The sequence below is a fragment of the Osmerus eperlanus genome, chromosome 9, assembly GCF_963692335.1.
Source record: "Osmerus eperlanus chromosome 9, fOsmEpe2.1, whole genome shotgun sequence".
NCBI lineage: Eukaryota > Metazoa > Chordata > Actinopteri > Osmeriformes > Osmeridae > Osmerus > Osmerus eperlanus.
Genome location: NC_085026.1, coordinates 11,509,787 through 11,581,875, shown reverse-complemented (window position 1 = coordinate 11,581,875; position 72,089 = coordinate 11,509,787). Strand labels below are relative to the sequence as shown.

The window sequence follows — 72,089 nt, the reverse complement described above, 5'->3', positions numbered from 1 at the left end:
GGGGTAATACTGGCCACGTACTACTACTACACCAGTACATAGTACATATAATAACGGCTATCTAATATCAGATATCTAACATGTAACACATGACCCCATGTAGCAAGACAAATTGTTCCCAGAATAGTGTGTGCTTGTCACATTGAAAGAGAGAGAAAGATAGAAAGATAGTTATGGAGAGAGAGTGACAAAGAGATTGAGTGAGAGGGAAAGAGAGAGACTGAGATAGAGAAAGAGAGAAAAGGTAGGCCAGAGAGAATACTGTATCCAGGCTTCACTGAGTGCACAATAGCAGGGACCTCCCCTACTGGTTAAGATTGCAAATTCAACTCAGGGAAGTATGCTGAAGGAATTGACAGGCTATATTGGATATGACCTCCTGGCTATAAGAATATGATAAGCACTTATCTGTTTGCACTAACAGAGCAGATGCATTCAGTGGCTTCCTCCTGCTAGAACATTGTACTTTGCTCCATCCACGAAACAGATACACACACACAAAGACACCAACCCACGTACACACACACACAGACACACACAGAGACATACACACAACAATAATGTTCCGTCCCAGAAGTAAAATCTTCATACAATGGAAAGAATGAGAGGCAAATAAGTATAGTGCCCATCCTGCTCGTCAACCCAGCGCATCCTCCCCATAATTATCTCTCTTGTGCTGTTGTGTGCCGCACAACAGCCCCCACAAAACAAGTGCTTCACGGCCACTAGGTATTTATCATCATTTCCATTAATACTGTGTACAAAAAGGGGTAGGAGATGCATTCTCCTCAGTTCACGGACAAACTCTTGTAATAATAGGCGAGGAATTTAGAATTTTTGTGTCCCACAGAGACAGAACAGCGTATCACAGAAACAACCAGACAGGCATATAGGAGCTCATGACAAGAGATCATCGGTGATTTAAAGAAGTACAGAGTTCCGGCAAGAACAGCATTCAGGGGGTCAGAAAGTGTACTTGACAGGAAATCTGCATACTGAGTGGGTCCTACTCTCGCTTTCATTTGCATTGTGATTTTTTTTGCTCCCCTTTAATATGACATTATGTGTGGGTCTCTGGCAGGTGTTAAGTGTTGCTGGAGCAGTTGAGCCATGTCTATAGAGAGTGCAAGGGACCAAGTCCTTCCTGGGAAGTTATGGATAATAAAGTATTTTCTTTTATACATTTACTGCAACCACAGTTTAGTTTCTGTGTGGATGACATTTTGAATTTATTACAATGAAATACATGATAGACGTCCAATTTGTAAGCATTTAGCAGCTCTTTCAATTGCTGACTCAAAGCATCCTCAAATTCATGTTGATATTGTTTTTTAGGAACATTTCACTTTTCTGAGTGAACAGTAAAACGGTTCATATTGATATTAACACCAGATAAGGCATTTACAAATTATGGTGTCTCACTTAAATACTTCCTGCTTTCCACAGTCTTGTTTTCTTGATGTTATTCTGATAGTGTTTCAGCACAAAAAGAAAATGTGACATGAAACAGAAATGTCAGCTGCTACATACAGAACCCTAATCCACCATGGGTCCCTAGGGAGCCTGATTAACGCCATCATGGTAATATACTCAATCTTACCAATGTTTTCCTTTGAGGATGAAAAAATGGCAAATATGTACCCCCCTAATAATCCGATAGTTATCAGTAGGCCTGCACATAAAACTGTTAAACCATAACAAACCAAAACACACCAAATCATATTATTGTCATAGTCACGCTTCCGCTGGCCCAAGGTAGGAGATTATTAAACTGTCAGAGAAAGTGTGACGATAAGCTTCTGTTTGGTCTACAAATGAGACATAATTAAGATGACACATTGCCAAATAAAGCCTGAGATATCTTAATTTGGCCTACACAAGACACATACTGCAATAGCTACCCAGGCTTTTACCATGCATGGTTTACTAATCAAATCCGTCTGACAAGAAAGAAAACTCAGGTGTTTGGGGCTCAGATAGTATTGCCTATGAGCTTTAGTTTTTCTTTCTAGTCTGCACCTCAGTGGCTTAAAGTCTTCCTTGCAGACTTGTACATACAAGAGGAGGGATGGGCGTCGATGACAGGCGTCTTTTTAAAGGGCTTATTTCTCATCCGTTGTTTACATCGAGATCGACCAACAGACATGCACAAACATTAATGAGATTAAGAAGAAGCGCTGTGCAATATTTATTAGGCTTGACAAACACTTCTGGGCTTAGTGTGCTGAGAACAGGGCTCTCTCAGGGGGGCAATGCTGGCACAGGCTGGCCTGACAGAGGGACAGCTGTCTGCCATGCACAGACGGGAGCATCCGCCTTCTCTCTATAGAAATTTCAAAACACACTGGTTTATGAATATCTGTGAATGTGCGTATGTGCGTTTCTGTTGATAGTTAAGTGTGTGTGCATTTGTGTAGTATGTGTACACCTTATGACGCATGAGCAGCGTCTTTGTCTCTCACCCTCACCCACTCTCCTCCACCATCTTCAAAACTATCCGCCTCCCCAATTTTTCTCGTTTTAACAGCTTATAACTTAAAAATGCAAATGTGTGGATTGTTGTGATCATTGATGAGGACCTCTTTGTATTGTGTGTTAACCTCTATTACGCAGGATTACAGGGACAGAGGCACGCTGGCATTTGGTAAGTGTCACGGTGACAGCACTTGGTGCTGGAATGCCCGCCTGTCAGAGGCAGCTTTATCACAGGGTTTTTCTCCTCCGAGTGTGGACTAATAAGCCTAGAAATTACAATTGCCTCCCTGCTGCATCCCTGATAGGCGGAAATAATGATATCAGTGCCCTACTAATCTTCTTGGCTCGCCGCTTGGCATCGGCCTATTGAGGCACCTGTCATACTCACGTCTGATGAGGTGAATTTAATCTCTCTGTCCGTAATGACAATGGGGTCCATTTTAATGTTAGGAATGATATTTTTCAAGGTTCTACCCTGTGTCTTTTCCCCTCCCTCTGCCTTTCTTAGCACGTAGCCTAGTTGAAACATTCCTGTCAGGCTATCAGGATTCCTGGATGCTGGCTGAATCAGACCCTGATATAGCAATGTGTCACTTCTCACTTTTCTCATTTAGAAAAAAAGCTAAACAAGACATGAACAGAATTTTTGATAATTATTTTCATTTGAATTGAGATATAGCCTGCTTTACAGCTAAATGTGTGTATAATGTCCTTAAACAACAGCTATTTCACTATTAATCCAGGAATCTAAGACTCATACGGAACGGATTTCACAAGAAACTAACTGGGCAACACAGGCTTTACTTTGTCAAATAATTTTTTTCTGCTTTTGTGGGTTATAATTTATCCATCACCACATGGGAGTTACTAAAAAATATGCTTTCAGCAGCTAACATTAGCTAGCTAGCTACTCACATGACTAACTGGTTGTACAGTAGCCTATACAAACTGGTAGTATCTAACTGACAAGGTTATTTAGCTAAAATAATTGTTATTTGACTAATAATAGGGAAATGTACAAGATAAAGCAAATTCTGTCTGTTTACAACTAGAACTAGCAATCAGTCACATGCACAGACTGCACTAGTTTCTTAAAACACACAACCACCAAACAAATCATGCAGGGTTTTTTTTACAGCAACCCATCAATCTGTCATCCAGTATTCTACATTGTACTTCCCACAAAAATCCTTATTATAAGGATAGAAAATAATCCAACAAAACATACAACATATTTACATTGTTAACAGTATTTAGCATCCCATCCATAGCTAGTGCATGCAGTTATCAGGGAAGAACACATTACAGAAACAGGCAGACATTCTTTCTCTAGCTGCCATTAATTTTCCTTGGGGACAAGTGATAAGACTTAGGTGGAGACTCATATGGGGGAGAGGAATTAATATCAAATGTGACTTTTTAATGGCATAGTCTTCCAAGGCCATTTTAGAAGGGAAGCTTCAGTGTCCTCTCTCCTTTCCCACTGAGCCATTGTTCCGTGGTACTGAGAGCACACAGCAATAATAAAATTGACCTTCGTGTTGCAGCAAGAAGCAAAGAGAGAGAGAGAGAGTTGCAGCGTTTAACTTCATGTTTTTGAGGGTCCCACAAGTACGGTGACTTTTCTATTTAAAGTACTGAAATATTACTGTTACGTAAACAAATTCCACAACCCATTGCTGTGACTTTCCCATTATCCGACCCCACCCATCTGTATAAAACAATCAATTTTGTGTTCTGGCATTGAGGAGTTCATTTTAGAAGAGGAACTAAAATCAATTAATTTGAATTTGATGAATGAGAAGGAAAACATTCTTGTAGAAGACCACCTGAATGGATAGCTGATCCCATTAGTTCCAAAGGAACCAAACCACAATTGAACATATTTAGAGCCTTAAATCATGGAAGGCTTTGAAAAGGTTGATTTTGAACCTGAGTAAATATCCTCAATATCAATCAATGCAAAGCTTGACAGTTGATAGTCCGGGATGTCTGACAATGCCTGACTGAATGTTTCTTGTGTTCAGTGAATGCCTCGAACAGAAATAGAGTAAATGTTTGGCCTTTTCAGTAGCATCTGTTTTCTTCTCTGCTTGCTCGAGGCATCGATTGTTGTCATAGAAACTCTGTCATTAGATAAATGACTGCTTCCCAAACCTTCAGATTAACTTGGACAGAACAATCAACCCTATGTTATTTATGTCTGTGTGACAAATAATCGTTTAGGCTTTGCTGGAACACAACAATTCGACAGTGTCGCTACTTGTCATGTTAAGGATTCCAGTCCAGAATAGGCATAGGCCATATATTATGGAGAAAGACTACTTTTCTCTGTATTTCCATTGTATTAGCATATCCAGCATGTTGTCTCATATTCTGTATCAAACCATATATCTGGCATAAAGATCAAGGCATATGAAAAACATTGGGTTTGAAGCACAGCTGTTACAGCAAGTTACACACGTGAATGTATGCAAAAAACTGAATTTGAGTTGAGGATGATGTGTTATTTTTTTATCTGGATGATCTATATATGGATAAAAACAAAGAAACAACACTATGTTAATTGGTTAAGCTGCTTAACAAACCAAACCAAAAGCTCAAGCTAAGTTTTGAATGCAGCCTGCACTTGTCCTTGTCCATGAGAAAAAACCCATATCACCATACTCACGTCTTTGTCTCCATCTTCAACATCCTCCCCAAACTGATTGCCTGTCTGCATTATGCTCTAATTTGAAATCTGTTTGGCTTTGCTGGGAGAAAGTATTGTTTTCTCCGGCGCAACGCAGTTTGGTTAATGAGTGTGGTTAAGAACATCATTATATTTTAAGTATCATTCGGCTGTTCACAGCGGGGTGTGTAGGAAATCTCTGCAATAATCTGTTTTCCTGTTTCATATTCAAAATGACAGCAGCAACTGCTCCTTTATTACAGGGGAACATCATTAGTGCAGAGGGTCTTTGGTGTTTGGCAGAAGAAAATTGTAATGAAGACGTATTAACTACAGATAATTTGGTTGTTCTTCAGCTCGAGTTTGCCTCCCCACTCCGCTAGTTGGTTTTATTTGCATTGATGTGTCCTCAGAAGTAGTTTGCTTCTTGAACAAAGGGGCTGGCGTATGTTAAGTGCTTTTGAAATCACAAGCATTCCAGCGACGAGGGCCGGCCCTGATGAAAGAGTGTGAAATACAATGTGGAAATCGATTTCACAATCTTCCAATTTGGCCTCGCTGCAGTAGCGCTCAATGTCAGTGTCCACACGCTGGTGGTGTGCATGTCTGTACATTTAACATACTCACAATGAAGGACTGGGACTCAGGCTTGCTTTGTTAAGCCCTAACAAATTCATGCAAATTCCAGCTATGCTAAGAGGAGAATACATGAAAGACAGTGATGCTCTGGCTTACATTTCAAGGTAAAGGAATAAATGGGAAGAAGTGTCGATTGGATTAGTCATTACGATCTACCCAGGTGGAGGCTAGCAGTAGTGACCAAGGTCAGATATAAGTTGTTTGACAGAATATTCACTTGGAAAAATATATTAAAAGAAAATTATATATATATATATATATACAACACAAAGTGTGATCTAGAGTTCTGGAAGAAACAGAGGGAAAATATGTTCAAGACAGTAAAGTCATATGTGCTTCATGGCCCTTATTATGATTGTGACAATCACTCAATGTTCAGCTCCTAACAATCAACTTGTTCAGATCGACTGACGGTAGTTTTTCCACATTGCATCATTGTAGTGAGGAGCTGGCCCATCCATCTATGCTGATGGATGTATGTGTCTGTTGACCGTAAAGGAGAGCTCAATGTCTGTATCATCACAAAAGAGGTCTCAGAAAGCCTCGGCGATGGAGCATGCGGAGAGTGTGAAGCCTCGTCCATGGAACACTGTCAGTACCATCTGTGAGGATGGGTAAACAGGAAACACAACAGAATTATAAGGCCTTTTTCCTCTGCACTCTTTGATTAATGGCGTTGATATCCGTCTTGCCGTTTCAGCATATGTAACACAACTATACAACAGCAGGCAGCTGTTGCATTTTCTATACTAAAGAGAGGGAGTGTGAGAAAGAGGGGGAAACAAAGCCCCCTCTGTAAGGTGCCATCAAAATGCAGAATAACTCTTCCTTTAGCAGCTTACAACTCGACACGGAAGCATAAAGAAAGAGCATGTAGCCATAACAAGGCCCTGAGAAGTTACGACAGACACTACAAGTTTGCCAGAAGCTTTATTCAAAGTTTTTGCAATTAACTGAGTTTACTCAGCTTCAGATAATGGTGTGTAGGCTCCTTACTGGGTGTGTTAGATCAGGACATCAACTCTGGGACAGAGGATGAGCTAGGGGAGTCAATTAAAGACAGCCCTTTTTTCTTAATAGGGCTGTGATACAGAGCCATAACAGTGTTATCTTGGCTTTCGCTCTAGGTGGGGGATATCTCTTTTGTAACACAAGCCAAGTAAATAAATAGCCAAATGAAGGTGCACAAAAGTGCCCTGGCATCTTTCACAACATCCCTGGGCACCTAGTATGCAAGGGCAGGGGGGAAATTATGCCAACAACAAATTGCTAATGATGACCCAATGATGTCTTGTTAAGCAACATTGTTTTCTCTCAGATCCCTTTGTGTCTGCGCAGGCGTTCTCCGTTTAACGAGAGAGAAGAAAGCAGCAGAGCGGCTCACAGGTCTCTCTCTCTCTGCCTCCCTCCCTCGTGTCCTTCTTTTCCTTTCTCTTCTCTCTTTTGCAGTTAACTCATGTTTGTGCCTCTGTTTTCCATCCCCTCACGTCGGCAGCCACTCCGAGGGTCTGATTTGGCGCATGAGAACATGCTAGAGTGGGCCAGCTCAGCAGGGAAGGGCCTTTTGATGCAGACCCCCTGGGAGCTAGGCACTGAACCAGCAGTACGTATCACAGATGTGACAGCTTTCATGTGACAGTTAACTTTTCCTAATTAAAGTCCCAAGTCTAATTACACGCCGGCCTATCTGATTTTTCTGAGCGGACAGGGAGAGTCAGGCCTGTGACTGATCAAAGATCCAAACCTCTGTGATTGGGAGGGTGGGTGTTATTTTGAGAATGTGGGAGGGGGGGGGGTAGGATAAGGGTGGGGGGGTAGAGTGGGTGGGGGGGTGGGGGCAGAGATAGGGGGGCTCTGTGCTCTGTCTGGGGTATGGGTTCACCTGAGTTGTGGGGGTCCATGAATGCCAAATGGCGAGGCCCATCTCATTTGCAATGACGCTTCTCCTGAATGCAGAAATGTAATTATGAAATCGGGAAAAAATGGTTAAAAGAAAAAAAAACATCCCATAATTAGCGAGGCATCTCCCAGCACAAGAAATGGAAATTAGTCACAGTGTAATAAATTAGCCTGTGCATATATTACATGAAATGAACACCCTTGGGGCCTCGTATTAGCAGTTTTGGCCATGCACCCTCGTGTATCTAAATAAACCATTCACTCCTTGGTTATTACGAGCCCACAAAGAGAAATTTCTCCCCAACCGCAGTGCTTTACAAATTGGCCACACAATGTCATCTGGGTGTGGTCTCTTTGTCTCTGCACAAGGACATCAAATCCTAAACCTCCAAAACCTGTTAACATTGCCAGGGTTCAGTATGGATGTGAAATCACTGCACACTTGTGTTCTGTTTTTATGCTGATTTGAGCTATTTGATTTCTCCCCCACTCTTTTTTGTAACCTTCACAAACAAACATGAAATTAGAACAATTTGCTTCAAAATAATGCAGTACGCAATGGCACACCGAAATACGATTGCTGTGACAAATGCCCGCTAATAACAAATTATAAGGCATGATTTAAATTGTATTTGGTCATTAAATCTCAGCAGCCATTTTGAGGAAAAGGGATGTTGATGGAAGCAGTGGTGCTGGAGAGAAACCCACACACCAAGCGACTGTGCCACTGTTGGTTTTGATGAGTCTTATCCAGAGAGATTATTCATACTTGTCCTTCTGCTTGAATTAAAGCAAGAGTGCTGGAGCCTGTTAAAGCCAAATACTTGAATGGCTAGTGAACTCTCACCTTCTCGCGCATCCATTTAGCTTGCAAATGAAAGCCAAGTACAGTCAGTGGGAGCCATAATGGGCCTTTCTTCTTGCGGAGTGTGGTCATTACATACTAATTTCTTCTGGAGGCTCTTCAGGAATTTAAACACTTGGCTGGAGCGGCCGTCTCGTGCTGAGGCAGACAGACACATGCCTACCATGCCAACACACAAGGTGTTGTTGCTGGCCATACTCATGTCAGCTGACCAAAATTGGGCTAAATTGAAGGGGTTGGTTACAGCTCAGTGATGTTAGGATGAGTATGTTGTGGAAAACAATAGAATGTCTCGCTACCAATGTTAATATAAATCCTGTGTTTCCAAGGGTTTTCATACTAACTTACTTATGGCTTATCAGTTCTTATATAATCTTTCTCATATAATATAATCAGTTAATTGATACTCACAGCTTGGTATCAATCCCTTGCAGTATACACTGTGGTTTGTTCACATTTCAAAATGTGGAAGATCTTTCCATGGTGCAATAATTTTAGTTTCTGTGTTGGAGGGTTTTTGATGAAAAAAACTGATAGAACAGACCTTGTATAAACTGAAGTGTTTTTCACAGGGTATATGTTCATCACTACAGACTGCATTCTTTATATTTTTAGCTGCACCACAACTTCAAATTGATTATCTGCAATGTTACAAGTAGCAATAGCATTCACCCAATTGCATTTGCAATCTGAACCAAAGAAGAACAGTCTCAAATTGATTAAGATGAAGTGCACTTGCTGGTCAGGCTTATACCACTTCTATAATTCTGAAGAATTATGTATTATTCTTCAAAATTACACTTTACATGGTCACACATTAGAATAGAGAGTCAAAGATGAGGCTTAAACAACAGTAGCTGTCTCTTAGTAATAGCCTAGGCTCTATACAATACACAAATTTGACAAATGCAATATTTTTATATAATTCTACCACCTATTTATTTCAGTGGTATAAAGTCGCCTACTATTATTTGTAGGTTTTATCTTGTTACTGTATATTTCACTGTATAAATCCAATTATAGTTTGTTAAAGTGTACTGTGTAGACGTCCTTGGAAAGGAAAGCTTTTGGCCTTAGCCAACCCATTAGCAACATCAACCATTCCACATTATTAGAGAGTAGTGTTTTTGCACCAGATTGCCAACCAAACATCAGTAGCACCCAGGAGGCAGTGATTTAATTACGCAATTAGACCAGTGGATGATTAAATGGTTTAATTAATAGAGACAGATTGGGAATTTGGACATTGTTAGTGACATGTTTAGCTAGCTCGCTAGTTAGTTATTCCAATAACCAGCCTTCTCTTTGTTCAGTATATGGGTATGATAGTACTGTAGATTAATTCAAGTACAAAACTGCATTGTTCTGGATAGTTGTGTTAATTGTGCAGGTAGCCTACTTATATACGCTTTCACATAACTTTCCCTAAAGCTAATTACTACAGTTTGGCATTTCTAGTCAAACTAATTTACTGGTTAAAAAATGATTCTACATGTTTTGTCAGCACACACAAGCTGTGGTGTTCTTACTCTAGCAGGCTCAGCTGTTCCAGAGCTAGCGTAGTATTTACTTCTTCATGGTTGCTTTACAGTCATTATGCTAGTGTGTTCCAAGCCTCCTGGTGTGCTATGAGACCAGATTTTTAATCTGGTTAAAGTCTGAATGTAAATTCCATCTTTATTTGTTGGATTAGTTCAGCCTCAAGTTTTCTCATAGAATTACAGTTTTTCGCTTTGATAGTGAAACACTTCCTAAGAACCATAGGCGGACCTTATTTACTGCTCATATAGTTTGTCCTCGAACTGAGGTGTTCTGAGATGTCAACTTGTAAGAAGTGATGTCAACTGAATGGTCAATAACATGGCTTTTATAAATAAATAAAAATAGTTGTACTGGCACAGTCACTGGAGCATGTCGCCTTAGGAGTCGAGCAGTGCTTCTAGTGAGTGCATATTGTTTGCAGCACTTGACACAGCAGCGTTCGGCTGAGTGAAGCTGCTTGCCGGCCCTCAGCGCAATGACATTGTCTTGGTTGCACAAGTAGAGAGGGGCTTGACAAAGATGCTGCTCAAAATAATTGCTGCGAGTGTATCGTTATTCATGGTATCCCTTGTATCTGTACTGTTTGTCTGCAACAAACTAATGTAACACATTCACTGCATAGCACTGTAGCATCTTTGAATACTAAGAACATAATAATTGTGCTAGTATTCATCAGTTCCTGTATGTTGAAATCAAAACTTGACCCATTGCTTGCTTAAAAAATTCATTCATGTATTGATGAGTATGTGTCTGAAGCCTGAAATGCTTCTTCAAACTCCCCTGTGAACCCCATCCACTATTTCCTATGCAGCTGTCACTGTCAGACCAGTCAACCTGCCTGCATGACTGTCTGTCAGCCTGCCACACTGTGATTGAGACGTCAACCTAATCCATGTTTACACTGTCCTGGGTGTGTCACGTCTAGCCTTTAACCACACAGAATTAGGCTGTGTTTGACACCACCTGCAACCTGCCACTTGAACCCATCATTGACTCACACCACACAGAGCACACATCCGGTAAACAGTTATATATACCCACCAATGGCAAGGGATAGAAATCCCAAAATAACATAGAAAAAGGAGAAAGTGGCTAGAAATAGTAGAGGGAAAAGGGCTGGATGGGCATTGTAAGTGCCACTCCTTGAATTTCCTCTCTGTCTACTATCCTCACTCTCCCTCTTTCTCCTCATCTCTCTACTTACTCCTCCTCTCCTCTTGCCTACCCTCTTTCTCTCTATCTCTCTCTGCCTTCCTTTCTCTGTTGCTTGCTCAGAGAAGCTGCCCGTGTTTACCTCTCCTTATCCAGGTTGCTAATCCCCCACCAGTGAAAGACTCCACTAAATAGGTGCTGTAGAAAAAAAGGGAGAGGGACAGGCAGAGCCATTAGAGGAGAGTTTATCAGAGTCTCTCAATCTGTTATCACTCCTGTCCCTCTGTCCCTCCCGCCAGCCACCTCCCCCCCCCCCTCCTGTCACAGAGCTACTGATTATAGCCGGGGCCAGCACACACAGCCACCGCCACACTGACACACACACAGACCACACCGTGTGCAAGCACATACACACTCACAAGCATGCTTGCATGAACATGTGCACACACACACACAGATGGCACAGTATGTGTGCACGTGCTTCTTTATTTGAGTGTGTGTCTTCAATTTCTTTGTCAGTGTGTCTATTTCCTGACTGTGAACATGTGTGTTTTACTTCAAATGTTATTTTCTATTTCTATGTGAAAGCTAAAAGAATACGCTTAGCCTTTATTTCTATTTTTAAATGATTCTAAAAAGAGGAAGATCTTTCAGAACCACAATTTGACTAACAATTGTACTGTTTTGAAAAGCAGCCAGTGCAGTTTTGTTGGCACTGGGGCCATGGGGACAGGCGGGAGGCCTTACGCTTACCTAAAGGATAAGTGTCAGAGGATCAGGAAAATTAGATTTCCGCTGTATTAAGACATCAACTGCTGCAGTATGTATGTGTGTGTGTTGGGTGTGCAGACTCCTACTCTCAGCCAGACTGCAGACTTGGCTAAAATGGAGCTCAAAATTGAAGTGCTCCAACAAGCTGCTTCCCAGAGTTTATTCTAGTGCAGAACAAACCTGTAAAGAGCAATCAAGATAAAAATGTGTCTTAATTGTTTGTATTTCTGATATATATTTAATAACCATTTAAAATGTATACAATATTACAAGATTTGCTTTTATGATTAGTCTTGGGGAAAAAACATTACAGATAAAATGATGTAACCTATATCAGAAACTAGTAGATACACTATATCTACATTTCTCTAGATATAGAGAAATGATAGACTACTCCTTGATCACTGTTTCTCTTTGAACCCCAGAACTCATCTGCCCATCAAGGTTACAGCAGGGTGGTCATGAAATAAGCAGTCCTCTGGATCTTGTGCTTGAGAGAGCAAGTGGGGTGGGTCTTCCAAGTTCCACCCCAGGCCCGAGCTGTGGGCTGAAGTTTACCTTTACCCTCTGCAAACAGACTGAGACTTGAGCCCAGAAGCTCTCGTACTTATCTCCCCTAAATCTGTGAGGGGTATTTATGTGCACCACATCTTAACAGTCTGGTTATTAACAGTAGAAGTATAAATACATTTTGTATTGAGATAAATGGATGGATGGATGGATGGATAAATGGATAGTGAAATAAATCAAGCCACATTCACTCTTAAAGTTTTCGATTTGACAGTTAACGGTTCTTAATGTTTCTGCATTATTCTGCATGTGTTCTTTGTCCGTTAATGCCAGATTGCAGCGTGTGTGGTGTAGGAGCAACAGAGAAATGGTGGTCGGAGTGACATTTCTGCTGCACCGTCCATGTGCCGTCATTTAGAACTAATGGCTGTGAACACGGAGGCCGTGTTTACATAGCAGTGAGCTCCTAGCTCCCGGCCTGTGACAAATTATGAAAGGCGGGCCTCTGTAGCCAGGCTGCATTTCATTAAACTTTAACTTCCCTTATCTGTGTCGACAGAGGACAGCACAATAAAGGCTGACAGGTATCTAAAGATGTATGTTTGGACTAGGGAAAAGGACCCGCGTGAGAGCCATGGCCAGTTTTGTCGCCAAAGAAGGGACATATGTTGTCAGCTATAAAAACTGAAAGCAGATGTTGCTGTTTTACTGAGAGAGTGAGAGAAAAAGATGGAGATTGTACAACACTTTTGGGCACTTTGCATATATGCATGATGCAACTTGCTGTCTGTTTAGCTAACAGCAGTTCCTGTCTTGAATGAGACAAACTCATTTTGACAGGTGTATCTTTCATCTCCTCACAAATTCAAGGGAAACACCTTAAAAAAAACTGTGCAATATGCAGTATTTCTTTTACATATCCTTTGTTTGAAGAATTCATTTGATTAGTTTAAATATTGTTAATATATATATATTAATATATGCCTTGTTGGCATTGCAGCATACATTTCCCACATAGTATGGCAAATTATATCTGCATTGTTGTAAAGCCTGGTTAACTATGTAATGAAAATACAACAAAATTAAGTATGAATTGATAATATATTCTAAATGTATTAAAGAACCAGATGAAATAACCTTCTGCTATTGTACTGCACATCTCAAGTGTATTCATAATTTTGTATTCATTTGATAATTAAAAAACTTAGAGATATAAATGTGTGCAAGATGCCTCTGTTTGCTATGTCTCTGGGTCTCTTTTGCTGTATTTCCCATCCCAGGGAGGCATCTCTCACTTCCAGCATTACACAAGAGATGGCATTGAAAAGAAACTTGGATCTCAGATGCCTGTCGCATGAGGTTTATGTCTCAGAAGGACAACCAAACAAGGCCAACATTAAAGCACGATCAAATCTTCTGAGGGAAGCGGACGATTGATTCCATAGAACCTTGTCCCATCAAGGCCACCAGGTTCGAACCACAGATATTTGGAATGTGGAGAAGAAAGAGGTAGGTACAGCAACAAAACGCTGCCGAGGAAACCAATTGTGCGAGGCTGAAAGGACTTATCTACTGTGGGCTATGCTCTCCCGGCAAGCAGCAGACATAGCTCACAACTTTGCCAGCTTGAATGAAAATTGTCACAAGAACATTACAGATGCACACACAAATAAAGTGGCCTATTCAAATCACCGCACAGCAGGCAATTTACCTTTTTTTGTTGATTCATCGCTGCAAATCGGTTTTAATTTGTACAACTGAAACAAATGTATTTCCCTTTATCTGAGCTGTGTGAATGCTTAGGTCAGACTATTGAGTGAGGTCAAGATCACTCACTTATTGCAGCATAATCCAAACACAAGTACACATCTTGTTTGACTCATAACTTCTAGATTGCGTAAAATATATGAAAACTAATAAGGTTTACTTCTTAGACTTTTTCTAAGAGCCCGGTTTGTGTAGCTCAATCAATAGCTATTGATTGACGGAAGCACACACGATCAGATAAAGGCGGACATGGCCTTCCCTGGGGGGCTTGGGCCAGCCTGGGGAGTGGACTCTGCATCTGCTGATAGCTGGGTCGGCTCCTGGAGGGATATGGAGAGAGCTGCTGCTGCTGCTGGTGCTGGTGCTGGTTTTCTTGCCTACTAGAAGCGTCCTGCTGGAGTGAGCCCCTTCACGGAGGCTTTGTCTGAGAGGAGAGTAGCCGAGAGGGCCCTCTGACAGACTGGACAAGGTCCTTCATAGACGAGCACCACCAAAAGCCTGGAGCCCCCAGCCCATACTGTTTGAGGGATGCCTGGCCTAGCTACACACACACGACACAGAAACACACACACACTTAGGCCCACGTGTGCCACCACTTGAAAGCCAATGTTGTTTTATCCACTGTTTTGGTGTGGATTTGGGAGTTTGAACAGGGCTCTAAGCTCAAACACAAACAGTGTAGTCAGGAAGGAGAGGACAGCCATCTGTCCTGCCCGTGACCTGTTTCTCCTGCACTGTCCACTGTCTCCAGAAGTCCCAACACTGATTCCACTGATAAAAACTGTAATAATCTGGAAAGAACGATATATCTAAAAAGCAATACAAAAAAGGTAATGCAACATGCAGTGCTTTTTTAAGTTTGAAATTCTGTTGGGTTTCTTTATCTGAGGTAGGACATTTTTTCTTTTGCGGCAGGGCTCTAGGAGAATGGGAAAAATATATAGATGTAATCAATAATAAACAACCTTGAAAATGGCTGTAAACAGATGGACCATTGAAAGATGGATGCCTTTGCTACAGTACTTGTCTACCTTCCCCCAACCCCCTCTCCCCCCCCCCATCCCCCACACACACATTCTGTACACACACAAACACACATTCACACTTACTAACATACAATATTTGTGCTTTTTAATTTAGAGGCAGGCAAAGAATGTCTCCCATCTCGGACTGGCAAGTAATGGCAGGCATTCAGTCGATACCAACGCTGTTGTTTTTCACTTTGTGGTTCTGTGTCTCTCAATAGAAAACGTCATTTCTCCGGCAGATAACTCACACTATGAGGCCCCTGTCATGAAGTATGAGACGGGTGGACACTCAGAATAGAGATAGAACAACGAGGAGGAGTAGAAGACGATGGAGAGGTGGGGAGGAGGGGAGGGAGGAGAGAGGAAAAGACCAGAACAGGATGTAAACTTTTTTTTTTTGTCTGAGGAAAAGGTTGACCGTAATGCAGTTTTGACGGTTTTTGAAATTGGCCTCTGCGAGTCCACAAAGGAGGGGACAGCGGCTCGACAAGCGCTTGCAAATCCATACTCTACAGACACCTGCTCGGCTCTGGAGAATCGTCAGATATTGACCTTCAATTCAGCCGGCATTCAGAGCTGATGAAAAGAGATAAGCACTCTAATCTGTCCGTCTTCTACCGCACTCTCTTTATTGACAAGCTGACACACACTTATTTTAGCCGGGGTTTCTCTACACTGCCACGCGGGATATGATACATAAACCTAATAGATGTATATTTAAAAGAGCCTAATATGAAAATTGCCACTAAAGACATATGAATAAATTTTTAAAAGCAAACGTAATTCGATATTCCGGTACACGTATTAAATGAGAATTGGTGCAGGTCTTCTTGGATGACAGGGGAATCTGCTCGTCTCCCCCTCTCTCCCATGCTTCCTAGTGAGACATGTTATTATGCCCCGTTTCTCTCTGTCAGTTGTAGTGATTTAACAGATTGTGTGTGCCTGTCTGTGTTTAGCGTGTGGGTTCGCGTATCTTACAACACGTGTGTCTGTAGTGTGTGGTGTGGATATTTTACCCAATTGGATTGTGTCCCTTACCGTCCTCTCTCATCATGGTCCTGTGCAGTGTTTTCACGCCATACTCGGTTTGGAGGTTAGAGGTACTTGACAGTGAGTAGTGGAGTAGGAGGAAGCACCTATTGAGAGGCCTTAGCTTAGACAGGGAGCACTGATGCCCACACACAAACTGTCTGTGTCACAGACCTGCCATGGGGGCAACTAAAAGAGTACACAGAAACACACACACACGTACACACATTTTTTTATGTTATATTCACTTTGACGTTTACCCACACATGCACACACACAACGTCATGCACCCTATATCAGAGTGGTGTCCGGTCATTTTCATATTCATATTTACATGTATATGAGCGACCCACATCTGAGAGAAAAAGAGATATATTCAAATTCAGGAGAAATCTGTAAATACTTGCCTACAGACCGAGAGCTGGTATATTTATTTGAGTGACATTGTCTAAATTGAAGTTTGACACTCTTCACCACTCTAACCTTTATGCAAATGCAAAAACATCTAAATGTGATGGACAGAATTCAATTAACTGAGATGACAGAAAATAATCTAGTGAACTGAATACATCATGCAGTTGAAAGGTAACATAATCATCCTCGTAGGGAAGGGTTGGGAAGGGGGGTTGGAGGGAGTAGTGAGGACTAGAGAGAGAGAGAGAGAGAGAGAGAGAGAGAGAGAGAGAGAGAGAGAGAGAGCTAGAGAGGAGGGCACTATGTGGAAGTATAGATATAGTCAATTTCTCCCCCGTCTTATCGAATGCCACAAGCTCTATTTCTCCAATGCCTGAGTCTCCAGTCCAGTAAACTCTTGATCTCAAATGAGAGGCCTGAAACACTGTTGCTAAGCAATTAGGGGGCCTCATTGAGCGGCTGATTCCTGCCGTTCAGTGGCCATCATTACAATTTTGCCTCACATAATAGACTTCCATACTGATGAACAGCAGCCAGCAGTCAAACACAAGGAAATGGGCTCTGGATAGACTGCAAATTATACAGCCACACACCAACACCCTTTTTTCAACCCCAACACTGCAGTAGGACCAAAACAACTGTTGCTGTATAGTATAAGTGTGTGTGTGTGTGTGAGTGTGTGGGTGCATGTGTGTGTCTAAATCATGCTGGGACATTGTCAACATAGACAGCTCAATCTATATACATATATGCACACACTATAATCATTTACATGAACATACTTGCACACCATGTAGGCCAGGACCTATACCACTGGCTGATAGTTAGTGCCCTTCTTTCAATAATCATATTTCCATTTTGACTCTGGCTGTCAAATTAAAGCAGACCTACTTATTATAAGATGAACACCGTAATAATAGACAGTACATATATTTTACATATAAAGTAATACCGCAGATAAAAAAATGCGTAATCTTTTTTTATACATGTTATATAATAGCACTTGAACAATTACTCTACCATTAACATTTTTATTATTTTAAATAAATATGTAGGTAAATATGTTGTAGATGAGACAATGCAGGTATTAGCCATACACAAAAAAATCTAACATTCTCAGTAGCTTTTTGTCTCTACATTCATGGCAGTATACTACTGGCCAGGTGGGGGCACCCTTAACCAAGTTTTGAAACACAGGGTTTCTATTCTTGAGGAAAGAACATTGAGGAAAAAGAGAATGCAGAAGCCTGTCTTCACCATTGTTGACCATAAGACAAAATAACAAAAATTTGCTGTTGTTTGACCTTTTTTTCCATAGCTGCAAGCCTGATCAAGGATTGTACCTGGCATCTTCAACATTGTGTCCAGACCTCTACTGATTCAAATACATGATAAACCAAATAATATGTGATACCTATGTCATCAATTCATTTCAGTTTAAACGTTTTCTTACTCTGTCCACATTCTTCACTTGACCGGCATTTCTAATCCAAAAATATGACAATGGGACCGTCTGAGAGGATTTAAAAGCTTGTTTCCAGTCTTTACAGTGTGCCCTCTCAGTGTTGAGCTTTGTGTGGAGAGTGAAGAGGCTGACAGTCTGTTGTGAGCTAAAGCATAGACACTAGGTGGCTCTATGTCCTATGGGGGTACAGGGGAGGTGAGCATACGCTCACTGTTACACTCAATTTTTCATAATTTCAACAAAGTAGTTGGGAAAAGCAATGTAATGTATTTCACTATCTGAAAGAAAATAACAATATATCACTGATCAAACACTGAACCATTTCAGGGCAAATCTTTTGAGTGCAAATACATGCTTGTTGTCTTGTCCCATTTATCCGTCAGCAATTCTATTACAGTCATGATTTAATCACCATCATTTCAACATGGCAACTAAGAAAATAGTCCTGCACTGAAACCAAAGCTGTAATGGATGGTTAAGTGACTCCTCACCAGATCTCTTACATATAATGTAAGTTCCATTAGCCTCCAAAATGGCTACTGTATGGCATTTAATTAAATATAGCCTTTCAAAGAAACACACGGCAAGCAATTTAGAGTGTGGTTACATTTGAAGCTTGCGTGAGGTTACTAGTGCTTTTAACCACTGCTCTCACGACATAGACCATTAATTAACATATTTAAAATGAAGTACATTTGCCATGCCCTAATCATTCTCTAATTCAGTAAGAACTGCAGCCTTTTAAACACTGGACAGTAATCACAGTGGCAGGCCAAAATATTACATAATCACTAATTATGTTTAGCTAAGGAGGAAATATATAAATATATGTATAAATTAGCAATGTGATTGGATAATGGCTGCCTCTGTATGTTGGTAGAATGACACTATGTTTGCAGGCAAAATATATGTAGCTTGTATGACAGAAAATAAGATACACACACAGGCACACACACGCACGCGCCCACACACCTCACCAGTCTGTCAAATGAAAAGAAAGACCTTAGGGAGGGCAATTTCACTTCACTAAAATGATTGAGTTTATTTGCCGGGTTTAGAAATTGGGCTGTCAATCCAACTAACTTTGAATCAATAAAAAAAAAAAAACAAGGACACTTATTTATTATTGACTTGCTTGGGAAGTAGACTCTAGCATTGCCATTTTTCAAAACCTATCATTTTAGCCCAGTCTAGTCCCGCTGGCCCTACGGTGGCAGTAGTGGGACATTTCCCCAGGCCCAGATGCACCATGGGTAATGGTTTGTCTCCTCAGGTATAATGAGGAGTTCCAGTTTTGACTGCTGAGAGGGAGAGTGGCAGGCAGCACTCCAGCCCTGACCCCTCCTAATCCTGAGAATCCATTCTGGGCCGACTCCAGGCTTATTCCCAGCTTTAGAGGGGAAGCACAGGGGCCAGCTCTGGCTCCACTGGCTGTGGTGTAGGATCCTGTATCAGTGACCCGGAGAGAGAGAACAGTGCCTGGACCATTCAGCAGGTTAAGCACTGCTCTCTGAGAGAGGGGTGACTCTCTCTCTCTTTTTTCTCTCTTATGTGTTCACTCTCTCTCACTCTCTCTCCCTCTCCCACACACACACATACAAATTGACTCCTTGCCTGCCTCCCTGCCCAGCCCCCCCCCCCCCCCCCCCATCTCCCTGCTGCCTCTCTCTCTGTGTCTCTCCTCCTCTCAGTCTTCCTCTTTGCTCTCGGTCTCTCTCGTTCACACTCCAAACCTACCTGCAGAGTAAATGACACACGAGTCAATGACTCATGGGAGCACATGGCAAATACAAGTCAGTGTTGAAAAGGAAAAACACACAGACATTCTCTCATCCTCATCCTCTCTCTGTTGTTGTACTGCATGACGCTTTGTTTCTTTGTTTCGATTTCATGTCGAGGTAAACAAGGTAATTATTTTGTTTGTACAGTTCTATAGATGACAGGGAAAGGCAAACAGTGTGCTGTGACAGTTTCATGTTCCTCTACGTGATAAATTTAGTGCGACACTGTTCGTGAGAACTCGCGGCAGGCCCCCTGACCGAGGCCATGTCAGGTGACCCTGGGAGGCGTAAACAACACTGAACACAGCAGGGAGCTCCTCTGATTGCTGACCACGCACACAACAACGCAGCCTCTGAACCCACCTCTCTCAAGGTCCCTCGGCTTTGATGCTCACTCTAATTGGCCAAGATGAACTGTTGCTGTGGCAGTGGGATGTGGTTTGTCGGGCCCCCACGTCCAAGCTGTGGGCTTTTAATTAGGTCTGCTCTATTTGACTCTGTCCATATGTGTGTGTATGTGTGTTTGTCATAAATAAATAAAAGAAAGAGAATAAATCAGCCACAACTATGCCGATTCTTTTTCACCCATGCTTTGCCCTCCATTCACTTCCCCTTCTCTATCAAGGTGTAACAGGTTGGTTGGCAAGGACAGAGGAAGACGCAAGGAACCAGGCCTACAGTACAGTGTGTGTGTGGGTTCATGGCTTACACAGAACAGAGACAGATGAGTTTGGGTGGGATGGTGATAACATGTGTTTTCAGCACTTCACATTGAAAGTGAGAGGCACCATGAAGTCTGCTGTGACGGAGGTAGGGTGGGGTGCTAGTCGGAGTGGAGGTAGTGGAGGTGTCGTAGCGTTTTTTGTTTTCGCAGCCCTTCACTTTGTAGAGTTTGACGGCAGGGTCCGGGGCCTGATGGCTCTGCCGAGGTGCCGTGTGTGAGTGGAGCTTTGTTTGACTTCCTCTCAGTGGCGAGACACCAGCAGGGCCCAGTAATGAGTCTGCAAACAGGAGCCACGAGGAAGAACAGACATCACGTCTCTTGTGATTAATTGAAGTGAGGGAAAGCAGAGACATAGACGCAACGTTTGATGTAGTGAAACGACTAGAGCTTAAATTGAAGTCCCTTTCCCAACTAGGATGATGATGCTGATGATGATGATGTTGATGATGCTGATGATGATGATGCTGATGATGTTGATGATGCTGATGATGATTGTAATCATGGTGCTGGGTCTTCCTTGGACAGTCACAGTAAAAAGGTTGGATATACAGTAGAGTTGACATGAACATTTTTTTAAAAGTCAGTCATATTAGTCCTTGTGTCCAAATCACTGATATCAACAAAAAATGAATTAAATTCCGAGTGCACCATAATGGCTGCTACATATACAGAAACGCAAACACAGAAAAGTAGAGTCGAGCCCAGTCTCAGAGCAAAGTAGCAGCAAGCTACTTTGTTTATTTGCATACAATTGGAGTGAACCCTGTGAAAATACCATGTCTCCCAGCTTGCGTGGGCCTCACAAAAAGCACAATGATTGATTACGATAAATAACCACCACTGGAGGATCTGCCGGAGATCCTCTACCTGCTGCACACTGTACAAGCCCTGAAGCTGGGGGAGAGAAATTGTTCTGCCCAAGCACCATAAAAAAAGATTGAAACATCGGCGTTGTGAATTAGCCACACAGGAAGCCCCCTAAACCCCTTGTTTTATTCATGAGCGCACTGACTAGCCGAGCCTCAAACCCCCCACGGTCTCACCCCGCCACATCAAGGTTGCACGCCGCGTCCATACACCGTCAAGCAAGGTTGTGTAGTTTGCATTTTATTTGACGTGCCACAATAACAGCACATTAAGCAAGCAAGGGGGATTAGTGGCTCGAGTCATTTGGATACTATAAACAAGTTGTGTACGGTCACACACAGAGAGAGGGAGCAAGATACCCGTAAATGGAGGGAGACAGAGAAGGAGAGGGAGAGAGAGACTAGGCCTGCCGCCATGTTGCGAGGCTATAATGAGAGGACTGTCATTCAGCACATGAAACGCTTCTTAAAATGTCGGCCAAGTTAAATTTTTGGGGGAGCTTGAGGGGGAGAGGAGAGATGGAAGGGGAGGGGGGTGAAGAGAGAAAGTTTGCACATCTGCTGAGGAAAACGCATTGTTGTTGATAATCCTTTGGAAATTGAAAGAGGGAGAGGCAGCGTCTCCTAAGGGGGGGGGGGGGGGGGGGGGCTGTAGTGGACACACACATAGGCCTACACACACACACAGCTTACTGGCTGAAATGCCTGACAGACAGAGAAGTTTGGTGATAGCCATAGGGGGTTCTGGGAATTGGGGCCGAGAGGGAACAGGGTGAAGAGGCCACATTTCAGGAAATATGAGAGTAGTGTGTGGCATAAAAATGAACTTGAAAGTCCTCCATGTTTTGCTGTCACTGTTTATTTCAATGTAACAGACGTATGCTGGAAAGGCAGTTGCTTGACGCTTCAACTCTGGTAATTAAGCCTATACTTGGATAACTGCACCCATTTAAAACATGAATTAGGAGTCTGAAATAATCTTTCTGTAAGTCTGTAAAAATGTTACATAACAGGTGTAAACAATACGCATGGTTTTGCACTGGCACACAAACACATAGATACATGGACAGACACACACAGACACACACACACACACAAACATGAAGATGCTTAAATATGCCAGACACTTAATAAGCTGGGAAACAAACACAAATAAGTCACTTTGCCAATGAGAGGAGAAATAATTGGTCTACTTCCCATTATGCTAATAAACAAGCAATAATGACAAAGTTGCGACTGTCGATAAGAATTACTCAGTAGGAGTCCATTTCAAACATCTTCTTTTCACTTCCCCTTCAAAGCCATTAGATGCATCTCACAATGTCAAACAACAATATACAGAATTCATCACGGTGCAACCCATGCATATATTTGGGAGACTTTGGATGTTTCCTAATTGCCCTCTCTGAATTTAGAGAAACAGGCTCCCAGTCATTACATTTAGTCATTTAGCAGACGCTCTTATCCATCACGGCAACCATTGAAGTCCTAATGAGTGGAATTGTTATCTGAAAGATGGCCCCCTTTTCCCCCCGCTGCGAAACCGCATTAGATCCAGACAGCTCATTTCCATTCCCCCTGTCATCTCTCTAGAAATGACGTTCAGTGCTTGAAACTGTTTATTTCCAAATTCAGACCTCCTCCGCCGTAGCCATCGGCTTCAATTACCAGTTTTCCTGAGCGGAGCCATCAGGCAGCCTGACACTGAGGTCCAACGTAATTCCCACCTTCTCCAAAGTCAAGAGCATAATGTGCAGATAAAAAAGGTGGAAAATAGCCTGCTGCTCATTAGCATGCAGCCGCCGCCTGTTCATTTGCTTGCTGCGAATGAAAGTTCTGACACTCAGGGCCTTGTGCAATATGAGAATAGTCCTCTTCAGACCGCGCCGTGTCCTTACTGCAGCGGAGAGGTCATCCGCAGTGGCATGCTCCGACTAACCCGGCGAGGTGCTCTCTGCTGGCCTCGCCGGGGGATGGGTGAGGGGGTATTGGTTCTGGGAGCACCTCATTACCTGCTGAATCAACATATTATTGCCATGTTTCACCCGGCTGAATTGTTTACAAGTGTCTTTAGCACGGGCAAAAGCCTGTGCCGCCAGGGCACGACCGCACTCATTAGTCTGTGACCCGGCGATTATGTGTTATCTGATACTCTGCTATCTGGCTCGGGTGTCTGACCAGGGCCACTGGCCTGCATTGGCCCAGGCCCATTACCGTCCCTTTCTCTCGCTCTCTCTCTATCCCTCCCTTACCCTCCCCTTCTCTCCATCCATCCCCCTCTCTCCCTCTGTGCTCCCTATGAATGTATCCATTAGCCCGCCGATGTGTAAATTGTTTTCACCTGCACTGCGGGCAGATGGGGACCAGCGCCGTCGTGATTTCCTATGCATGAGCTTTCTAATCAGTCGGAGAGTAACACGATTCCCCTGCTTCTCGCACTGCTCCTCGCAGAAGAAGGGAAGCCACACACACACACGCATTGGCTCCCACACTCACAATCTGCAATCAATATGCATGCTGTGTTGTGGGGATATTGGTGCAGTGGTGGCGGTGACAGGGTTCATTATATGAGCTTGCCTTACATCCCTGTGATGGCTTAATACAGAGCACAGAGACGGGTCCTGCGTTGATCCCAGCCTACACCATTCCCTATTCCAGTTCAAATTGAAGGATAATTTGACCTGGGAGACTAAACCCACATAAGCGCAACATCCAGAGCTGATGTCAACTGAGGTGTGACCCTGAGAGAGGGGGGATGCGAGGCCTTCCTCGCACAAACAAATAAACGCAGCCTAATGCCCTAATGCTGCTGTGACACGTGCCGTCTGGCTCTATTGGAAGAGGAGGTCAAATTGGCCATGCAGGCTGGGATTGGCTCTCGCATGAGGGGAGAGGTGCTTGTTTAATGAGGGTTGGGGTGCCTTCACATGGCAATACGGGTAAAACATGATGAAGACATTAAATCAGATGATTAAACTTTAAGATTCATATTCTACATACATTGTAGTCATTTATATATATATAAAAACAATTGTACAGGAGCTTTACAGTATGTATTCAGTGATTGTAGAATTTCAGAAGGTATCAGAAACACTGTAACAGAAGAGTAGGAAAACATCCAGGAAGACAGAGAAACATGGTTGCTCTACCAGTGCAGGATCAGTAATGGGATCACCCTGGTGCAATGACCTCTTACATGACAGCCAGTTTACCTCTCAACAGCAGACAGCTTGTAAACATGGAGGTATGTGTCCACTGGCTTAACAGGGTCAGACAGACTGCCACCCTGGGAAGAAGCATCAGGCCCCCCTGACACCCTGTCACTGTCACCTCCACAGGCTCTGACAGGAGGATCTCATCATCTTACCACACACACGCATGCACGCACACACACACAGTCACACAAATCTAAGAACACCAATACACACGCACAAATACACAATTCACAGACATGCAGTCCCACACACACACATACACACACACACACACACAACATGCCACAGTTTACTGCTGTCAGCTGTCAGTCAAACTTCAGACCCACTGCCTCATGTCTGTCTGAGGTGGGATGATACTCTGCTTCCTGTCTCTCTCCTACTTACACAGCACTGTGGCAGAAGACCAATGAAAGAAAACAAAGGAAGGAAAGAAGGAAATAAAGGACAATGGAGAAGGAATCCACTTATCAACCTGTGACACCACAAGATGTGAAAGATGACAAGGGGGCACTGTTCTCTTTACCCACAAGGCTTTGTTTGATCCACACTAAAACCATTGTCCTCTCAGACAGCACTCGAGACTGAACCGCTGTTCATTCAAATAACCAACGAGTGCAACATCTTGGTAAATGTGCTGCCTCCGTCACACATTTTGGAATAAAAATGCCTATATTAAAAACCTTAGATAGGTTACCTGACAATAACATGTCCTGCTTTTAACACTAGTACTTCCAATTCTCACCAATTTGGAACAATTAAACTGCTTAGAATTCAGGGGAGCACATGGCTCCGAAGCATGTATTATCCTCTATAATTATCCGTGATGAGATGGCCATCCTACAGAATGCTTTGTTTTCAAATTATCTTAAAACCACACCCCATTCATAGCACATAAGGACTACTCCCCAACACAGACGTGTTTATAGAGTATGACAATTATTATAACTGGCAGCAATGACACAGCATCTTGACATTAGTTTCTGAGACACTCTGTGTCCAATTCCCTCTTAATCTCCTGGCATGAAGAGAAGCTTTCAGAAAGTCTTCCTCATCAGTCTCCCACTCCATTTTACTTTATCAACTTTACTTGCCATGAAATTAAAGATGTAGGGGTGGGGGGTGCACTTTTTTATCCACTTGACAGCACTTAAGTAATTGTCATACTCACATGCTGAAATATGTGAGCATGCAGTATAAGCACATCCACAAATACACACACGTACACTCACACACATTAAACGATTGGGCGAATACTTCATGTACATGTAACCATATTTTCTACCACACTATTAATCTTTGTCTTTGTTTCTCAGAGACTTGACTTATTTTGTTAAAAGCTCATTTAGAGATGGCTAACCATATAAACAAGTTACCAGTGAAATACAATCCTGTATCACTGACATGTTGTCATATTTTGTCAGAAAATGCAGTTCAATATTTCCCTGCTATGTGTTCCTTAATATAGGGGCCTCTGAGACTTTCCTTTTTGGTCTCTCCAATAGATGGAGAAATGTTGATATACACCTTAAACACAGCTTCAAAATCTATACAAAAGTGAGAAAGAGTCATGACAATCAAGCTATGGAAGAATGGTCGCAACAGACAGATATACAAACATATGTATCACTGGAAACCCTTGCCAAACGTTCCAAGTCTCACATGAGAAAATGAGAAGTAAAAAATAGAGGTTTCAGAAAAGAAAATTTCAGGCACGTTTGTACAAGCTGTTTATCAAATTATTAGCCACACAGATGTTTCTCTCTGGTTAGCAGCTGAACACAGACTCTGCCAAGCATGGGAAACAAAAGGTCTAAAGGAATCAGGAGAGATGTGGACTGAATATCAATTTAATTTAACGCTGTTAATTCTAATGCAAATTATGACCCCTGTTTAAGGCATATCAATTATCCTCCATACTGTATTTATTCTAATGGATGGCAGACAGGGTAAAAAGGACCAATGATTGGTTACAGAAACAAAAACGCAATGCATGTTTTATAATTTTAATGATAAATCCCATGTTATTAGGTAACAAACTGATAAAACATAACATGTTGGTTTTCTTCTGTTTGTGGAATGCAGTTATTACGATGTTCCTGTTTTGTCTTTCGGAATAGTATTGTTTTCTTTGTATTACTATGAGGCTTGATGATTTTGCATATATTAAACATTAAATTAATTTTGTATACATTATACATTAAAAGTCTATATTACAATGGAGACTGAATAGGTGTTCTGTAAATAGCTCTCCCTCTGGCTTAACATAAGAGTATGAGCATAACCTTGATGAAAAAGGAACAGAGAGACTAAATAAATGAGAGGTAAATAAAATAAGACCAGACCATGAAATAGATTTTACACAATCAATACAACAGTTTATTCCACCATCAGCCTCCTTTACAAGATGTACTGTGTGCGTAGTTGTGTCTGGACCTTGTTTGCCACAAGCTTGCAAGGAAATGTAAGAATATTCATCACAAAAGCAAAGTATTCAAGACCCTTTGAGCCCTCCTCATTCAATGTTCCACTCTGTGTAACAGCACCAATGCGGCCTCGAACCCGCACCGCAGGTTTATCTGCTGAGAAAATGCCTAGCCATGAGGTCCTGGAGCTAACACGAGTTATCGAGTATTTATCAAGGTTACTCAGCACACAATCAGGGTTAATTAAAGCACCTCTTTCTGATACAGTTCTCAGAACCATTTTTGTATGTTGAATACCATGGTGTAACTGTACAGTTTGTGTACAATGTGCTACCTACCAGGATTCATGCCTTTTACCAACCAGATCTATGGAGATTGATGTTGCAAGTCTTACTTTCATCTTCCCCAAAGTAGAAGATTCTACTGTAGCTCTGCACAGCCCAAACAAAAATATCCTTTATACATGCACGAGGAAAACAAGGGGATTTATCTCACAACAGCAATCAGCCAAAAGAAAAAGACAGCAAAACTCCTCCGTTCAACAGCTAAAGAGCAATTTGATGGAGTTGGAATTGGGGTGATTTCTTTATTAGGGTCTGCATTTGGAGGGGCTACCTATACAGCATCTCAGCTGGGAAGATGTGACAGTGTAGCCAAGGCATAGCAATCTGTGGGAACCTGACATTAGAGAGCTGTCAGTGGTGAACTTTGTAAATGTACTGTGAGATCATAGGATGATACAATCGCCAGAGAAATGAATTGGTTTGACAGACTCTGGCTGCAGTCTGATGGTACAAAGTCACATGCCTGGTGTTAATTCACAGTTTATCTTATAATAATCACTTATATTTAGATCCAGCAGATTCAGTAGACTCATTACAAAAACCTTCTAGATAGTGTGTCAGCATCAAACTATCTATGGTCAATCTGTGGCAATTTGGTGTTGTTGACTAAATGTTACTTTTCAATAAAAAAAATATTAATCGTTTTGTATTTCAACCAATGGAACAAATGCAGAAACTTGGAAGATATTTTTTATTACACCAATGTGACATTGGTGTATTAAATAAATTACATTCTACATCTCTTTAAAGGCTCAGTTCATTCACTCACAAATGAATAATGTCAGTCATTTGAACTGTGTTTTTATGCTATATCTTGTAATCTACAATCTTTACATTGCGTTTAAGCTTGAATTTTATTTGTGGAAGTATTCAAATAATTTACCATACCCTGTGCAGTTTTGTTAGTAGGCTACTAAAATATACATTTGTAACTGAAACTGCCCATCTTTTTGTTCTTTAAAGGTGTAAAATGCTGGCTACTGAATTATTGTCCAAAGCGTTTTATGAAAGACATTGTATTGTCCTCCTGTAAAGTTTCTCTAACGGTCCCCACATATCTCAGTCAAAACAGACAACACCCTGTCTTTCAGAATCACTTCAATAAAATGTTATGCACCTGCTTAGGCATGCCATTTATAGATACATGGTTTCTAGGGAGGTCACTTCTATTGTGTGTTATATGCAAGTTGACAAAGAAGAAAAAAGATGTGCCTTCAATGTGGATGTGCACATCCATCATTGAAGGGCAGTTGAAGGCCGTCCCACTGTTTTAGTTTCTTGCATTATTTCCCCCTCGTCCCACTGTTTACCACAAGGGGGTTATGGGAACTGGTGCTCATGGCAACCAAAGCAAACACGTTTAGGTAGCGCAAGCTTTTCGCCGGGTATTTTAAAATACCAATCTACACAGTATAACCACAAAACGGAGGGCAGTCATGGCTTTTTGTGATGGCCTGTATTTTGAAAGAATAGGAGATATTCAACAAAGCATGCACAAAAGGTAAGTAAAGTTGTTCATTTTCTACTGTTTTAGAAGGCCTGTTATAAAACCACGATCTATAGTGAGTGACTGCCCGAAGAAGAGGTATCCTACAGTACTCAGCTGGCTGATGATGCTTAGGCTAGCCAATGGCTAGTTAGCTAGCCAGCTAGTTTGATTGCAGAACTGTGTCGATATTTTCTTGTCAGATAGCATATGGCAGCTACGCAAGACATACAACAGCACTAACCTCTGTGTTGTTAACTTACGGTTGCTTAGTTGTTGATTTGCTGTTTATTCAGCTTGCTAATGTTAGAGCTTGCTGTATATCGGAACGCGGTGTTGGGTACAGCGATGCTAGCTAGCTAGCTCTAGTAAAAGTGATCTTCAGCTTCTTTGCACGTTAACGTCAGTTGACTATTTGTCAAACTATCCCCGTAGCCAATATACTGTCCCTATAGAATGAATTGTGTAGTGAGTTATTATACTTGTTCAGTATTATTTTAGATAATGTGTTTTTTGCTGTAATTTTGCTGTATTTAGCTTACAAAGGGGGATTCAAACTTGTGACCTCTTGATCTGCAGACTTTACCACTATACATATTCATTTAAAAACTAAACTTTCATATATTGTAGAACTGTGTAACAAGTATAGACTTGTAAACTTGCTGAACTGAATTGAGATGCCTGGTGAAAATTCTCCTCAAAATTCTTGCAGGGAGAAGAGGAGACAGGAGTTGGAGAGAGAGTTGTTTGCCTATTCTAGATCTGATAAGCGAATGTAAGTTTTCCACTACCAGATACAGTCTGCAGTGGTACATTATCAAAATACTAAGATTTAATAACATTAGACTTTTCTCATTAAACAATTGGATTAAGGATGTGTTTTTATGTCTTTATTTAGGATTGTGTCTCAATTAAAAGTGATATGCTAGTCTTGTCCTCATGCATTTTAATAACATACTTTCACTTCCCTTAGCTCACAGTTAAAGTGTGCCAAACTACATGGTCATCTCAAGGAAATCTGTGAAAGAGAGAGGCAAGCGAAAGTGAGGAACCTGGAGTTACTGAGAGACGTGGAGCGCATTGAGACCAATATGAAGGACCAGCATCATGACCATAGCTCCCTGCACCAACACAAGGTACCTGCAACACCAAAGTGACACTCCCCATCTCTTACTGTAGCGTCATGCTTCTTACACATTTTCAATGTGATTTTTATTGTCTTCTACAAACCCTAGTTGTGCAACAGTCAGAATAATCATAAAACATTGTAGCAGAAACCTGTGGCAGTGTTCTGTTTAGTAATGTGTTGACTCTTCACTGTTCCAGCAATAGGAAACGCTTTAGAAAATATGATAGGCCTTCATGTAGCATCCTTATTCTCAATAGTAGTATTATGCTCTAATTGTCACACTGTAGGGATATTTCCTCTCATTCGCTTGATGTAACAATAGTAAACACTTGAACACTGCAATTTATCACTGCAAGCAAATGAGCAAGAGAGAAAACAATGAGAGAGTCAGATTATCACTTAAAACTCAACAACAGTGCTCAACAGCTTAATATCAAATTAACAAAATTGGTTAATTATAACTCGCTATATTAATTGCCCAATATTGAGACACTGAAGTACCCCAGAGGTTTATCCCCCCTCCCCCAGCAGTTGCTTTGTTTCCTCCACATGCTTAATGAATCAGACATTTGTTGTCATGTCATTTCTTTTTATAATTTTCTTTCTCAAGGTAAGCTAATGTGTTTTTTTGTTCTATCCTCTAGATTAATAGCAACATCCTAAAAATATGGATGTGCCTTTCATGTATGACAGACTTTTGTAACCCTAGTTCGATTATTTAAAATAATCTGAACACCCTATAATAATTCTCTGTGGATTGTATACTATGGTAAATAGGATGCCATCTGTTTATTTACGGGTCTATAGAAATAGTTGATCTTTATTGACACATACCGTACCGTTCTATCTAATTCTAATGATTATAATCATTTGTAACACTGACTTTATCTCCCACTGGAAAATCCGTGCAAATAGATAACGAGTGTATTTAGCGTTTTTGATTAACAGAAGTCGCCTTTTTATGTGGAAATTGGTATTGTTATGAAGAAAAGGCCTTTGCTGTTCGACTTAATCCCTTTGCCCTTAACTGCACCATTAGACTGTTTAATTGGAGTTGGGATTAGAGCAGTCAGTCTGGCTACTCAGATAATTGATTGAGAGTGTTGGCAGCCAGTGTAGAGGACACTCACTGGGGAATACCCGTGGTGACTGACGCAAACGTTTTGGACACTTTTGTATTTCCTCCCTCATGTTTGCAGATCATGTTTAACGCAGTATTAATGTTTTAAAGAAACCGTTCGTGTTTACACGTGTCTAGATTATGTAAATGACCTGTGAGACATGTCAATTATCCTAGTATATTATTGTACCAGTATTGGAAAGCAATTGTTGTAGTAGCATGGGAATTTTATTTCATTATAATTATATCATACTGCATATTACTTGTGGTTCATTTGTTTTTAGATTAATAATGTATTGTTGTTGTATTCCCAGCTTGAATTCTTCAATCGGATTTCCAAATGTACGGCTCTAAGGAAAAAGAAAGAACAGCAAAGTGATGAAGAAAATAAGGTAATAAGTGATATCTTGAAATGTCAATCTTAATTAGTAAAATAAATTTGAACCCAGTGTTTCTTCACAAACATAAATCCTTGCTTTTTCTTATAGCTATTGCAGTGTTTCTTTGTCTACTTTTTGTAATTCCCTATTCACAGTGTGATTATTGTTTGAGACAGTGCACTAATACCTGACCAACCGTGTTGATATCAAGAAAACCTATCTATACATATCTAGCCCTTTTGTAGAATATGTAGGCTTGACATATTACATTTGGGTCACAGTCATGGAAAATAAGTACTTGTATGCCTTTACAATTTTGAATTTCTTTTTTGTTATGTATACAAGTATAATGCAAATCTCGACTATAGCAAACTGAGTTGTCCACATTTTAGAACAACAAAGAAAAGTAGACATTATGCAAAGAAAATCTGTGGAGGAGTCTACATTTAAACTGTGTATCTGTAAAAGCACAGCTGCCTAATCCTGTCTGGTGCATCTGTACAAATGGTGTAGTTCAAGCCCATAGCTGCCTCTCCCTTCACTTAAAGCAGTTAAAGCTCTTTTAGATGAAATGTCTAAGACATCTCATAATAACTTGGAGCATGCTGTCTAGAGCAGTCACTTGTGACTGTGTGCAAAACCCCCCTCAGCTTGGCGATATTGTAATGAGCAAAATGGTACCGTCACTCCATTATGCATACAAGCCATTGCTGGCAGTGTGCATGTCCCTCAGGCTGCAGCATTCATTAAGGGAAGCTTACCGGCCTGAAAGCTGGAGACAGATGATAACGGGATATGATTTTCATATTTAATACATTCCTTGGAAGAGCACGCGCGTGCCGCAGATTGATAGAAGAATCAATTGCTACTTTAGTGAAACACTTTCTACTTTGCCCTGCAGCTACCGATGGAATCACTCAGCCAAGAAATTAACTTTTCCTCTTTTTTACCTACTTTGTGGATCTGCTGGGCGGGCAGCATGGTTTACAGTGAATGTTATTAAGCAGCTAACTGTTTGGTATTTAAGACTCTTATCAGAAAAGAAACAGAAGCCATGCTTTTTGTTATTATGTTTGGGGGAAGGTTTTTTTTCTCCCTCCCCCTAACAGTGCCATTGCAGACATGAATCACAACTGTCGTAAAGGATTGCTAATAAGATTAAAAGTTAATACATTGATCGCGCAACAATGTTCTGAAAATTTTTTGGAAAACAATTCTGACCTTGCCCCAATGAACTGTCAGCATTCCAACACAAAGAAGTGTGACTTTTTAAAACACTCCAGAATAGAGTTCATTCAGATAAAATATTTTATGACCTCATTTGTGAGGGTCATACTTGACTGTACTGCTGACAAAAACAAGTATAAATGTAATAAAACTATAACTTAAAGTGCAAACTAGATTATGGAATCACTGCTTAGGTCATTTCCCATCCATCAACAGAACATTTAGTGTAATATTTTGTTAGCATGTGGTATACATTGAAAAGTGTACTTAACCATTGTTAAAGTAGATGTCATTGCTCTAAAATCTTTGTTAATGTAGTAGACAATTGCTGTTTACACAACAAACTTGTAATCTATACCAACGGGACTTGACTTGACAATAAAATGCATAGTATTGTTTATAATTCATGTCCGTGTTACATATTTTGCTATATTTATTTTTACAGGCAGCTTTTTTACACACACATGAGCAGGGTGAATCTCTGTCTCGCCTGGCTAAGGATTTATACAATCCAGCCACAGTATTCATGGGTCGCCAGACCTCCGGAGTGTCTGCAGCTGAAGATGCCACCACAAGTGTACACTCATGCCAAGCACTGCATCCTTCGCCCAATCGTCGTCTGCGCTCCTCCGAACGCCTGCCAAGTGGCCTTTTGAAGGACTCCAAAGTTTCCGGAGAGGCAACCGCCGGCAGCCGGGCGCATTTATCAGATGACATTTCAGGCTCAAACGATTCCCCCGACGGATGTCATTTGAGTGACAAACATGAAAGGATGATGGCGGCGGTTGCATCGGTCTGTGCCTTCACAGCAGGCACCAGCGTGCCTTGTGGAGCTGATCAACAACCTCTGTCACCTCCAGCGACCTTGACGAGGCCCTTGAAGAATAGTCCGTCTCCAAGCGGTGCAGGTCCTGCGTGTGAGAGGAATTCATCTGCAGAATGCAGTCACTCCAGAGAAGCTGCCCATCACAATGTCATAACCGAGCAGGGGGAGAAAGGCCTCCTGAAATCAACACATGGACCCGACTTTAGAAAAGAATCTCAAGATGAGCCAGGTTTGATATGATGTTGTACTGTTCCCGATGCTGGGCTGTGGTTAGTATACTGTGTTTTTCCGTTTTTTAAATTATTGTTTTAATGTCATTCTCTGTGTGTCTCCAATGCGGTTTCGAGAACTTTAATTTCAAAGAAGATTTCCAATCCGTCGCACAGTAACTCAAATCCTTTTTTACTGTTTGTTTTCAGAGAGAAGTGTGAGCGTGAGCATCTCCAGTTCCAGCGTGGAGCTCTCAGTGACCAGTGGAAGTGACCTCTCCATCTCCCTCACAGAGTCTGAGCTGGCTGAGGTGTCCGAGGGTGGGCCCCACCACCCAGACGTCCCTCCTACCAGGAGGACTGAAGGATCATCGGGCCTACCTGAGAAAAGCAGTTTGCCTGTGGAAAGCGAACACCACAGCACCAGTTTACACAGTCTGGAATCTCTCCACACTGCAGACAGAAAGACCAGACCCCAATCAAGTAGTGGATCCACATCTCTAGAAACATCCTCAGGAAGGTAGGCTGTCTCCGATACAGTTTTTAAATACAAGTGTGAACTATTTAAAGGCATTTGCTGCCAGTTTTTTTGGGGGTGTCAAATTCTACCTACATTAATATGTTTATCGTTGAGTTAGGCAAACAAAGAGAATGCTACAGAGAATATCTAGCTTCAATATAACTATAAACTCAGATGGTCAGCCATCCTGAAGTTGGCCTTGTGTGATAATGCTACAAGCACCCACGCTCCCCCTCTCACACCCCCCACCCCCTGTGCCACATCTGCGGCTGACAGAGAGGATCATGGGAGTCACGGTCCACACAACCTCGCTCTTAGTTCTGCTCAGCTGTGGCAACAGTCCACTTTGTAGGGAGGGCTGGAGACCCATGGCAGACGTTATTGCCATAATCCAAGATAATGCTTTAACGGAGCAATTTTCTGCTCGAGAGACCTCAGGAAGTCGCCTTGGAGGAGGAAATTTGTGGCTGGATAGAGTGTTCTGGAGGGTGGGCATGTGGACAGCACTTATAGTACAGCAACAAATCCAATGCATGATGGCCTTGGTGTTGAGGACCCCATTGTTTTGTGGTTTGGATTGTACAGAATGTGAATATGCCAGAACATGGATACAAAGTAACAGTCATGAACTGAGTAGACAATACTGATTTTGACCCTCTCATTTCAGTCCGTGAGCAGGCATATTGTGCTTGATTTGTGCCAGATACTTGTAATAGGCTAAAAGATAAACATTCTGCTCTCTATGTTTCTGCATGGTTTCTATGTTTCTGAATTTTCTTTTTTTACCAAATAAGATGGCATTTTATTGGTGACAACAGATCTGATGGCTGTCTAGATTGTAGTTTTTTTCACCTTGAGATAGATGTGTTAGTTTGTAAGACATACTTTGGTCTTACCCACAATGACCTCCATGACAGACAACAGGGAGAATGGGGGTGGTGAGGACCGTGCTGGTATTGTTAACACAGAGCCCTGTGTATGAGGAGAAAACTAAGACTTTGATTTAAAGCCTAAGTCTCCCAGCCTCTCTAACGTCAAGGTTAGAGTTGATATCGCTCTTCCCATTTAGCTCACAAGCAGGGCAAAGAAGCCAGGGCAATTCATTAGATTATCCCATTATATTTTCCTTGCAGTGTGGCAGGGTGAGGGAGTGAAGGACAGCAACAACCCCCAGGTTTCTTTAGTGTTCATAATAATGGGCCCATAGTGTTTCTCTCTCAAACAAGGATGTCGTTTTTCCCCTCATAGTGTGGCTGCCCAACATTTCTTCACATACTGTAAACACTAACAAGGGTGTGTTATGTACTGAACAGTCTTGTTTATTGTATGGCGGTTAGGCCTGTTGTCATGAATAGCCTCATGAATAACTTTTATTCACCATCAACGAGGGAGGCTACACCATACTTTCGGCTGATTATTATTTTGAATTGGTTGTGGACGATGTAATTACTTTTCCTATTATTATAGAAGTGTTGCTCTCCCTGTGCTTCTGAAAACAGCAGAAAAGAATATTCCTTTCCTTTTTCATCATATCTTGAAATTATAAGGTTATACATTATTTTCCTTTAGAAGGGTATTGCACCCTAAAAAAACAACCACAGGTATCCTTAAATAAGTTTTTCTCCATGAAGCCTCTGCAATGAGCTTTTAGATCTGTGATACAGTATATTTTCCCAGTACCCTTAGTATATATTGTGTGTGATGAAATGCCCTGACACCAATCATTCCTGTGAGACTATTACATGTGGGAAATCACCCAGAAGGCTCCATTGAACATGGTTTCAGTGTAATATTGCCAAAGAGGCTGACCTGGTCCTTGCTCGCGATCTATACACTCCTAATGATATCGAAATGTGGCTACTGTCTCTCTCACACTCTCTCACTCACATTCACTGCAACACGAAAAGTGAGGTTGGAGACCTTACAGCGAATCCCTACAACAATCCAAAGGTCTGTGACATACACAACAAATCCCCCCCCCCCCCCCCACCCCCCCAAAGGTCCCCCTTTGAAGAGCACTGACAAATAAAGTGGAGAGAAAGATGATGACTATTTCAAGGCCCACGCTTTCAGGAGGGGGGGCCGAAGGCAGAGCTTTTGCCCATGCTACTTCAGTTGTATTGAAGAGGACTTAGCCCAGATGGATTGTGCACTACAGAATGTCATGGATATAATTCAAGCTTCCAGCTTAATCAGAATGTTACCAGGAAACAACCTGCAAAAGAGAAGGAGCAATTGTTTGCTGACCCTTAACCCTGAAACCCATTATGGATTGTCATAAATTCTTTTTGCCCCTTTTATGTTTGGGGGGCTCAGGATCTCAACTCTGGCTTTTCTGGGGAATTCAATGAAGGCCACCCAGAGCTTAATGCTCCAGAAAGAAATGGATTTCTAAAATCCACATGCATTAGGCATCCATCACTCATTTTTTGTACACACTCCTTACAGAACCAGATTAAAGTGGAAATCTCCCACCAAAAACCATAAAAATATTGTCTTAGGCATTTTTCTTTTGGTTAGGGGGTTGAGAATTGTGTTTGTCCTTGAAGCTGGTGGAATGAATACATTTCTATACGAAGGTCTTCTTTAAGAAATCTTTTTTTGACCTCATTGTACACCATTCACAGCTCATACACAATTTACCAAGGAGTCCATCACTCCATATCAATGGACAGTTAATTGAAAGGTTGTGGCCTTAGCTGTGACCACATCACTGTTGTGGTCTGACTTCAGGAACAGACCTTGAGGACCCCAGTGGAATCAAATGACCTGGAAGGACTGCGACAAATATTGATCTGCTCTTCTCAGCCATTTTCTTTCTCTTTGAGTCTTTAATGCCGTAGCATTTGTGTTCTTTCAGGCTCTCCCAGGAAGGACTGTTTCATCTGTTGGAGAGCATTGAAGGACGGCTCCGTGGGGAGCAAACTAATATCTACTCAGTCTCAACACTTGGAGAGAGGAAACGCAACATGCTGATCAGGTGAACTGTTGCTCATAATTAGCCTAATCAAAATGTATATTAGTTTTAGCCCGAGTTTTGCTGCAATTGTATTCTATTATCATCAAGTAGTGTTGGTGGATTTGGAAGGAAATGTATTGTCCTACCGCCAAGGGCTTTCACTTTATATCAAGTGTCATCATTTGGCTCCCAACCACACTCTCACAGACACATCTTGGTTTCCAAGGGGTTTTCAAACACACTGGAGTGTCATAGTAACCACATTAAGCAGCTGAATGATGTGCCGGGACTATTGGATGTCAGGGAGAAGCAGTGAATGTAGGAAGCTGCCATTGTAGTTTACTCAGAGTTGTTATCAGAAAAGAAATGATTAGGAAACACATGTGAAAGAATCTGAATGGCTTCGAAGAAGCTACTGCCTCTTGTCCAATTATCCTTCCAAACAATTGGAGCATAAAAGGGACAGGCTAAAGGATGCCACCTAAAGCAAGACTCTGGGGGGACCCCTGCTGTGGCCTTAGGCTGTAAATGGGTTATTGTGTACTGTAGCTTATATGTGAGAGAGCTTGTATTTGTGTACTGTACGTTAAGTGAATGTGTGTGAGATACGTTTCCAACTGCTGAGCGTTTTTATGTGTGTGTGTGCGTGTGTGCTCATGTGTGTTTGTGTGCATGCGACGCGTGGGTGTGTGTTGCATGCCCGAGTGTGCACACGCTTGGGTGTACGCGCCTGTGTGTGTGTGTGTGTGTGTGCACTGCCCCCCATACCCCTGACCTGCAGGGCAGAGCCCCAGGCACCCTGGCGGTGATAGCTCACTGCTCTCTATATATTGGGCAGCCTCTGTAACACCAGGGCAGCGGGCGTGAATGGAGAGGACCTTGAAGCATGTGGAGCCGTCGTCCTTCATCAGCTTCAGAGGTTGTCATGCAGCACGTCAAAGGGCTGCCTGTTACCGGAGGAGATAGTTAGAGCTCATGGCTCCAACGCAGAACCCTGGCACATAAGGTAAGGAAGGATTTCTGTGAAGGCACCATCCAAGATGAGACTGTTTCATGTCAGTCGTTTTGAACTGAGGGTTTGGGTGTGAGTGGAGGGGGGGGGGGCGGGTAAGGTGCTGACGTTATGTGTTCTGTTTGTAATACTGACCAGGAAAGAGGTGATTGTGATGATATATTATGTGTAGATTGTCAGTAGTGCTGTGACCCTTTGATAGTCACCTGCAGTGTTTTCAGGCCTGACTTGATTTCATGGACGTCATTTCATACAGTAGGCCTGTCTTTTCAGTATATTAATCAGCTGTCTGATAAAAGTGTAGCCTTTTTTGACAGACATTAGTTGGGTGTGTTTCAGTTTTCAAGATATTTGAGCCTTTAAGATGTAAGGCGTGTGTGTAAGTCTGTGTATGTGAAGAGTGTTCACACGTAGAAATGTCCAACTCCTGCTCCTGTCGTAAATGGGAACAATAATGGAGTCATTCAAAACCGAGATATCAGTGCTCTACAAGTGACAGAGTTCAATAGACCAATCTCTCCATTCCAAATAAAAATGACAAATTTTTAAAGATGAATTCCACTTTTCAGACAAAGAGTAGATTAGATGCTTTTTTAACAGTTTGACTAGAGAACACTGGCGAACACTGGCGAAGGGGCATACTCTTGGGGAGATTGTATGGAACGGCTATTCGTGTCACAGTCCTTCACAAAATGTAAAGGTCATTCCGCAAACCTTCAGTGGCGTTGCTAGCTGTGTGAATGTCATGGGCAAATTAAATGCCCCTATCTGTGACTTCCATTTCTTTTGATAATGAGTAGTCACACTTTGAGCCAAAGCTCTGCTCTGCCTCAATACTTCATTGATTTCTGGGAGACCTTTTCCTCTAGCGTGTTCACAGGCTAAAGAAACACATTCTAAGATGTCATTTATACCCCACTGGCCTGCTGAGGTGCCTATTGGCTGTTTCACCTTTTTGCTGTATCCTTGGGTTCCCTTTTGTTCAATAAGTTCCATGTTTTCTTTTTCTTGAATGAAAAGAGTTCTTACTCACCGTAAACTCCAACAATTCAATTCAATAACTATGCATCAAGTATTTAATTTTTTGCATCAAAGCACCTTGGCAAAATGTTAGAATGTGTGACCGCAGTTCATACTTACAGTTCAAATAAATTTTGAAGTAGATGGGGGTTTTTTGTCATTGTGACTCACTTCCATTTGAAAACCTTTCACTCCAACTTCAAAGGAATGAGAAAACATTTCTTAAATTCAGTGTGTACTGTACACCTTCATTCATCCCGCCTCTCCATCTCTCTCTCATGGTTGGGCCCCTCCCTCCATTCCCTCCCTCCCCTCTCCACAGCTCCAGTCTCCCCAATGATGCCGCTCCACTGTGGGATCGCTGGTTCAAGCACGCCCTCCTGCTCAAGGACCAGCGTGTGCTCAGCACAGAGCGCCTGGTCCAGCTGTTCACCCCGGTGCTGCTGCCGCACCACGCCTCCTACAGCCACCAGGTAGACCCCACCTCCACATGCACCCACGCTGGAGGGGCTTGTTCTTTTTAAAGGGATAGTTCACTCTAAATTCACGCAATCCTTTTTTGCTTCCCTTTTGCTGTAGAGGATTGCCTTTCTCTGAGAATTATAGGACGACAGTTTTGTGTGAACTGTTCCGTTCAATTAAAGGGGGACCTTTCCTCTTCATGATACACTAGGTAAATAATTACAACCATTCAGAAGGGAGTAGTTATTCCTCAGAGGCACTCTCTTTCTCTTTGTCTACACTTCGAGGTGTGGATCTTTGCTTACTCATCAGATTACTCCATGAGCTGACCTTGACCAAAGGGAAACATTGACCCAGGCACTAATTGTAAATAACAGGCTCTGCCCCGACTCCTTTCATCCCATGGCTTATTCTCCTGAAAAACACAAGCATTTAATTCGTTATTAGCTGGAGTATTGCCGTGGCCCAGGCCTGCGTGAATGAGGAACCCATTTAGACCTTCTTCACAACAGCGGCAGGAGTCTTTGAAATTCCCTCCTCATTGACCTTGCTGCAGAGTATGCCCAATTAAACTGGGGAGGAAATTACAGTGAATATTCACATGGCCCACTTACGCCCCAAAGGTGATGCAAAGAGTAAGGTCCCCTATTGAAACCAATCTTCCATCCTATCTTGGTGCCTTTGTGTCCAGGTCCATTTTAAAAACCGTTGTATGCAACCACATTAAAAATCTAATCTGAAAACATACAATATCAGTCCATCTTTTAACAATCAATGGAGGGCCCAAAGTATTTGCCCCTTACAACAAAGGAGGAGACTTATGTATTTATTTCTCCCCCAAAAGCTAATCTGCATTATACCTCGATGCAGTTTTCTGAAAAGGCCTCCTGGCGTTTTAGCTGTGCTTCATGTGGCAGGGAGATGTGACCACGACATCCCTGACGCAAGTGAGAGAGGTAGAGAGAGGTAGAGAGAGGTAGAGAGAGGTTGTAGAGGCTCTTGAAAATATGAACTGACAAAGGGACGTGAGGTGCCGCCATCCTGATCATCGTGTCCAAGTACATCAGGATGAGCTTGAGTGTAACCTCTCTCTCTCTCTCTCTCTCTCTCTCTCTCTCTCTCTCTCTCTCCTCTCCTCTTTACTCCCTCTCTGCCTCATAACAGTGTATTCTCCATCGTTGTCACACACACAAAAACAAACAGGGTTTCCATTTACGTCTTCCGGCACAGCTCCAGCCACTCGGTGACAAACAGGAGCATGCAGCTCGCATGCACGCTCTCAAAGAGGCCCTTTGAATATTCAAGTACCAACAGTCGCGTTCATTGATATTTAAAAGACAGTGTGTCTGTGAGAGCACTCTGGACCATGGAACATTTCACTATAGTATAGCATATACTGTGTTGGAAAGCCCTATCAGAAACAAGGATCAAGACAGTTTTTTGCTCCATACTAAGACCCAGGAGATCAGATTCATGTTTGTTTGTGGTCTTGTTCCTCTCTGGTGACATGAAAGCACATACAGACTGTCAATCTCTTCCCAGTGACCTGCTGATAACAACTCACATTGTACCACGCACTTAAAGTTAACGTGTGTTTCTTAAATCCTCCTGATCAGCCCCTTCATATTACTCCTCATTAAAAGTTGCTAACAGCCATCTGAGGCGGAGAGAAGGGCTTTGATGACAGGAGAGCGAGGAAGAGAGACAGAGGCCTATCTCTCAGATGACGATGGCTGGGTTTGATATGCGGAGAGTGTGTGGGGGGGAGCGTGTGTGGAGGGGAGCGTGTGTGGGAGGTGTCTGTGTGTGGAGGGATCTCGCTGCTTCTCATCACACACCACAGCTCCTCTTAATTGTGTATCCTCATCTCCCCCGAGATTAAGGAGTGGAGAGGGAGGCAGAGAGGCAGTTTCCTCTCAGTCCTCTCACACAGGAGATAGCAGCCAACGTGTTGCACATTAACGCCAGGATGATTGCATTCTTTAGACGCTTGTCTAATCTCATGCATGAGAAGAGTGAGAGAGCAAGGTGTGTGTGTGTGTGTGTGTGTGTGTGTGTGTGTGTGTGTGTGTGTGTGTGTGTGAGTGAGTGAGTGAAATAGAGGGAAAGAAGGAGAAAAAAAAAAACATTTGAGAGAGAGTGAGTGAGAGAATTAATCTTTTGGTTAAATGAGAGAGAATTTGAAGTAACTTTTTTTTCCCCCTGCCAAGCGTTTGAAGCATGCTGCGCTCTGTAGAGCAGCCAGGGCTGGGGTAAATGACTTACCTAATCTCTAGGAGTTCAATTTGACGCTCCTTTCACAATATGGATTAATTAGACAGTGGTTTTAATTTGTGCTCGCACACAGGCCAAAGTGTTGCTGAGGACACTACTCTCCCGGTCAAGTGAGGATGAGGAGGGCCCTACGGAGAAGAGTGAGTCATCTTCCTGCGGCCTGCCCTCCCTCCTGGATGACAGTGGAAAGGCGCGAACCCTGGGGCCAGCCCAGGAGCATCGGAATGCCGACAGGATGCAAGGTCATACCCCTCCTCCCCCCCCCCTATTTGTCTTGTCTATCACATCGTCAGGTGAAGAGAAAATAAACAGCAGACTCCAGCTTGTAGGGTGTGGTGACGCTGGGTAAGACAGGGAGACTATACATGAGAGAGGTATCAAGGCAGTATGTACCCCCAAGATCTCCCAGTGTGGATCCACAGCTAAGATAGCAAAGCTACTTCATATAAGCTTTAAGCCGTTTAAGCACACAAAGGGGGAAATGTTTTCTTAAGGATATGTTTTCACACTAGGACTATGAGCGCGACAATGTAGGTATTCTACCCAATTGTCCAGAAGGGGGCAGGTAAGTAATTTCGCTGTGATAGGTGGTGACATCAACTCGATCTTGGGAGTAGCAATTTTTCTGGAGGTATGAGCAAATCGCCGCGCAGAAACCAAATTTGCCCCCTCTATCATGAAAGAAATCACTTTCACCATGGGCCTTCTTTCTTCCCCCTGAATCCCCCACCACCCCAGTCTTCATAGGGCCCTCTATTCAGAGAGAAAGAAAGCCCATGTGAGCCCCCACCCTCTCTACCCCCTTCCCAGCCTTCCCCTCCTGGCTCTGAGCCTCACTGTGGGCTTCTCTTTTCTTACAGGAGTACAAAGTGGTGAAGAGGACAGCCCGGACGAAAGCCCTGTGGAAAGTATTCCTATTAGAGGTAAAAAGGCAGCACCAAGGCCTGGCATTCACACTTCTTGTGTGTCGTTTGTTTTCCTCCCACGGGCAGCCAATAATGGGTTCTTTTAAATAGATGGCCCGGCTAGGATGATCAAGGTGAGCGCGGGGTCAGAGTCCCACCTGAAGAGCCGCGCTAGTTCCTCTAATTATCTTCGAGTAAAACACTGGCATGTTTTCAGCAAGTCAGAGGACAAGGGAGAAATTGATTATTTGCAGGGGGGCCCCCCGTTATAATGCGGGGGCCCGGTTTAATTGTAAGGATACCGGGGGTACAGAGAAAGATCTGTCATTGGCTCTCATTATCTTCTAAACAATGCTCTGGCGAGGTGGACAGGGTAGCCAGCCCAGACTACCACAGCTCACAAATGTAAAACGATACATTATTAAACTTGGCGAATCGTGTTTCATACTGGGCTTTTCATGTGGTAGCATCCCCCTAGGTGCCGCACGACAACAAAAATGAGTCTGGCCTCGCTTCGCTACTAATCAAAAGGGAAACATTGAAGGAGCTATGAAAACAGGGTCCTGGAAACAGGACTGAAGCCACCGCTGGGAACTTCAGCAAGTGATGTATATCTCTGCTAGCACATACTGGAGATAGGAACTCATAGTAATTAGTTACATGTGTGTGCCTACAAGCCCACTGGGACATGCTTTTAATAGATCAACACAAAAAAAAAAGCCCTTTAATCAAAACCAGTGAAATGGATGGATTTATAGAAACATTTTATATAGGTTTTAATGAGTGGCCAGACGAGAGGGGAATTTTTTCGGAACCAAAATGGGTCTGATCGAAGCAACATCAACCATAACAGGCTTGTTACTTATTTCATATGTTTCCCATCTTTTCTTGTTGTTACATTCACATTACCCAGTCCTTTTTTTACCACCAAATATGGATTTTGATTGACCAATGTATGCGTGTGAGGACGGCTCTGTCCATTGTCCAACTGTCCATTTACGCTATCTACATCTGTTCTATTGATTTCTCCCCCTGCCTGTGTGTTAGTCCTCAAACCTGATACCTACTCCACAGTGTAGGAAAGGTCCTGACAAGTGCTTTACAACAGCAAATCAATCACTGGCGTCCTAGTAGGGGTGCTAGCCAACGCGATACCCAGATAATGTCTGTAGGTGATTATGGTCTGGTGAAAACTGTTGCTCCCCTCTGCTGGTGTAGACCCAAGGCTTAAATCAACAGCTTAGTGATGTTGTCACCCACTCTGTCCATCCCAAGACCCAAAGACTGAGCCACCAGAGCGTGTTGTCTCATCAAATAGAAAGCCTCTGAAAGTTGGAAAACCTGGGTCTTAAGCAAATATTTGACTGGCCCATTTTGTGTGTCTCTCTGTGTGTGTGCCTTTCTTTTTTTGTGAACAGAGACAAAAGCATATCAGCTGCTTAAACAATCGGCTACACAGGAGAAGTTGAAAAGCTCTGGAGGAGAGGAGGAGGAGGAGGAGGAGGGGGGTCTGTCAGGTAGGGAGAGACACCTCCAGCCAGTCAGATGGCCAGCTAGCTACTGAAGCCTAACCATTGGTCAACACTGGCCATATGTCAAACCATCCCATAAAGAAAGCCTGTAACAAAGACCACATTTCTCATGTCAGTAGACTGTTTGAAAGAGAGCAAAAGGGCACAGCTTTTGGTTTCACCTAGCCATTCGTATCACCATGAATATCCAACATTAGATTATCTCCTAATAAGATGCACCACATTCACCATTTTCATCTGTCTTGTTTGCTCTTTAAGGAAGAAACGATGGCCATGAAGAGGACCGGGGGAGGGCTGAGCGCTCCTCACATCAAGACCCTTACCCCTGGTAAGAACATTGTTGTTATTCACAGGGGCCACAGGAAATAGGCCACCAGACAGCAAAGTGCTTGATGTACATTTGCATGTCGCTCTCATAATTCCCAGTTCATTTCCATAAGATCAAGGGGATGCCACCCATTAACTCGCGCACCAAAACAAAAGGTCCTAAAAAACCTCTCCATCAGGGTTCATCGGGTTTAAAGAGGAAATAAAACACATAAACAGTTGCCAGGCGAAACCAATCAAAATCCCAAATCTTAGTTTGGTGGGCCTGTGCCAAGTGTGCAAACACATAGAAGTCAAGAGAATTCAAGACAACTGTTATGGAAGCTGAACTCTCAAGTACGAGCGACGACGGAGAGTCTGCTCATTTGTAGTCCTCGAATCACATTTAAGCCGCTCAAATCAGAACACTGAGTGGCTGCTGGAAGGGGGAAAAAGAATATCGGACAGTAAATAACCGCAGTGCGCTAACGCCCGTTTCCTACATTTGAATATCAACACGACTTCATCAGATGTGCAATTGCACGGCTCTGGGTCCTCTGAGCGCCTCTTCACCGGGAGCCCATTTAGGGAGCAGTAATGGTTGGGTAAACGTTATGAGGAATAATCTTCTCTGATTTCATGTGATTATGGTGCACCATGCTGACACAAGGGCCTGAAGTCTACATCTCCCCGGCCAGGCCAGCGGGCTCTTCCAGTCTCCCTATTAGTCCAGGGAAGGGCATAATGGCCTGGCTCCATTGAGGTTGTACTGGCTGCCTCTGCTAGCCTCCTGATGACCACCCTCTTTAATAAACATGAGCCAATTTCGGCTCCAGAGCCTCTCACTTCGGCCCAGTCTCCCTGTCATTAAGGCACGTGGGAAGTCTAGAGCTGAGGTGATAAAACCGAACCGGGATGGGAAAAAGAAAAGGAGACAAAGAGTGAGCTCTGATGAGCCACCGGTCATGTAAACAAACCCAAATGGGACTAATGAGTAGTTTTGCATGCTTAACACTCTTAATAATCTTGCCGGGTAGGAGGAAGCTGTTGCGCAGGAAGGTTAAGAGCTGGTCACTGTCATCCCTCATCCTGGTCTTCTGTTGTTCTCTTTTTCTTCTTTTTTTGCTGGATGCTTGTTTAAGCATTCCACTTATGCTTATGACAGTCTCTTCTTGCGCTTTATTGCTTCTACAAGTGGTCTGAAAGGCCTGCTCTTGAACACAAGCATAACACTGCATGCTCTGCCCTGTTTCTTTCTTTCCCTCTTTAGGTCTCTCTCTTTCTCTGTGTTTCTCTCCTCTCTCACTATATATGTATCTTTTTTTATGTCTCATCCTCATTATAACTCATCCTCGCCTTCTGCCTCTCCTCCCTCTCTAGTCGTCCTTTGCGCTTGGTAATTATTTGCTTTATTTTGTTAGTGAGCTGATGAGTGACATCAAAAGGGGTTGTGCTGGACTTGAAATACAAAAATGTCTTCCCCTCTGTTGTCTTAGACAATAATTATGATTTGCCAGTTAAGCCTGGACTACAGGCGAGGGATTGTAGTTTAAAGCAGAGGCTTTGGTGCAAAAAATGCATTTATAGCCCTTTGTGTCGTTCCTCATTATGTGTGGGCCCGATTCATTAAGTAATTGGTTTGCAGTTGTTTACATGAGTATTAAGGCCCTCTATTCAGGGGCCTTTGAGAGATACATTGTGCAAATGTTGCATGTTATGAATGCAGAATGAGAGGCGGGGGGCCAGGCCTATTGGCCAAACACTGCACTCGGCTGAAAAGCAACAGAAAAGCACAGGGAGCTGCTTTGCATAGCAATGACTCGGCCTTAATAAGCTTTACAGATTAAATACATGCAGTCTATACAAGATGCAAAGAGATACTCTTAACACATTTATATGTGCTCATTTCACTATTATGGCCTCACAGAGAATTGGGGTCTTTCATATTCCTTTTTTCTCTCTTTCTGTCCGTCTCTCTCTCTCTCTCTCTCTCTCCCACACAGTGTTTTCAGCTTGATACTTCATAGAATTTGCCGTTTATTGTATTATAAATCACCAGGAGAAGTAGACAGATCTGCAACTGTTTATTAAGGATTCATCCATTAGAAATATTTTGCTGCCTTTGTAAGTGCCAAAGCAAAATCACTTCGTGGTTGAGTGGAAATGAAAGGAATAATACACGAAGGAGTGAGTCTTAATAAGCAGCTGCACTCCATGTAAAGACCACTTGTTCCCCTTTGTCCAAGGGTGCATGCCACTGCTTCCTCTTGTGCAAAGAATCATTGTACTTTTTTTTCTTTCTCCTTCTTTTATTCTTTCTCTTTTTTGGTTTCTTACTGTAGGCATTTCAGATTGAGCTTCTCTCAAGTTTTTATTTTTGTTCCACACATAACACAACAGATCTCTCCGGTCATCAGTCGAAGTGCAGTGTTTGGCATGCCTCGTCCCTGCTTGACAAAAACCTTGACTTGACAATTAGTGTTTGCGGCTTTTCCTTGGACTACAGGATGTGTACGGGCATTTGCCCCCAATCACTCCCTGCCAAAGTGTCATAATCAGAAGTTGGCCCGCTCTGTGGTTGAGGGGAGGCAGGGGGAAGCGATGTGTGTGGCATCTCTCACAGCACAGAAAAGAGGGAGGGAGAGGGACGGAGAGCTGGAGGTAAAGAAGAGAAGGAGAGAGGTAGGTAGAGACAGGCATATTTTTGTTCAGCCAGTGGAATCAAATGTAGACGAATATTGTTGACATTAAAGACTGCAGGTCAAACGGAGATACATGAGACTGGACCTTTTTGTTTTAGCCAGTAAAACAATCTCACCCAGGCACACACATCCCCCCTCTCGCCCTTCTCCCTCACGTTAGCCATAACAATTTCATTTACATTTAGTCATTTAGCAAACGCTCTTATCCAGAGCGACTTACAGCAAGTACAAGGACACAACGTCATTTTTCAGAGCTGGGAATCGAACCGGCAACCTTATGATTACTAGCCCGATTCCCTAACCGCTCAGCCACCTGACTCCCTTAGATTCGGGGAGGATCATCCAGCGGTTATCCGCAGTGTCGGTGAGCCTCCTCGCACTCCTTCAGTGGGGTCCAGGGCTTGGTTTAGGGCTGGGACACAGACTGGAGCAGACTCATAGACAGGGAGGTGAAGGCAGCATTTAGAGGCAGCAGCCAGAGGAGGTCACTCTCCTGTTCTGGCTGCTCTCCTCTCCGTGTCCATCATTAGCCTTCCGCCAAGAGGAGAGTTCACATCCAGACACTGTCTCCCTGGTTATCCTAGACCCAGTTTCACACTCTTTCCCCAATGTTTTGTTTGGAATTGCATTGCACATTATTTACCTGTATTTTATTTTGTAAATATTGTTTTAGCCTTTTTGTAAAGTATTGTGTATTTATTGAAATCATTATGTTGAATAATACTAAGAAGGCATAATCTGAAGTAGATATCGTCCTAAATTGCAGGGAATTAAGTAGTCTCGATTTCTAGTTTCTATGTTGAATCATTGCATGCATTGCATCTCAGAAAAAGCTAATCAGCCGTTAGCCAATGGACTAGTGCTCACGTGCATGTCAGTGGCTCTTTATTTTCCACGGTTGCAGTACCCCTCCATGACCAGCAGAGAGCACTCCCATGTTAGAGAGCACCAAGTGGAAATGATGGCCGCCTAGGGTTGCTGCTACCCCCCTGCCCTCCTCCCCACACCACCCCCACCCGCCCAAGTGCTACATCCTGGTACGATACAGGGCTGTTTGAAACGTCTAAACAGAGCCTAAACAATGTTGCTGTGGGTCAGAGCACGGAGGGGAGTAGGAGTTGATGGGGATGATGAGGTGATGGGTCTCCCTTTACCTTTAGACAAGCGCCGCTGTGCTAGAGTGCCTGTGCTATTAGCATTTATGTGTGGGTGGCAGCCCAGAGCTTAAAAAAGATAGGGTAAATAAAGGTAGCATATTTTACCGATCATCTATGCACAGTCAGTATGAAATGCCGAGGTAAGCATTATTGTTCATACAGAATCAACATTGTACTTTGTTGGTTTTTCATGATTCATGTACAGGACAGAAGTTTTGATCCACTTTTACCTTTTTTATGATCTGCCTGATAAGAACACTAGATGCTGTAATGTCAGCAAGTGTGTTTGCTTGTCACAGGAACCTATTATATATATTAAGAATAAAGGTATTCAATATTTTATTTAGTCTGTTCATAAATAGCGACCCACACATGTATGAATAATTAACATGAAGGTAAAAATGTATAAGCTCGTGCACCCAAATCTCATTGTAATGTAAATATATGATCAACAGACAATGATCAAAACAATAATGCACCAATCTCAAAAGAGGACATGGCATATTGTAAACAATCATACAAGCTAAGAGACAGAGAGGGAGAAGGTTGCTCCAAAGGGGACATTTCAATAGGTGTAATTTGCATCATTTTTCACATTACATTCACCTTCATCTGCTGGGGGCATGCCAAACAGAGGCCGGCCCAGTCTTCCATATTCAGATCATTGCCTCAATTAAGGGAAAACTCAACCGAAGATGAACCGGCATAAATGTTTATGGAAATGGAATATTAGATTGGAGGGGTCAACGCCAGGCTGGGCTTTCTATGGTAATAGCCCAGTCTTGAAATCAGCCTTGTCCTCATCTGAAGTGGAACAGCTGATAGACGGTTCCCATACAGAGGAAAGTAAGAGAAAAGAAAAGCCTATTTTACTCCCTGATACCGCAGTCATTATTGTGACAGGGGAAACAAAGACATAGTTTTGTATTGATAATTTCAGCCTATTTTTTATTTATTTTTTCTTGTTTCTGACTCTTTGGATATTTTGCCCTGGCTCACTTTGTTTCCCTTGGATTAGCAAGGTAGTTCACTTCTTCTTATGAGAGTGATTGTGTGTGATGTAGAGCCCAAGGCTGTCATCATCTTGCATCTAACTTAGAGCTATAGTAATATACTCCACCACAGCATAGAATTACATTTAAGGCTTACCTCACACTATAACTACAGTTGGTTCCCTGAACATTATTTTAAGTGTTTATAGAAAATGTGAAGCAAAAACCTATTTTAATTGGCCTGAAAGTACTTCATGGCTGCACTTGCCAAAATTACTACTTGACCATGTTAGTAATAATCATCTGTGCAAAATGACACTTTACTCTGCCTTTCTCGACTAAAGCAACCTTGTAGTAAGCGGCAAAGAAAACATTTGGGGTAAATAGTTGATTTAAATGTTCACACTATAAAACACACCACCTTTAAGGTTATCACTAGCTAGCTTTTAAATCAAAGTGCCTGATAAAAAGCAAACAGACACAACAGGAGAAGCGGTGTGTCAGGAGGACACACGTACATGGTGCTCTTTCAGAAGCACACCGACAGGCTGATTATTTGTGATTGCGTCCTTGTACTGTTGTCCCTAGTTTCCACTATGTTGACCTTGCTTGTCTTTGCCCGGCTCTTATTTTGATTTGCCCACTTTCCGTGCCAGAGGTTTACAGATGTGGTCTGTGTCCTTTTGCATGCATCTTCCATCGTTGCCATTATTATACCCCCCCAAAAAACGTAGGACCGCGTGAGTGTGTGAGGTAAGTCTGTAATGTTTATGGCTCCTGTGTCATTTGATGCACCTATGGCAAAGTAATCTACTAACAGTCACAGTAATAAATGATAGTTTTATTTTCCCCACAACTTGTTGAGGGATGTGACTGGGATATATTTCAATAGGATCAGAGTTAATGCAATTTAGTATTAAGTGTGCACAGACTACAGACCATCACATTTATTTGCCCATGACTTATCTCTAAAAACATTAAGCAGGGCCATTGTAAGGATGGCAATCAAGCTAGTCAGGGGTTTGAATTGAGAATAACATAGATGTAGATTGAGCAACACATGATGATATGGTTGCTCATCTGGTGAGAACAATACTTTTAGACAAATGTTCTGTATGGATATACGATAACCTGAGAGATGATGATTGGTGCAGGGATGGGATGGGGGGGTACATTGTGGGCCTTTGAATAGGTCCTGTGATGATGTAAATTGAAGAGGAGGCCTTTAAAAGTGGAACAGGGGCTTATTGCATATGCATCGAGGCAGATCAAAGCCTTTTCGGGGGTCACACATTTACATTGCCATATCGTTGGCGCTATGGGAACCCAGTAACCCTGTTCCTGGACCACTTCTAAATAAAGAGGGCCTTGTGGAAGTCCTTCAGTGCGATTAGAACAGGAGTCAAGGTAGTTTCCTTTGGTGTTCTCTCCCTCTAAAATGGGCTTAGCTAGCAAATCTCTCCCCTTGAAGATGGGAGAGGTATCCCAACAACATGCATGTTATGCACACATTTTGGCTAGAACATTGGTAAAGAGGTCTAAAGGTGCATGCTGTGCATTTTAAGGTGTTTCTGTACAGCTAACAAAAATCTCATGTTGATCACTTTGGTTTCTTCATCTACATGGTATTCATATAATCCCTGGGTCATCTATTTCTAAAAGGCCATGGTCAGTAATGCGTTTTATAATTCCGGTGTAAGTTGTTAAGACACTGCTTTCATCTGAATTCCAAGAAACCATTTAATTCATTTCCTGTAATCTATAAAAGCATTTTAATACTGTCTCTAAATGCTTTTCAAATAAAGAGGCATTTTCTTTGGCCCCTTCATCTGTATAGAACTTGGAAGTATCAAATAAAACATTTTTTTATTGTCTGTATTCTTTATATTCCCAGGAAAGGAAAAATTAATCAGAAAATCCCAGCTGTTCAGTCAAAAGGTGAGTTACATTTTTGGGGGGGTTACAATTTATTGTTGAAAACTCAAATGACGTTGTGTCTTTGGGCAAGGCACTTCACCCTACTTGCCTCGGGGGCTATGTCCCTCTACTTACTGTAAGTCGCTCTGGATAAGAGCGTCTGCTAAATGACAAAATTTAAAATGTACTTTTTCATCTGATATCAGTCTTTTTCACTAATATACCATCTACCATCTACTAACTCGTTTGTTGTTTTTGAAGCGGTCCCCTAACATAGCGAGCAGCGAGCAGGATAAGAGGGCTTTAAATTGCAAAGGACTACAGGTTTAGGATCTAAAGTAACAGGTTTGTCAGGTTCAAGAGCTTGCCATAAATTAAGCCACTGGCAAAATTACTAATAAAATGTCATAATTTACATTTAGTCATTTAGCAGACGCTCTTATCCAGAGCGACTTACAGTAAGTACACAGACATTCCCCCAAGGCAAGTAGGGTGAAGTGCCTTGCCCAAGGACACAACGTCAGTTTGCACAGCCAGGAATCAAACCAGCAACCTTCGGATTACTAGCCCAATTCCCTAACCGCTCAGCCACCTGACTCCCGACTTGACTTAAAATGTACTTAGTTTACATTTAGTCATTTAGCAGACGCTCTTATCCAGAGAGTTTACCTTAATTCTAAATCATTCTTGTTCTGTCATCAGCTTTTTGGGGAGAATCAGATGACAGCAACTCAGAGATCGAAGCCGCACTACGCCCTCAACCCTTTGACACAAACAATGATGACTCTGAAGATTTCTATGACTGAATATGTTCTTACATCACCAAGTGTAAAAAGTGGGTGTAAATAATGTCTTCCTGCTCTGTGTTAAATCCTTCCCATCTGATTATATAGTCTAAATCATATGCATGCTGTATCATAAAAACAAATAATATAGTTGAAACCTTTTACTGCCGCTAAAGTATGTGAAGAGTTTTCAAACACACTGATGTTAACCCTGCTTCAGTCTCTCTATCTGAACGACTCTCACACCTCATAATAACAGCTTGAAATAGATTAAACAGATCTTTTAAAGCGATTTGTTTGCAGTAGGCTGTAAATCATGTATTTTGAATGCTGCAAGCATCTCCGAGTGGTCTGCATCTAGCATGCTTGAGTGTAGTGATGTGAGTCACCTGTGAAATGACGAAGACAATGGCCACTCTGGATGCTACCAAATGAAATGTGAACCCACTGAAGAGGCTTGTATCCCAGGACAAGACAGAGCCTATCATCAAGCTCTGAATGGAAATGCAGCAAAAAAAACTGTTGACAAAAGGCCCAGGACCATAGTTTTGGAGCCGTTTTATCGGCAGCAAGAAATGTTTAGCTCCAGTTTTATTTGAACTTGCTCTTAGGTATCCCTTGCCTGTAGTACAGTAATGTTGATATAAGGATGTCTTGCATAAGTGTCAAAACCAGGTCTAAAGTCTTACAAGCATATTTCACTAACTTGCTACATATTTAGCTTCTTAATAGCCATTTTATTGTGTAGGTCCCAATCTTGATTCACATCAAGTTCATCACGTCTGTAGCAATCTACTGCAAAGCCTACATTCCACAAAATAGTGTAATATTGGAGAAGCTCTGGCGTTCAGTTCATCAGTATGATTCCATTAGTCAGCTTTTAGGTGACTTTATATGCCTGAACCTTCTAAAGGAGGACTCAACACTCATTATCACTAATGGCTGCAGCCAGCCCTGACCTACCACAGAAAGGGAATGTGTTGGAATTATTTGGAGTTTGCTAAAAGGCTTCCCTAACATAATATCTATGTTAAGGAGCATGTCAACAGACACTTGTGTGTGACAGATGGCTTAGAGGAGAAGTGGAGTTACATTGTACTGGCGAGTAACAACACAATAAACATTTTTTAAGAGAACTTTTTTCCCCAGGTGGACTCGTTTCTGAGAGGCAATGATTATATTCAGCATTTAGCACATGACATTCACCACATTCCATCAGTCTGTGTATTCTCAGCAATATTCTTCCATTTATTTTTCACTTTATTACAATGCAAGTTACAATACAGTAGATTTCCAATTAATCTTACTGATTTAGCAAGGAACACCACCTCAGCAGGTCCAACAGGTGGAGTTGCATGTTATACATGGGTTATTTCTCCATAATTGTATTATATATGTAATGGAAATTAAATTTAATATAATATATCCCAAAATGTGTACTGTGAGTTATGTTGCAAAATAGTGTATGTTTACTTTAGATCATAAATAGATACAAGTATAAAATCACTCAAAGGGAAGTTTTTTTTTTCTCTCTATGTAAACGAAATACATGGCTGACCATACGGAATATATTTATTCAACGCGATGGTTGATGGGAATGTGTATTGCTTCCCTTGTTTCATAATATGAAGGTTTAACCCAACTGCTACTTGCCTTTAATACAGAAAAAAAAACGTTTTTGCTCCCAAACAAGGTACCATGCAAGGTTACTTTTGGAGGGATTGTGAAAAAGTTTGCAAAGTGCTTTACGTACTTACGCAAGTATTTTATTATCTACGGTTATTGTTATTATAGAAACTATATATTTTTGAAGACAATCAAAAAAAGGCTTGAGTAAAGTTTGTCTTACTCATCACAGCTTTTAATATATGCCCTTAAACACAGCTTGGAACTTTAACTATTAATTTCATATATCAGTTTATTTTCAAAATGCCCAGTATTTGTCTTCATCAGTAGGTTCCCTTTACAGACTATGGCCAGTGAAAATGATTCCTGTTGGTCTTAATTTGTCCAGACAAATGTGGACATCTCAGTGAAGGAGAAACAGCCCTAGACAAAAGCAAGTAACACAGTTAAACATTCGGTAACACTTAAGGATATAGTTTCAGTGTGTAATTAGCAGTTGAGTTGTTTGTGTAATAGATTCTGGATTGCTGGACAAGCTAAGATTTTTGAGTGTGCTCCATCCATCCTACCCTACTACACTTTTTTTTCTCCAGAGAATAATGATTTAAGATTAGGTCATTTGATCCTCTGTTACAATAGGCTTCTATTAAATATTCTTTCAGTTTGATGTGGTGTCTTTGACAGTAACTCTGGGTATGTAAGCTATGAGAAAAGTAGTTTGATTCTACAAGCTTGGGCTGTTTCAAAGACAGGAGGGACCAATTTAAAGAGTTAAACACTCCTGATCCTCATCTGAGTTTCCTGTGCCATGTTCACAAAGACAACGATTTGTGAAAGAATGCTGAAAAGCAATAACAGTGCATGCATGCATTACTGAATATGTGTGTCTGGATACATATTACATACATATTCTCTTCAATTGGCCAAAGCCTTTAAGCAAGGGGATGTGCAGGGAAGAAGCTAGATGTGACTGGAAGAGAGAGTTTTTCAGTGCAAATTGACATGTTGTAGCTGGCTGAACTGACAAACAAATCCATTTACTTCATCCTGATTAGCACTCCCTGCTCAATGAAAATATCTGGAGCCCTCACCATTACATTATTGCTCGATTCAGCAAGTATCTGAAGGCGCATGAGTGAGGGCTGGGGTGGGGCTGGGGGTGGAGGGGGAGGGAGACAATAGGGCCTGGAGGGTGATTTGCACATGAATGATGTCTGTGAATGAAACCGTGAGTTACAGAGGAAGGCCGTCTGCAGGCCAGGGGCACCGCGCCGGGCAGAGAGGGGAGCCTCTGCCCCCCTCTCCTAAGCCCAGGTGAGATTCTCCGACACAAAAGGGGCAAATGAAAACCTGATCTACGTGGACGTCAAAAGCTGTGATTATGGAGATTATATCAGGTTTAGTAGGGATTGTTTTCCAACAGCTGGATACCTTGTATCTCTACTGCAGTAGGCTGCTTCAACAGCTATGTTTTAAAGCTATTGACACAATAATGCATACAATGATGGACTGATAATACAGAGTATTATTGAATCAGTTTGAAGAAGACTGGTGTAAATGGGGATATGGGCCTGTAGTAAGTGTTCGCCTGGTGATGACAAGGCATTGTCAATTCAGAGGGTAACGTGCGATGTGTGTCAGGGGGTATGAGTTAGTCACAACTCTATAGGCCACCGTACTCCTGCTTGAGATGCTTCAAATCACATTATAATTAACCATATTTAGGATGGAGCAGAGTACATGCTTATAGGTATTCCCATGACCCCCCCCCCCTCTCCATCTCTCTCTCCATCTCTATCTCTCCCCCCCTCTCTTTCTCTCCCCCGTAACTATTTTCTGACTGGATAATTAATATGGAAAGGCATCATATTCTACAAATTCCTATGAGATGGGCTCGCCAAAGCTGTTAAAGCCAAGTACGCAAATTAGTATTCATGCAGGTTTTCCTGTTGCAAGTCAGTTTTCCCTGTGGGACCAAGTGGTAGATTGGGTAGACAGGCAGAGCTCATCCTTGATTATGTGAGCAGAATGCTACTGCAGAGCCTGAACACAGCAGAAAAAAACATCATTCCTTAGGCAGCAAATCAATTTCTGTGACCTGCTAAATGGAATTGACTACAGAGTAATTCTTTAACCCTGTATATCAGGAAAAAGCACATTCCGAGGTGGCATGATTACTGGCTATTATACAAATCCATGGTTTCTCTATCAGTTAATAACCATTTGCAGAAAAAAATTATACATACGCTATGATTCAGTGGCAATAAACAATTGCTTTAATGCACTAGTCATGTCTTTGTTTGGCCAATTAACTAGAACTCAGAAACCTGCTATTATTCAAAATGGAAAATGGCTTGGTAAAGAGTTTCTGCATTTAAATGCATGAAAATTTGTATGTAAATTGAGAACTGAATATTCAGGGTTGTTACAAATACCGAGAATGGCCATTGATGGTATATGCCTCAGTAGTTATGCAGCAATAATTTCAGGGGCATATTTCATTTTATTGTACACTGTATGCTTTGAAATTATTCATGTATTATTGCACAAACAGGAGTTTTGCAATACGGGAATATGAGCTCTTTCTTTCTAACGTTCAGAAATCTTAATAATAATGCAATTAAAATACTCAAAACAAATTAAAATATTCACAGACTGATTTAAATACAAAACTTATTCTCAAGTCAACATGGCATTAAACATGTGTCCATTTAGTCAAATTTAGACCAATAGTTCTGCATTGATCTCAGTTCAACCAATACAATTTGTAAGGGTAATGTAAGATAAACTTGACAAAATTGCTGTTGGGAGTTTCTAGTCTCAAGGCCCACTTTCTGCATGACCTATTTACAAAAAATAAGCAACAACAACATCCTCATCTTCTAAACCTCAGGCTACATGAACATTGATCTCTCAGTTGAGCTTGGCCACTCATCAGGCAGCTCAGTTCGTGAGCTCTGACTTTGGATGGACTAATTAGCAGTCCCTGCTCTTCATCCAGCTCCCCTGTCCTATTAGGCCCAGCTCAGCAATCTGGTGGGGAGGTAATACCGTGCTTCGTGCATGCCGGGCACAGCATTGACACCTTATGCTCTGTGATTGAAGGCAATCTCCTGGGAAGGGCTGAATTTATTCATGGTGTAGATTTTCCTACAAGCCATGGGAGACGTGTCTGGGAGCTGCCACACATTCACAGATTTGCTTCTCCGCATCTTTCCCTGAATGCACAAATAATACTAAATGATCTGTGGTAGTTGAGCCTCTTGTTTTTTTTATCCTAGCGGGGACATCATGGTCTTTGGGTGTGATGTCTATATTAGGCCTTTGCAGTGGAAATGTATTTGGCCAGCATTGTGTACATCATAGTGACCTTTAATTGCACGACACGCTCATAATACAAACATTTAAATGTTGTCTTGTCCTGAGGGAAGTGTTGTCATGCACACACACACAAACGCAAACATATACACGTGCACACACACACATACGCACACAGATACTCTGGCCACACTCTACAGGAAGTTATATTAGTGTAATTCCTTATTGACAGCTGGGATCTGTTGATATTAGCAATGTTAGCTAAGGTGAGGAAGCAGATTAGCCAAGACAAAGCAGGGAATTGAGGAGTTTACTGATATTAACATGCCATGTTTGGGAGCCCAGTGCTTTCCATCTGGAGAATACAGGGCGAGCCATTAGCATGGATGGGGAAAATGCTAATGCTTCACTTCAAGCACTGGCCCCTGGCTGCCTGCCTCTATATTTACTGGTCTGAAATATTTTAGCCATTGATAGTAATAGTGGGAACATTTTTCTCAAGCTTTGTGACAGTTTTTATGAAGACCAAAGAATAGGTCACCTTGTCTTATGCCCAGACTTAGTTGGTGCTACTAAGTGTGAAAAACCCCACATTTCTGAAATGTGTTGATTTCATGTCCCTTTTGTTTAACCCTGATTTAGGTTTCCTTGCATGATGTACCTCTTGCACTAGAAGGTGTCATATATGGCATTGTTTTTCTACATTTAAAAAAATAAGAATTCAAATGTATTATATCTTGTATGATAAAACTGTATACTCAAACTTGCAGTATAGTTCTCAGGGTTGGCATATTATTTCATTCGATCACAAATGTTGGCCTTACATGCCTATATGCGGTGCACTGGTTATTTAGTGTTTTGTTTTGAAGAATGTTTTTCAAAAATAAAGCAAGCCCTGGTATAGAACTGTGTTTGTTCTGCAATTTCAGTCATCAGGCATAGATGAATGTTTCTCTTTGTATGTAAACATCTGCACCAACACTAATACCAAGTGATATTCATCATTTTTCTGCTTTGACTGTCATGTGTTCCAGTCCCTGTACAGTATGAGATAATGCTCTATTCAAAACAAATTATTGAAAAGTATGTAGAGTTTTATTGAATCTGTTATGGTAGGTTTAGATTATGTTACGCTAGATTTAGATTCAATACATACTTGAAGGGGCATGTTTGTCTCTTTGTCTTTGTATACAGAATATCACATAACTTTACTGTATATCCACCACTTTTTGTTGAGGGACCCCTTGTAAATTTCCTGAGGCTCGCAGAAATAAACATCAATTGTTTTCCATATGTTATATATATTCATATGTATATTTCTGGCTCACTTAAAAACCTGCTTACCACCCACACTAGACCCCTTCCAATTCGCCTACTGCAAGAATAGAAGTACGGAGGATGCCATCTCCACGGTATTACACTCCGCCCTTTCTCACCTGGACAACAACAACAGCTATGTGAGGATGCTGTTCGTAGACTTCAGTTCAGCCTTCAACACAGTCATCCCCTCCAAACTGATCACGAAACTCAGTGACCTGGGTATCAACACTTCCCTCTGTAATTGGTTACTAGACTTCCTATCCAACAGACCCCAGTCTGTTAGGGTAGAGAACCACACTTCCTCAACCCTCATCCTGAACACCGGCGTGCCACAGGGCTGTGTGCTAAGTCCTCTCCTCTACTCCCTCTTCACCTTCGACTGCACACCTGTACATGGTTCTAACACCATTGTTAAGTTTGCAGACGACACAACGGTGATTGGCCTCATCAGCGACAACGATGAGTCGGCCTACAGAGAGGAGGTCCAGCACCTGGCGGTGTGGTGCGCCGACAACAACTTGGCTCTCAACACCATAAAAACCAAAGAACTGATTGTGGACTTCAGGAAGAAAGCTGGCACACACATCCCCATCCATATCAACGGGATGGAGGTTGAGCGTGTCGCCAGATTCAAGTTCCTGGGTGTCCACATCTCCAAGGACCTCTCTTGGACCCTCAACACCTCATCCCTGGTAAAAAAAAAAAAGCACACCAGCGTCTCTTCTTCCTGAGGAGACTGAAGAAGGCCCATCTGTCTCCTCAGATTCTAGAGAACTTCTACCGCTGTACCATAGAGAGCATCCTTACGAACTGCATCTCAGTGTGGTATGGCAGCTGCTCTGTCGCGGACCGCAAATCACTGCAGAGGGTGGTGAAAACTGCCCAACGCATCACCGGTTCCTCACTCCCCACCATTGAGGCTGTCCAGAGCAAGAGATGTCTGCGGAGGGCACACAGCATCGAAATGGACAGCTCTCACCCCAGCCACAGACTGTTTGCCCTCCTCCCCTCTGGGAGGCGCTACAGGGTCCTCCGTTCCCGGACCAACAGGTTCAGGAACAGCTTCATTCCTACGGCTGTCACTCTACTAAACTCCACGGGGATAGCCCCCCACCCCCACCTCCACCAGTGACTGTACTTCCCCCCTCCACCCTGGCTTGACTGTCATCACGCACTCCTGCAGCACTGAACATTGCACTTATACTACTACTACATTGCACCTCCACTTTGCATACTTATTTACACTTCTTATTCATTGCTGCTATTCTTGTCCCAATTGCTGTTTGTATTTACTGTCTATTTGTGTCTATTTGTTCACTTATTGCACTTTACACATGCCATGCTCTGCACTTTTTGCTGTTTTTCCACTTCTGGTTAGATGCTAAACTGCATTTCGTTGCCTCAGTACTGTACTCTGTGCAATGACAATAAAGTTGAATCTAATCTAAAAAAAATTTACAAGAAGATTCAGAAACTTTTCCTGAAGCCAATCCTGTCTTGACTATGTGCTTCAGGTTGTTTCTATGTTCAAAGGTCAAATTTGCCTGTATATACTGACAAATCTAGCAACTCTGTCAATCAGAAATCTCCATAGCATGATGTTTCCACCACCATGTTTCACTGTAAAGATCATATTATTCTGGTGTCATCCTGAAATCAGAGTTTTAGCCAGATGCACCTGACATTCAGGCCAATGAGTTCAGTGTCTCATCACAGAGTACAACGGCACTTAGGAATGCTTGGCTGGACCTGATGTTAGTTTCATCCAGCATCACAATGACTCTTATTGAGAGACTTGTTGCTCTTGTTGGTTAGTTGTAACGGTTTTAAATTCTTGTACTCGCTGTGAAGTATTTGACTGTTGATTGTTTTTCTAAAGGTACACTCTTGCACTTTTTGAGTTTCATGTTGTTTAATTGTAACTTGTTTAACTGCATGCTCTTATGGTTCTTCCCTTCGGCACTTATTTGGTTTTTCACAATGTATGCTTCATGTTTTGGCTGCTCGCAATGTTTGAGGCTATCTCGTTGTTATGATCAGTGACCTATGCTCTTTTGTAAAGCTCTCTCTTGGAAGTCGCTTTGGATAAAAGCGTCTGCTAAATGCATAAATGTAAATGTCATCAGATCATATTTTCCAAGGATCGTTTAGATGCCGTTTGGCAAATTCCAGGGAGGTTGTCATATGCCAATCTACCCTAAACACTTGGTGGATGGAGTCCTGCAGAGATGGTTGTACTAGCAGCCTGGTTACTGAGATTGTTAGATGTGTGTCTAGATTGTTATCAAAACATTGAAAACATTTTTAATCAAGTCTGTAACATAATGTTGAAAAAGTAAATGGGCTTCAATGGGTACCATACCTTATTCATGTAGCTTTACATCCAGTAAAGTCCACAGATTGTTTTCTGTGGTTTATAAGGATTCTTTTTCTAGGTAGGAAATGAAACTCCCAGCAGTGGTACAGAGCTGAGATCAAAAGTAAGACTGATCAATTGATCAGTCTTACTTTACCAGACATTGAGTAGTCTATAATTATACTTTTGCATTGTCTTGTAAAGAAATACATTGTCCTCTACGTCTCCCTTAGATTCATTTTCATCACAAAAAACAGCTGTTTGAAAGTTTCTCTGTGGATGTGTTCATGTGTTTGTGAGGGTGATCCCAGTGTTGCTTACAAAAGTTGACCAAATGCATGAATGCAGCTTACTGTATTATGATAACCAACCTCCTTTTTTGGAGAAATGCATTCTTCAGAAAACATCCCCACACACCGAATTGGTGAGTCGGCCACTTGAGAGCGTGCGGCTGGCGGTGTGTATTGAGCATGGTAATGTGGGCGACAGATTGAAGGAAGGGCACTGCGGTCAATCAAAGGCTACCTTTCCTCTCTCAGCCCCTGCCTCAGGGTGTTTCTGGCAGTAATTCTCTGATTTGACTTTGATGTGCCAATTTGTGCCTGATGAATAATTGTCTGGTTTGCTGATAACTTGTGGGAGTCAAGTGCATTCTGGTGGCACTCAATGCAAATGGGGATATTTGGGTCCCTCAAATCACCACAGTAGCCCCTCTATGTCTGCCTTTCCTTTCCGTGAGTAAACTCGTCAATTAGCTGTGTTTGAAGAAGCCATTTTTGATTAGAGCAATCAGTAAACAGAAAGACCTCTCCATGATTGTCCTCCTGATTAGATGAGTTGTCACTTGAGAAGTTGTTGGAGATTTTAATTTATGGCCTTATAGTCCTGAAAAGTATGGTAATTACCTAATCCATTTTCTGCAGTTCAGCACTCAGATTAAAACTCAATCGCATTGTACATTCTAACAACCTAATTTTTCCTCCTAAAGTGTGTAAGTAGTGTGTCTCCCACGGCGACAGGCAAAATGTCAGATGCATCGTTTAGGCACAGAGGGAGGGAATTTGCATAAGAAGTCTTATTGGTGGTCAGGATGTGAAGTGGTGGCTTATTAGAAAAAAACATTCTGAGAAACATCCAGATTTCTGTCCACAACAGATAAAGACAAGGAAGTTAGCACTGCCCTTGGTAGTCAACAATCTATCCTGAGAATACTTTTAGATTATTGGCAGAGTTATTAATATTAGGATTTTCAGTTCTAAATAGTTTTCTCAATCCTTTCTGCCTGTCACAATTGATTGAAATATTTAGCTTTTGTTACAAGGTATATTCTTCTCTAAATGATCACTTCAGATTAATTTGTAGACAAAATGATCTGTCTTTTCATTCCCACCCGTCCTAAAGTGTTTGCACATTAGTAATTAACACTAGCTGGTTATTAATGTAAAAGAGACAATGACTGCCATGAAGTAAACTATTTATATTACTAAAAGCTTTGAATTATAAGCAGGGGACTTCCTTTCAATTCCCAAATTGGTGCTTTTGTAGCAGTTATGAGAATTCCGCCTATTTCAGATATTTTTTTCTCTCCAGTCAGTGTAATCACCACAAGTCCAATGATAAGACAGAGGAACTTCATGCCATTTGTTTATCACTCTCACAAGGGAAGGGTATACTTGGTTATTATATGCCTATCATAAAATGCCATGTAAAGCCAAATTTCCACATTAAATTTATGTTATTTTCACTCCTGTCCTTTAGATATAAATAAGTTCTGCAGGCACTTAAATTACAAGTTTGATGACTTGTAATTCCTGTCCTCCTGAATGCTGCACATGATCCATAGATCCAAGAAATCCCCAAATCATGAATCAATACAGACAGGGTGATGAGGTCTATTGGCAGGGAGGTGGTGACACAAAGGCAGGATTAGCTGTGATTAGGGCAGTTTTAACATGGCCAGTTGATTAAGGGCAGCAGGACCTGGCTGGCCATTAGCACTGAAGTGTGGCTGGACAGGGATTTCAGGGGTTGGTTGGTGGGGGCAGTGTTGTGTGGTGCCTCTGTCTCTGTCTTGTCCCACCACCCAGTACACGCAGTTACTGGACAAAAGACTGAACTCTTTGATTGGCTGTGGTGCATTGTGGAGAGGGAGTTGGAGAAAAAAGGGTTCAATTTATCTTTTTGCTGCACAACTACCCCCTGTGGGGTGGAGTCGATGTATCCTTTCTGGCCCTCATCCGGACAGGTGGTTAAAGCAGGGAAAATAAACACTTGAGCACATAGTGGGGCCAATATGGCTTCCATCTTAAACATAGCCTTTATCCTATGTGGATTGTGGCCTAATTGATGTCCCCAGATATATTATTTTTATTGTTGTAGCTCAAAATTACAAGTTGTATTTGGCAGATGTTATAAATACCAATATAAAGTGTATAGTTAGAGGCTATTATGTATTTTCAAGTAAGGGAGTTAGCTGTATTATAGTTATTGACTTCATCTTCATTATGCCATCAACACACAATGTGCATATATACAGCAATCATGTGCAGGTAGGCTGACCAACAGACTCACACCACGAGGAATGTCTCCAGACAGATCTACAAATACAGTGTTGCAACCAGTATACACACAAGTGACTCGTACGCATGTCTTCTGCTGTGTGACCATTGACCATCACTACTCAGGAGGTGAGAGAGAAAGGGAACATGGGATTTAGGGTGTAATCCTGTTTGTCTCTAGGGTCACATGGTGTACAGACTTTGGATTTGGAGCTACAGTCTGAGACTTTATTAGGGGGACAACAGGCGTCTAATTGTAATTCTCTCTGGAGTGTTGTCAGTGTCCTCTGCTCAAAGCTGGAGAGGAGACAGGTTGCTTCAAGATGATAATTGAAAAGAAAGTGGGTGGTCCTCTTTGGCTGTGTGGCCCTCTGGGCCTTTGGTTTTGAGGCTCTTCCCTGTATGGGCCCAGGAGATTATCAAATGTCAAATTTGCTGAAATGATTAGGTCCATCTGGGCTTAATTTGACAGACCTCTACATTGAAGGCTTGTTCTCCCTGTTTTAATTGTCTACTGGTGTAGAGGGGGAAATGTGTGTGTGTGTGTGTGTAGGCAGAGCAGTGGATCCTGAGATCTTAATTCATAGCTGAGACACACACAAACACACTGGCACGCAAGCAGACATGCACGCACCCACACACACACATACACACAGGGATCATTCTCATCCCTTCCATCCTCTTCTCTGCCTGAGCTGAACTACTCTTCAACCTTGCCCCTGTAAACAAACAGGCCTCACTTGCAGCTGGCCATTGCCTTGGCAACGGTGGGTTGGAAAAAAACTGTTCAATAGTTTAAAAGTATAGCTTTGTGAAAATATTGAACATACCTGGAATACCTCACTGCTCCAGATCACAACCCATTTTTTCATATTTTGAAACACAACTACGCTCATATCTTTAACCTGGTGTCATGGCATATTGTCATTTACAAACATACTATTCTAACCAGTTAATATTTTGTCATGATTGTTTGGGTCAACAATAGTCATTACTTGTATATACAACTTATGTACTTTTTTACTCATAAACAGATCCTATTTTGACAGAAGTATCATTTGTTGCTATTTCAATTAAGCTACTTTTTGCCACAATTTTTTTAGAGCAGTTTCATAACAAAATATTGCACTGGGGTCTACCCCCAGCCTACCTTTACATACAGCATTTTTCTTTTTAATGTATACAACTAGTTACGTACAACATATATGACAAAGAATGTCATATTCTAACAGAATACAAAAACAGTAGTATAATAGTTTGTTTCCAGCTGCTGACAGTAAATGTACAAGTTTGCAACTGGTTGGGATTTCTTAGTTATTCAGCCTAAATTTATGAAACTGTCTGTGTAGGTCATGTGTTATCCTAGTAAGGCGAGTGTGTGTATAGCATAACACAGTTTAGTATTGTATGTTTATGTTACACTTAAAGACCTCAGCCTCTCCATAGTCAAGTGTAAGTATCTATTATACTCTGAGTAATTATATTTGTACATTTCCAGACCATACCCATGTGTGTGCCTTAGGGTCCAGCTATACGGAACCACAGTAAGTGATGAAATCAGTAATAGATTTTGGATGGACTAAACAAATTTCCCTTAAAGGGCTTCACAGGACTTAATGAGGCATACCTAATGGTGTTCTGCCATTATCAGCACCATGCTGGAAGCGCAGCATCAGGACAGACCCACCATTGATTCTTGCTTCAAACCACTTGAGTTCCTAATCAGCTTCTTTGGTTCAGCATTTCAGGCCTGACAAACCCATTGTGCGCCTGTGTCACACCAGGTCAGTAGTTATTAGTGCCAACTGAAAACAGTTTCTTTAACTACTTATGAAGGAACTGAATAAAATGCATAGAGAACTTGGAGGGGGGATTACCGGTGGCGGCAAGACAAGCAGGCACTGGAGAGAATGTGACATGGTTCTCTAATAAGGGATGGCGACCATGTTTCCCCCGTCAGTCTTTCCTCTCTATCCATCTAGGAGTGACACAGAATAGTCTTCAAAAGGTTGCTTGGTCTGCACAATGCTACATATTGCAAAAATTGTATTCATAGCAAGCAACGGAATTAGACAGTTTAAGCCCTGGAATGGCATATCATTGCTGTTGTATGTCAGTCATCCATGTAAGTGAGCCCATGTTATCTTCAAAGCAAAGGCAATGGTAAAATGTGGTGTCATTTATTTAATTTCATGGAAATCTATTAGAATGAGAATTGCTTTCTGAGTCCTCTGACCTCCTTGAAATGTTTTTCATTCTGTGGCAGGATGATTATTTGCAAGCTATTTTTCCAGTTCAAATGACTAGAATTAGAAAAGTTTCTACTTCCTAGGGCACAATTTCCTTTGATCCCAAAAGCTGATGGTTTCTGCAAGCAGCATAAATATAGGGCCGCAATGACTCATTCTGAAGACACCAAACAACACTGGATGAGAGATACGTTTGTCATAGAAAAGACTGTCTCTTCTTGCCAGAAAGGGAGGGCATTACACTAATTAAATTCTCTCTCAGAACTCGTCAATCAAAGCATCCTTTGCCACTGCAATGAAAAGCAGTGCTCGTCCCCTAATCATTTCACATGGGGCAAGATTTGGGGACTATCTTTGGCAAAAAAAGGAGAGATGGAGAAAGAAGGAGGGGGTGGAACGGGGAAGTAGGGGGAGGTAAGTGGAGAATGCTCATAGCACCTTTTCAAATTCCAGCATACTTTGTTCTTAGACACTGAGAATAATTCGATCCAAGATTACACATTACCCAATCCAGTTGGAGAGTTTGTTGTCCACTGCCTTCCCAGTATACCATGCATAAAACAAGCAACTTACTTTAAACAAGGTTTATTTTCTTTGTAGAGTTTAATAACTTTACTTTGGAACTACCATAAAATATATTTCTATATTGAGTAAATTAATATATTTGACTATATTCATGTTTTTTTATTACACTTTATAATTATCATCAAAGAAAACATCCTTTCATTTATGCATGCAGGACATGATTACATTCCTTATAATGTCTATAATTTTTCACCACTTTTAAAATGAAGATTTTCACAAAGGTTGTTTCAATGTTATTATGGAGAATGTACAACCAATGACATTAAGCCCTGGGCAATTTGCACTCAACCAGGTTGCTAGGTCGCCATGGTCAATTGAGAAACACATGAATAGGACTTGAAAAGGTTTCCTTATACGATCATATTAAGTAGAATTGGGGGAAACCACAGCCAAGGCCCCTTGCTAGAATCAAATCATTCAGCAGCAAGAAATAGTTTTCTACCTGCCAGAAACAAGGAATAATACAGCCTTAGAATGTCTGTTCAGTGAAACAAAGAATTTTCATGTTTAACACTGAGTGAATAAAAGCATATTTAACACATTGAGAACGTTTCCTATCTCTGCTGTATATGATGTCATACACAAATCATATTTTATTCACGTGATGTGGAAGGCCTCTTGATTACTACTATATGCTTCAAAGTAGACCGAGGAACATATACTGAGTCCTTTATCTGTGTAATTATCTGAATGAAATATATACCAGTACTCTTTTACTAAATTCAATTCCTCAAAAAATACACATCCCCATGCCTCGATAAAGCCTACAGCCAGGGATCACAGAGACTTATTTTCCAGCCAGTGTGCACCATACTTTTTGACTGGTGGAACCATCAAACAATAGGCCGAAGATGCATCAACATTCTTAATGCAGTAAACTATGCATTTAATAAATCTTTTTTACTTGTTTTACCTAATTCATGTTGGCCTACATACACTAGACAGTTATTGTGATGGATTCTTCATTTAATCACATGGGCTTTAATTCTTCCTTGAAATAGATCTCCAAGTATGCATTTTGGTGGAGACATGATTGCACATATACATGCAGCTGTAAATTATTTGAAGCTATTGTAAATTGAGGCTCTTAGATTCCTCTTCATTGAGAGGATGCAGTGACAGCAATAGGCCATCATCACCTGCACTATTATTGGGTATCATCATGACTGTTATTGAGATGCAATTTTCAAACCGGTTTGAATGACCAGTTGCTATGGAGTCCTACGGCATATTCCAACCCATATTCGTAGGTTTGACCACTGCTAAATAATGAAAACCTGGGCAGACAGGGTAGACTTACTTAAAAGTGATGTTGTATTTTAGAGATAACCACAAAATAATTATCAGATTCTAAAATATTCTAAATCATTTATATTAGTAATATACCTGAGATTCCTTTAGTAGACATATGCTAAGGTTTTACCTATAAATGACTATAAGTCGAAAGCGTTTGGTTGTTTGACCCGTGGCAACGTTGCCGCAACGTCATGTGTTACCTGTTTATGTTATAGAACAGGCCGTTTTACGTGTCAGCAATTTTTAATAATAGCATACTTTATTACGCTATTATGTAGGCCTATCAGCCATGTTGTCAGCTTGGAACTATTCAAATGTTGTAAAATGTGTAGTTACTAAACAACATGTAGTATTTGCTCAAATTCAGTGCTCAAACGCACTGTTTGGAACCAGCCAAATGAAATTGTACGCGCAAACAGTCATACTATAGGCCTACATAAAAACGTCGGCAATGAATAGCTTTAAGTCATGTTAATGAAAAAAACACTTGTAAACTGTAGCCTATGGTTATGTCTTTTTTTCTTTCTTTACGATAGCCTACTTAACAATTTTCACGTGTAGCCTATATTAGACGGTTGGACTATGAGGCTATTTGTATACGAATGCAAATAACAATAGTTTTTGTAGTTCACTAACTTGAGTTCATCTTAAATGATTTAAATAATAGTTTATTTCATCTTACATATTTGGAGAAGACGTACACTATTATTATAATAATTGCAAGTCATTGGCAGTATTCCAGATAATTACTGGATACATATCACTTTCAAGAATCTTGCCCAATTGGAATGATTTTAAATCACGGGAACAATCCGCTTAATAATACTGGATTACATTATATAATTATAAATCCAGTTGATTATAATGAAAGCAGAATTTTCATCTCAGAATTATTCTTTATAAATACAGAGGATGTGTCAAGGTTGTATTAAAAAGTCTAATAATGGTATTCAGAACAGCCTTGTCGTGATATAAATCACATATTTTTGTTGTTGCTTTAAACTTGAAAATACCCTTTCATATGTGAACCTATAGAATACATTTGTTGCGATACCTCTCCAAAACAAATCTCATGTGAACAATGCTGGGTACTACCACATCGACCTTGCGTTCCAAATCAATTTGGTCTCAATCACACCATAATGAAAACGTACTCCAGTCAAGTCTTTATAAAAATTAAATCGTCAGGAATAGCTCGCACTTCAAGTGATTTATTGTTAACGTTCAATTGGTTTGAAACATATACAGCAGCCATCACGCATTTGTTCGTTTTAACTTACAAAAGAATGAAAACAAAAAGTCGACGTAAAACAAGTATTATACAGGTAAACGCATTCTTGTGTGTTAGCCAAATATACAGTTCCTACTTTCTTTAAGTCCAAATGAATACATTAGTTTACAATATTAATAGCATAAAATACCAGGTTTTCACCGCAAAGGAGGTGGTTAGTACCTTGAGAGAAGTCCATAGCATACCTGATCCCACCTAGCCTCCATTTCCCCCAGTTCCCTAAAGTGGAGCAGCATTCCTGTTCAACAACATTGACTACTTTAACATCATGAGGGAGTCCATAACATTGATTACAAAAGGTCCAGAATCGACATAATCGGTTTCAAGGGCAGCCATTTCGCATAATGTTCAAAAATAGTCTCCCTCTCAGAAATGTCAAGAAAACGTGCCCTGACCAGCTGATGCGCCTAAAGCGCGCTGTCCTCTTAGCCAATAAGGGCGCCATTTTCTCACAGTTTGTATCAACATGATATATTTCTTGTTTCATTAGGGGCTCATCCATAGGTTAACATATAAAAATTGAAAAAAATGGCAGTAGGTCCTACCACGTTCTGCCGTAAAGGAGGTTTGAAGTGACCATGTTATTGGTGTAGTCTACAGCAGACGTGTCAATCTGAGACATGTTTATCTGGCTGTGGAGTGAGGGGGGGCTAGGTGACATCTCCTCCAGGTCTTGGGCCTGAACCAAGGCGTTGACCTGCTGACTGTGATGTTGATTGATGGCATTACTGGAGGCAGGGAGCACGACCCCTGGTCCGTTCTGTTGCTGCTGTACCTGTTGTTGCTGCTGTTGTTGCACCTGCTGCTGGTTCGGTGTTGGCGTGTTTGAGCCGTTCTGACACGGTTTACCGTCCTTAACTAGAACAGGCACCGCCACGCGCCTCGGGGACTGCTGTTGCTGACAAAGGTTGCTGTCCTGCTGCAGCTGCTGGGCCGCTTTGTCCTTGGCCTGTCGTTTCATCTTGTACCTGTGGTTCTGAAACCAAATCTTAACTTGAGTCGGCGTCAGGTGAATCATACTCGCCAGGTGTTCCCGCTCAGGCGCCGAGAGGTATTTCTGTTGCTTAAATCTCCTTTCCAGCTCGTACACCTGAGCCTGGGAGAAGAGTACCCGACGTTTTCGTCTGGGCGCTGCATGCAGAGGTGGCATAGATTTGGAAGCGTCCGCCATGCCCGTCAGGGTCCCCATTCCAGTCATGTTCATACCTGTGGAAGGTCCCATGAATCTAGAAACTTAAAAATATACATACATATACGCACATTCAATAAGCAGGAAATCAAATATACCAACATGTCTTCCTAAAATGGCGTGACCATATAATATGTGCCATGCGTAATTGTAAAAAAATAAATAAAAAAACATCATAATTTCAGAGAGGAAATATTGGTACGGTCTACAATGTGACTATTGCAAAAAACGATTGGGCTAAAGTTAAAAATATAACGAATAAAAATAATTATAATAGACATATAATAATCAATCAAGTAAATACAGTAATACATTGTTATACATTACAATACGATAATAAACGAATCCAATACAATAGTAATATTTAGATTACAAAAATAAGAAAAAGTGTTTTAACACAAACAGAACAATGTGTAAAGGATTAAGTAAGGCTTAAATGGTATTTGGGGATGGTGAATAGTGTAGTACATATTAAAGTGTTTGTGTATGCCATAAAAAGCTTTTTTATATCAATTGTGTTGAGACCAGTCACAAAACATCCCAAAACTAAATAAAATACAAAAGGCAACTTACTTGTTGAATATCTTGGATCAGTATTGGCGCCATACCACCCTGTTGCTGCTGCGCTATTTCTCATGGTTTCCTGGTACGACGGGAGGTCTCCCATATTGCCAATGCTTCCATTGCAGTATCCCCCCATAGCGCTGTGCGAAAACTGGGAGACAGTGTGTGGCATGTGGTAGGTGGTCGACACGGTAGCATTGTGGCCCATGGAGTGCTGCTGCATGCCAGTCTGAGACACCTGGGGCTGTCGGTAAGCTCCCAATGGAGAGGTTAGGTTCCCTGTTCCGTCCATGCCACCAAACTTCTTGTATGTTTCCTCGATAGGACTCAAAATATCTGTCACTGAGAAAGGCGTTGTATGCTTTGGGCTCAACGACATGGTTCAGAAAGCAGGTAGATTTTGTTGAGCAGATCAACCGTGTTGTTGTATCAGCTCTCTTCTTCTGGATCGTCTACGTAAGAGAGTGCTTGTACTACGCCTGAGATCCGATTGATCGCCTTGGAGAAGGAGGCGAGCCCAGGGCGCTCTTAGCTCGGTTTATTGTAGCCATGAGCCAGGTTTACGACAAACATGGGGGGCGGAGCAACGTCCTAAACGAGCAAACAATAGTCATTGACATTTTAGAATGATAATTGAGGAAAATGCTGTTAGTTCCACATTGAGGTGATAACTCTGTTCCAAATGAGATATAGGCTATGTAATTATTTTAGCCTATGTTTTGTTTGACATGTAAGCAGCAAGCAACCATCCTCTTACATTTTACATATGGGTTTAGAGCACAAATGTTCTGCGTCAGTAGGGAATTCCACACTTTCCAGAAACTTTGAGGGCACTTTGACCAGACATAAGCGGCACAGAGCACCATCAACGAGGAACAATGAAGTTTCCCCTCAATTGTATGAACACCTAATTTATTCGTCTTGAGCATCATTCTGATGCAACAGAGTGGACCACTTTCAAATTAACTCGAAGTAACAAAATACTGACAGTAAAAATCATGACAGGACATCACATTCAGCGTGCCTAGACTCATTGATCTATTGATTGGATGGTTAACAGATAAAGCCACAGTCATACTCTATTACATGTGCTCTTCCATGGATATATGTATACAGTGGGAGTGGGCTTTTCTACATTATGTTTACTGGACGAAATGAGTAGGCTCATATCTGGTTTTGGAAAAACGGTATATTTCTTGCTACAAAAAGTTCGTTTACTTTGAATAAAGTCAGC

General features: G+C 41.8%; 2 protein-coding genes across 3 annotated transcripts; one reads left to right on the top strand and one right to left on the bottom strand.

Moving 5' to 3' along the window:
• The first annotated feature begins 28,874 nt into the window (after window positions 1–28,874).
• On the top strand, window positions 28,875–53,998 carry kiz (kizuna centrosomal protein). The gene is made up of 15 exons (XM_062469865.1): window positions 28,875–29,084; window positions 29,782–29,844; window positions 30,043–30,205; window positions 31,633–31,710; window positions 33,371–33,980; window positions 34,171–34,480; window positions 37,341–37,460; window positions 38,278–38,445; window positions 39,794–39,944; window positions 42,281–42,449; window positions 43,068–43,130; window positions 44,531–44,629; window positions 44,903–44,972; window positions 51,696–51,739; window positions 52,421–53,998. The coding sequence occupies exons 1-15, from the start codon at window positions 29,020–29,022 to the stop codon at window positions 52,522–52,524; spliced, it is 2,277 nt and encodes a 758-aa protein (XP_062325849.1). The 5' UTR covers window positions 28,875–29,019; the 3' UTR covers window positions 52,525–53,998.
• A 15,010-nt stretch (window positions 53,999–69,008) lies between these two features.
• nkx2.4a (NK2 homeobox 4a) lies at window positions 69,009–71,338 on the bottom strand. Of its 2 annotated transcripts, none has more exons than XM_062469488.1 (2): window positions 70,865–71,338; window positions 69,009–70,335 (listed from the first exon to the last, which is right to left on the bottom strand). In XM_062469488.1, the coding sequence occupies exons 1-2, from the start codon at window positions 71,232–71,234 to the stop codon at window positions 69,644–69,646; spliced, it is 1,062 nt and encodes a 353-aa protein (XP_062325472.1). In that variant the 5' UTR covers window positions 71,235–71,338; the 3' UTR covers window positions 69,009–69,643. The 2 variants fall into 2 exon arrangements, with proteins under 2 accessions (XP_062325472.1, XP_062325473.1); XM_062469489.1 differs by having other exon boundaries at window positions 69,009–70,308.
• Window positions 71,339–72,089: the final 751 nt, after the last annotated feature.

What these genes read in the sequence shown, in the direction of transcription:
- nkx2.4a (XM_062469488.1), bottom strand. Translation starts at nt 71,234, where the DNA reads ATGTCGTTGAGCCCAAAGCATACAACGCCTTTCTCAGTGACAGATATT. An exon ending in TGATCCAAGATATTCAACAA is followed by an intron (nt 70,336 to 70,864) that starts GTAAGTTGCCTT and finishes TATATTTTTAAG; the next exon opens with TTTCTAGATTCATGGGACCT.
- kiz (XM_062469865.1), top strand. Translation starts at nt 29,020, where the DNA reads ATGGCTTTTTGTGATGGCCTGTATTTTGAAAGAATAGGAGATATTCAA. An exon ending in GGAGGAGGGGGGTCTGTCAG is followed by an intron (nt 44,630 to 44,902) that starts GTAGGGAGAGAC and finishes TTGCTCTTTAAG; the next exon opens with GAAGAAACGATGGCCATGAA. An exon ending in CATCAAGACCCTTACCCCTG is followed by an intron (nt 44,973 to 51,695) that starts GTAAGAACATTG and finishes TTATATTCCCAG; the next exon opens with GAAAGGAAAAATTAATCAGA.